The sequence below is a fragment of the Ovis aries genome, chromosome 1 (genome assembly GCF_016772045.2).
Source record: "Ovis aries strain OAR_USU_Benz2616 breed Rambouillet chromosome 1, ARS-UI_Ramb_v3.0, whole genome shotgun sequence".
NCBI lineage: Eukaryota > Metazoa > Chordata > Mammalia > Artiodactyla > Bovidae > Ovis > Ovis aries.
Genome location: NC_056054.1, coordinates 3,636,043 through 3,706,110, shown reverse-complemented (window position 1 = coordinate 3,706,110; position 70,068 = coordinate 3,636,043). Strand labels below are relative to the sequence as shown.

The window sequence follows — 70,068 nt, the reverse complement described above, 5'->3', positions numbered from 1 at the left end:
TTTCATAGCTGCAGTCACCATCTGCAGTGATTTGGAGCCCAAAAGAATAAAGTCTGACACTATTTCCACTGTTTCCCCATCTCTGCCATGAAGTGATGGGACCAGAAGCCATGATCTTCGTTTTCTGAATGTTGAGCTGTAAGCCAATTTTTTCACTCTCCTCTTTCACTTTCATCAAGAGGCTTTTCAGTTCCTCTTCACTTTCTGCCATAAGGGTGGTGTCATCTGCATATCTGAGGTTCTTGATATTTCTCCCTGCAATCTTGATTCCAGCTTGTGTTTCTTCCAGTCCAGCGTTTCTCATGATGTACTCTGCATAGAAGTTAAATAAGCAGGGTGACAATATACAGCCTTGACATACTCCTTTTCCTATTTGGAACCAGTCTGTTGTTCCATGTCCAGTTCTAACTGTTGCTTCAGTCCAGTTCAGTTCAGTTAAGTCGCTCAGTCGTGTCCGACTCTTTGCGACCCCATGAATCGCAGCACGCCAGGCCTCCCTGTCCATAACCAACTCCTGGAGTTCACTCAGACTCATGTCCATCGAGTCAGTGATTCCTGTTGCTTCCTGACCTGCATATAGGTTTCTCAAGAGGCAGGTCAGGTGGTCTGTATTCCCATCTCTTTCAGAATTTTCCACAGTTTATTGTGGTCCACACAGTCAAAGGCTTTGGCATAGTCAATAAAGCAGAAATCAATGATTTTCTGGAACTCTCTTACTTTTCCATGATCCAGTGGATGTTGGCAATTTGATCTCTGGTTCCTCTGCCTTTTCTAAAACCAGCTTGAACATCAGGAAGTTCACGGTTCACGTATTGCTGAAGCCTGGCTTGGAGAATTTTGAGCATTACTTTACTAGCATGTGAGATGAGTGCAGTTGTGCGGTAGTTTGAGCATTCTTTGGCATTGCCTTTCTTTGGGATTGGAATGAAAACTGACCTTTTCCAGTCCTGTGGCCACTGCTGAGTTTTCCAAATTTCCTGGCATATTGAGTGCAGCACTTTCACAGCATCGTCTTTCAGGATTTGAAAAAGCTCGACTGGAATTCCATTGCTTCCACTAGCTTTGTTCGTAGTGACGCCTTCTAAGGCCCACTTGACTTCACATTCCAGGATGTCTGGCTCTAGGTGAGTGATCACACCATCGTGATTATCTGGGTCGTGAAGATCTTTTTTGTGCGTATTCTTTTCTCCTTTGCTTTTTGCCTCTCTTCTTTTCACAGCTATTTGTAAGGCCTCCCCAGACAGCGATTTTGCTTTTTTGCATTTCTTTCCATGGGGATGGTCTTGATCCCTGTCTCTGGTACAATGTCACTAACCTCCGTCCATAGTTCATCAGGCACTCTATCTTTCAGATCTAGTCCCTTAAATCTATTTCTCACTTCCACTGTATATTCATAAGGGATTTGATTTAGGTCATACCTGAATGGTCTAGTGGTTTTCCCTACTTTCTTCAATTTAAGTCTGAATTTGCCAATAAGGAGCTCATGATCTGAGCCACAGTCAGCTCCTGGTCTGGTTTTTGCTGACTGTATAGAGCTTCTCCATTTTTGGCTGCAAAGAATACAATAAATCTCATTTCGGTGCTGACCATCTGGTGATGTCCATGTGTAGAGTCTTCTCTTGTGTTGTTGGAAGAGGGTGTTTGCTATGACCAGTGCGTTCTCTTGGCAAAACTCTATTAGCCTTTGCCCTGCTTTATTCCATATTCCAAGGCCAAATTTGCCTGTTACTCCAGGTGTTTCTTGACTTCCTCCTTTTGCATTCCAGTCCCCATCATGAAAAGGACATCTCTTTTAGGTGTTGGTTCTAAAAGGTCTTGGAGGTCTTCATAGAACCATTCAACTTCAGCTTCTTCAGCGTTACTGGTTGGGGTATAGACTTGGATTACTGTGATATTGAATGGTTTGCCTTGGAAACGAACAGAGATCATTCTGTCATTTTTGAGATTGCATCCAAGTACTGCATTTTGGACTCTTTTGTTGACCATGATGGCTACTCCATTTCTTCTGAGGGATTCCTGCCTGCAGTAGTAGATATAATGGTCATCTGAGTTAAATTTACCCATTCCAGTCCATTTTAGTTCACTGATTCCTAGAATGTCGACATTCACTCTTGCCATCTCCTGTTTGATGACTTCCAATTTGCCTTGATTCATGAACCTGACATTCCAGGTTCCTATGCAATATTGCTCTTTACAGCATCGGACCTTGCTTCTATCACCAGTCACATCCACAGCTGGGTATTGTTTTTGCTTTGGCTCCATCCCTTCATTCTTTCTGGAGTTATTTCTCCACTGATCTCCAGTAGCATATTGGGCACCTACTGACCTGGGGAGTTCCTCTTTCAGTATCTTATCATTTTGCCTTTTCATGCTGTTCATGGGGCTCTCAAGGCAAGAACCCCTAGCACACACCAATCCCAGGGACTGCTAATGTCTCAAGGCAGGGCACCATATAACGGGTTTAGCATCAGATATTGGGCAACAGAAGCAGCTAGATCAGCCGTGGTGAGAGGGACACTGTACAGCTGGACCCCTGTAGAGACTAAGGTGGCCAAGCGCAGAGGCTGCCCTCCTCAGGAAGGGGCTCCCAATGTGTCTGTCCGTTTAGCGTCACTTCTGCTGGAGACAGCCTCCGCTGGGCACTGACTTGAGATACAAGAGTCACCCATGGTGCTCACTGCTGAGATTCACACGCATGCCCCTCTGTCTCCAGGCTTCCCATCTTATTTCCTCCAGTTCCCTGATCAATCAGAGAAGCTGGCATTAATGCCTAAACCTGGGGCGGAATTCTCCCATCCTCTAGCCCCACTCAAACCTGCCAGCCTTCCAAAAAATTTGCTGAATGGATTGTAGTGGTATTCCGAAGTGAGGCGTGTGTCCCCTCCAATATCCGGAGTTTCATCCAGCAGGTGGCCCTGTCTCTGTGGTAAGGACTCCAAAGTGAATAAGTTTCCTTTACCTTAGAGGGTACCTTCCAGCCTACTCTGGATCATTAGACCCCTAAAACTTCACCGAAGTTGCATCCCCCTGAATCTTTCTAAGATCTGCTTCCAGCTTCTGGAGCCTGTAAGTCTTACCTGGACAACCAGAGGGATTGCCGCTTGCAGTACGCTGGGTCTAACTAGGAAAGGTTCATCCGTGTGCTGAACAAGCATGGCCAGGGTTCCTGAGGATGATGCTGTGACAGGCATCAGAGACTTAACACAATCTTACATAACAGATCCTATCTCGTGTTCTTACTTCCCTAAGCCCTCTGAGCTCTTACTTAATGCTCTAGCAAGACAATCGCTGTGCCCGCATCTTGTTTACATCGTGCTCAAGACTTGCAGAGCCCTTCCTACCAAAACTTGGGGAGACTGGGGTGGGTTAGTGGGTTTAAAAAAAAAGACACAAAGCAGTGTGTTAAAATAATTTCTAAGTGTCCTTTCCAGGAAGTCCAGTCCTGGCATGTGGGAGCATTCTTGCAAACTAATAAACTCAAGGTTTATTCAGTATCTTCAAGGCTCACGCCCACACATTTCACTCTGTCATTGGGTAATACCTACTGGCCAGGATCTGTCACTGTGTTGGTGAGGAGTTTATTTGTTCCCAGGGCAGGAACTTTATTTTCCTACTTAAGCTCTGCTGAGACCTGGCCCCAGTTAGTAATCTAGAGGAAATAAGGCGAGATAAGGACACATCTTGAGGACAAGTGTCCCCTTGTAAGACACCCACCCCCAGTAAAGTCTTCCCATCTCTGGGTACCAGCATCTAAAAGGGTTACCTCTCCATGCTCAGAGCATTCTGGGAAACCTAGGTGCTCAAGTTTAAACTCATCCACCCAGATGTCCCCATCCTAGGCCACAAGACACCAGCACCTTCCTGTCAAGGTCCTGATGTTAGCACAGAAAGCACACTCAGGGCGTTACCTCTGCAGCCCTGGCACATATCTGCCAGATGTCAGTACAAGATGCCTGGTTAAATTTGAATTTCACATAAACAGCAAATAACATTTTAGTACCAGTGTGTATGCTCCATGAAACACTTAGAGCAAGCTGACGCAAAAGAAATTGTTCCTTGGTTATCTAAAATTCAAATTTAGCTGGGCATCCTGTGTTTTATTTGGAATCCATATAGTGGCAACTCCACGGTTAAATTCTGCCTGATTATCAGCACAGTCTGCCCGTAGGTGGCAGGAAACATGGGTTTCTGCAAACACTGCCCTGAGCAACATTCCAGCTTTCATGTCGAGCCCTGAGGACAGAGACCCAAGCCTGTTGCTCTGTTTCACAAGGATGTTGGGTTTTTATTACAGTTTTTAAATTACTTCGAACCTGAATATTCTAATCACGTGTCTCCAGAAACCCGAAATAACACTTATAAAGCTAATTTCAAAACCAGTGACCTAGCTTGGCCCCTAAAGTAGGTAGAATTTGAGCCAGTTTGGAAGGTGAAGGAGAAAAAAAAGAAAGGCATGAAAGCCCAGTTTGACATCAAGTTTCCACCCTGAATGGAAGACGTAGCTTATACTCCAGGAAACAAGCAAGCCCGTGAGGCTTCATGGGGTCAGGAAGCTGGGAACTATAAGCGGGTGTGGGGTTCAGGGAGGATTTGGGGAACTGGACAGTTATCACGAGGGTGGCAGAGAGCAGGGGGCTGCGGGAGAGGGCGGGGAAGCTCCTTGGGCTGGGTGGGGTGGGGGCGCATTTCTTAGCTGGCAGCGGGCTTTGGCCACGGGGTGAGGCACTGCTGGAAGGCACTCCTGTTCTGGGTCGTGTTCCAGCTGGCACTAACCCCCAAGCCCTGTCCTGGCACCAGACAGAGAGGGTGAGGGTGGCGGCGGCTCCAGTGAGAGGTCTTGTGACCAACTTCCCTGCAGGGAAGGTCATTAGCAACACTGCAAATATTCTGGAACATTCGTCCGAGTTGAACGTGAAGTGCCGCTCATACACTGTTGAAGCTGAAATCAGGTCGTTCTGGGACTCACGGGCCTGAGTGCCGGGTTCACGGGAAGGAACTGACAGGTCACACCGTGATGTGGGGACCTGGGCCTGGGGGTGAAGAGGGCAGGATGCCCTTGGGGGCTCACCTGGCCGCTGCCCTCCGTGGACCCTGGCAGGTAACCACCAGAGGGGCTCCGGGTTTACGTTTCCAGGTCTGCTCATCACAGCTTCTCTGCTCCTGGCTCTGGGGCACTAACTGAGCAGGTCACCTCCTCTGTAGGGAAAGTCTGCCCCCTGGCCAGGCGGAAGTCTAGGCTTTGAGATACTCAGACCTCGGCTTGAATCTGATCTCCTGTCTCTAACTGCATGAACTTGAACTAGCGTCTTAGCTTCCTTACCTGCACAATCCAACTAAGTCAGGCACCTGTGTAATACAATACAGAGCGTAAAGGTCAGGAACCCAACGCAATGGAAATTATCTAAGTCAGGCACCCAGACGGTGCTCACTGGGCACGCAGTAGGTCTTCAGGCCAGGTCCCTTCATGCTCCTCCCCTTCATAAGCACGACTGCGATTTCCAGAAGGGAGGTCTTCTGCGAACAGAGCATAAAACTTAATTGCCTCAGTTCCTCTCCTTCAGTTTGAACCTTTTCCGCTCAGTTTCTGAATCCTTCATGGTGAAAGCTCCTAGTTCAGCTATTTTAGGGAAAGGCAAGGGCCCACCAGCCTCACATGACCTGACGCTTCCAAAACCCCAAAAACCTGCATGGTCTGATGGCTTTAGAGTCAAGGGTTTCATTCCTCAGGAGATTTCCGCTTCTTCTTGGCTGGCTTGGCTGGCTAATTAGAGCTCCTTCTCAGCACTTATCAAAATCAATCCCTCACGTGTTCAGATGAGGGAGAAGCAATCTGCCAAAACAAGCACTTGTACATGGGGTAGAAACAGACAAATGAATCCCCTGCAGGTTTGAGTGGACAGGGGCTGTTCGCGCCCTCCAACACATCCTTCCAGGGAGAAAATGCAAGGAGGATCTCAGACCAAGACAGGGGAGGGGCTGGGCTGAGCTGGGGGGTTGGGCTATGGGGGGTGAGAGAAAGGGGAATGACAGCCCCAGGAGGTCTCCCTCTTCCATCCCTGCCACCCGCCTTCCCACCGTCCCTCTTCCCAACTGACCCTTCTCCCTGGAAAGATCCTGTGAGTTCAGTCCACCAGGGCAGTGGGAGCAGGGCTCTGTTTGGAAAATGCTCATCAGTCAAAGTGAAAATCAAGAGCATCCTCAAAATACGCAAGTATGATTATCAAGCAGCATTTATTCAACAAGCAGTTCTCAAAGGCCAGCCACGTGCCTAGCACCATGTACTGCAGCAAGAATATCCCACAGTCCTGGATTCCCAAAGCTGTGTGACCTTGGGTGTATGCCATACCCTCTCTGATCACCAGTTTTCTCATCTGTAAGAGACAGGATTGAACCACGCAGACTTCTGAAAAGGAAGGTAGCCCCATGTACGGCCTCAGTTACAGAAAGTGAACATCCCAGACCTGGAGCTCCCAGAGCTTAGAGCAGGGGAGCAAAGATGTTACCAGACCATCTCACAAATGTGGTGGGTAAACCAGGAGACTGACTCTGCAAGAACGGGTTGGGGGAAAAATGGCGAGTCTCATAGTGGGGAGAGTTGGACAGTCTGGAAATGCTTTTCTGAGGGAAGGACAGCTGAGCTGAGACCCTAATGGAGTGGGGCTTACACGAGCAAGCAAGTGGGGCAGGGACACCATTTCAAAAAGAACTGGAGCCCAGAGCTAGAGGGAAGGAGGGCGGGGGCTGGGAGAGCAGCCAGGCGCTTTCCTGGGGTGGTTCTGACCCAAGACACACAGCTCAGGGGTCACTGTGTGCACTGCACCGAGTGGAGGGCAGTCACGGGGCCCTGTGCACTGAAGAGCTGGCGGGAAGCAAGTCAGGCGACACCTCCTCCAGGCCCAAGGGTTCCCCGCCCAGGAGAACAAGCACAAGGCCAGGGGAATGCTTTCCAAAGCAGGACTCGCCTCAGTTTTTCAGATTTATAAAAGAAAGAAAATTATTCAGTATCTGATGTAAATGCATTTTCTTCTGTAAAAATTTTTATTGGTGTATAGTTGATTTACAAGGTCGCATTAGTCTCCAGTGTACAGCGAGTGAATGAGTCAAACATGTGCACGTATCCCCTCTTTTTTAGATTCTTTTCCCATATAGGTCATTACAGAGTATTGAGCAGAGTTCCCCTCGCTGCAGAGAAGGCCCTTATTAGTCGCCTACATTGTATATAGTATTGTGTACCTGTCGATCCCAGCCTCCCAATTTATCCCTCCCCATTCCCTGCTTTCTCCCCTGGTAACCATAAGTTTGTTTTCTACATCTGGGACTCTATTTCTGTTTTGCAAATAAGTTCATTTGCACCATTTAAAGCTGAACACCGAATAACTGAATGCTTTCGAACTGTGGTGTTGGAAAGACTCCTGAGAGTCCCTTGGACAGCAAGGAGATTAAACCAGTCCATCCTAAAGGAAATCAGTCCTGAATATTCATTGGAAGGACTGATGCTGAAGCTGAAGCTCCAATACTTTCGCCAACTGATGAGAAGAACTGATTCATTGGAAAAGACCCTGATGCCGGGAAAGATTGAAGGCAGGAGGAGAAGGGGACAACAGAGGATGAGATGGTTGGATGGCATCACAGACTCGACGGACATGAGTTTGAGCAAGCTCCAGGAGTTGGTGAAGGACAGGGAAGCCTGCCATGCTGCAGTCCACAGGGCCACAGAGTTGGACATGACTGAGCAACTAAACTGTACCATTTAAATGTTTTTTCTTTTAAATTATAGTTTACAGAGTGGCTTCCCTAGTGGCTCAGATGGTAAAGCATCTGCCTGCTCTACGGGAGACCCGAGTTCTACCCCTGGGTTGGGAAGATCCCCTGGAAAAGGAAACGGCAACCCACTCGAGTACTCTTGCCTGGAAAATCCCAAGGACGGAGGAGCCTGGTAGGCTACGGTCCATGGGGTCACAGAGTCGGACACGACTATGCAACCTCACTGATCGTGTTCAGAACACGACTGGGATTGGTGGTGATACTCTACATGTGTTCAACTTTCTGGGTGTTCATCTCAAAAATCCAGAAGTTCCTGGAGGCCCAGAGGCAAACCAGCCCAGCAGATTCAGACAGGGGAGAAGGCAGAGTGGACTGAACCGCTGCCTGCTGGTGCAGTTGAAGAGGACCCAGGGAAGGTGGTGGACAGGGGACCACAGGCCTTTCAGCATGAACCCTGCACCTGCCTTCTCGGGGGGAGCTGGCACTTCCAGACACTGTAGGATGCACTCCAGCAGGCCAGGGTCCTCCTCTCCCCGGAGTCCCCTCTTCACCACCAGAGATAAGGAGAGTCCTAGCCCAGCCCTCAAAGGGACTTGCCCGCCCAGCTTCCCCCGGAGATGGGGATATTAAAGGGCCTTCCCCTGGGACCCCCCTTCCATGTTGATCTTCCTGATGGCATGGACGAGACAGCCACCCCGCTTTGCTTGTCCTGTCCACTTCAAATCTCAGAGAAGCCAGCGTCTCCAGCCACTTTGAGACAAGGAGGTGGGGAGGGGCCCTCTGCTGCCCTCTGGTGTCCACCCAGCAGGCCGCCTTCTTGAGGGTCTGCAACGGCTTTACGCAAGCCTCCGTCGTGGAGGCAAGCCTTCCTTTCTCCCCGTGTAACCTTGGGTGTGCCACGCCTGTCCGAGCATCAGCTTTCTCTAAGAGGCAGGACTGGACCACAGAGTCTACAAAAAGAGAGCCAGCTTCAAGCAAGTGAGCAAGGAAGGGCAGATACAGGGCAGAGGCAGAAAGTCAGGGTGCCAGAGAGCACCACCAGGGCCCACGTGGGCTCAGAAGTAGAGGAGGGCACCAGGGCCCCAAAGATAAGGGCAGAGCAAGAGTGCTAGGAGGAGGAGAAACCCCGAGACCCTAGCAGGTGGCCACCAGGCTCATCTCCTGGCTCCCCTGTCCTCTGTCCCCTCCTTTCCCCCCAAAGAGCTACATTAAGAAATCAAGACATTCGGAACCGGATCCTTCAAAATAAAGGATATTGTTGAGACAAATGACAAAACTGGAAAGAGTTCTCACAATTACACACAGCAACACATAGTTTACTGAGTTGGATGGGCGGACTGAAATTGTATTGATTGTCCTTATTTGTACAACACGCACTGAAGCATCAGGTCAGCAACTTACGCACTGGAGGGAGGAGTTCTTTGTATAATACTTGTACATTTTTGTGATTTTGAGATTGTTTCAACAACTTAAACTTTTTAAATTCTAGTCTAGAATTTTCTCTTAAAAATTGCATACGTCCTTTGACTCAGCAATTCAATTTTAGGACTTTGTTGGATAGATATAATTGTTTTCATTTGTGTGTAGAATGATACATATGTATGTATAATTATACTTATATCACTTTTATACATCACATATAATTATATTTATATATCACTTATATATCACAAGATTCTTCTTAATTCGGAATGGCTAGCTGTCAATTTAAAAGATTTAATAGATACTCATAACAAATAGATCATCTGTGTTCCTGTTGATGGATTTAGGACACTGGGGTGATTCACTGTCTCAAGCTAACTCAGTCGAAAGCAAGAACTCCTAAGAAGATAATACTTCCTCAGATCTCAGTGATGCTTTGTTGCGAGTGCGCTAAGTGCGGTTATCATCTTGATTTTACACACTTTCATCAGCATTTTTGGAGAAGGAAATGGCAACTCACTCCATTATTCTTGCCTGGAGAATCCCACGGACAAAGGAGCCTGGTATATTACAGTCCATGGGGTCGCAAAGAGTAGGACATGACTGAGCGACTAACACACACATATATCACCTTAAACATGTATATGCCAATAATATTAAGTGTTATCTGTAATATATTTATGGAAGAAATAATTTAAATAGCAAAAAAAACAAAGTTAACAGTCCATCAGTAGGACAGTAGTGAAATAATGACCTTAAACTCACGGCAGTGGCTGTTCTGCGACCATTAAAAAGAATGAATCGGGTCTACACTAATTGTTGTTCATCGCTAAGTCGTGTCCGACTCTTTGCAACCCCATGGACTGCGGCACGCCAGCCTTCCCTGTCCTTCACTATCTCCCCTCCTGGAGTTTGTTCAAATTCATGTCTGTGGAATTGGTGATGCCATCCAAGCATCTCATCCTCTATTGCCCTCTTCTCCTCCTGCCCTCAATCTCGCCCAGCATCAGGGTCTTTTCCAAATAGCAGTTAATATTCACCAAGCATTCACCCCGTGGCAGGTCTAATCTGAGGTCTTTGTGTATATTGATTCAGAACAATCCTGCTCTGTAGATCCTATAGCTATTCCCCACCGTGTAAAAGGGAGAATTGAGCTGGGGGAGGCCAAGCAGCAGCCCAGCGATGAGGTACTCAGCTGGGGTCCAACTCCTGCAGCTGGTTCCAGAGTCCACATGCTTAACCACACACAATAATTGGGAAGAGTGCACAGACACCACTGCTAACGATTCCTCTGGGGAAATGGGCTTGGGAGGGGGAATGAGGTTGAGCTTGACTTGTCATTTTATACTGTTTATATTCTTTATCATATATCTTTATCATATATCACCACATGTCAGCTTTGCACATTTTAAAAAACCCACTAATTTAAATAAATAAGCACAAAAGCATCAAAAAAAAAACATTTAAAGTCTATGGAAAACAATATGGAAGTTACTTTAAAAAGTAAAAATAGAGCTACCACATTATCCAGCAACCTGACCATTGGGCATATATCTGGAAAAGATGAAAATTCTAATTCAATAAGATACATGCGCCCCAGTGTTCATAGTAGCAGAGTTCACAATAGCAAAGACTTGGAATCAACGTAAGTGTCCATCAACAGATGAATGGATAAAGAACAAGCAGTATTCAAAAGGTCTGCAAGCAATGGATGCTGGAGAGGGTGCAGGGAAAAGGGAACCCTCTTACACTGTTGGTGGGAATGCAAACTAGTACAGCCACTGTGGAGAACTGTGTGGAGATTCCTTAAAAAACTGGAAATAGAACTGCCTTATGACCCAGCAATCCCACTGCTGGGCATACACACCGAGGAAACCAGAACTGAAAGTGACATGTGTACCCCAATGTTCATCGCAGCACTGTTTATAATAGCCAGGACATGGAAGCAACCTAGATGTCCATCAGCAGATGAATGGGTAAGAAAGCTGTGGTACATATACACAATGGAGTATTACTCAGCTATTAAAAATAATGCATTTGAATCAGTTCTGGTGAGGTGAATGAAGCTGGAGCCTATTATACAGAGTGAAGTAACTCAGAAAGAAAAATACCAATATAGTATATTAATGCATATACATGGAATTCAGAAAAATGATAATGATAATCCTATACGAGAGATAGCAAAAGAGACACAGATGTAAAGAACAGACTTCTGGATTCTGAGGGAGAGGGTGAGGGTGGGGTGATCTGAGAGAACAGAATTGAAACATGTATATTACCATATGTGAAGCAGATCGCCAGTCCGGGTTCGATGCATGAGACAGGGTGCTCAGGGCTGGTGCACTGGGACGACCCAGAGGGATGGGATGGGGAGGGAGGTGGGAGGGGGTTCAGGATGGGGAACACATGTATGCCCGTGGTTGATTCATGTCAATGTATGGTAAAAACCACTGCAATATTGTAAAGTACTAAAAGAAATACATTTACGAAAAAAAAAGAAGTGGTATTGTATGGAACGGAATATTACTCAGCCATAAAAAAGAATGAAATATTGCCACACACAGCAACATGAAAGGACCTAGAGACTATCATACCAAGTGAAGTACATCAGACAGAGAGAGACAAATATCATATGATGTCACGTACACGTGGGATCTAACAGGAGGATACAAATGAACTTACTTTTATAGGACAGAATCAGACTCACGGACATAGAGAACAAACTCAAGGTTCCCGAAGAGAAGAGGAGGAGAGGGACACAGTAGAAGTTTAGGGTTGATACATACACACTACTATATACAAACAATAAACAACAAGGACCTGCTGTATGGTATGTGGAACATATTCAAGATCTTGGAATAATCTATCATGCAAAGGGAATCTGAAAAGCAATATGTGTGTGTGTGTCAGTCACTTTGCTGTGAAACTAACACAATGTTGTGAACCAGCTATACTTCAATCTAAAAACAAATAATAGCCGAAAGATTTTAAAATAATTAACTTTTGCCTTAAGCAATTTACAGTTCTGATAGCAACTTTTAAGGGGTCTGTTCATTTTATCCGCAATTGTAAAGTTTATGGTAAAGGAAATGAAAAACGTAAGAATTGTTCATAGGGTTTCTGGAAACTCTGGGTTAAGTGTAAGTGGTCCTCACACAGTGGACGGTGTTTGGCCAGAGTTGCTACCACCCTGGGGGCCTGAAATACCCAAATGCACTTACAGTGCTTCGCACAGCAGACAACCAACACTCTAACCAGAGCAGAATTGTGTGGCTTTTGAAAACGCCTTATAAATTATCCAATGTGAGGTCACAACAATCCTGTAAGGTTTAATTTCCTCTTCTGCAAAATGGAGATATTAGTGTCCATTCACCTAATAACCCTGATCGTTTATGTATTTATTTAGTTCGTATTCCCATTTCACAGATATGGAAAAGTAGTTTCTGGGGGTAAGAATGTACTTCTTGTTTGATCTTCTTTCTGTAAGTGAGAGGGAGAAGGCAAGCACCGCTCTGATGCACCGTAGTCCGGAAGGAAGAGAGAAGGTGGTGACGCCCTTGATGTCCAGGGGATTTGGGAAGGACAAGCGGGCACGGTGGGCTGGAGCTGCTAGTGGTGCTTGGGGCCCTGTGGATTTGAGGTGCTCCAGTCCATTCTAAAGGAGATCAGCCCTGGGATTTCTTTGGAAGGAATGATGCTAAAGCTGAAACTCCAGTACTTTGGCCACCTCATGAGAAGAGTTGACTCACTGGAAAAGACTCTGATACTGGGAGGGATTGGGGGCAGGAGGAGAGGGGGACGACAGAGGATGAGATGGCTGGATGGCATCACGGACTCGATGGACGTGAGTCTGAGTGAACTCCGGGAGTTGGTGATGGACAGGGAGGCCTGGCGTGCTGCGATTCATGGGGTCACAAAGAGTCGGACACGACTGAGCGGCTGAACTGAACTGAGCTACCTGATGCGAAGAATCGACTCATTGGAAAAGACCCTGATGCTGGGAAAGATTGAAGGAAGGAGGAAAAGGGGCGACAGAAGATGAAACGGTTGGATGGCATCACCGACTCAATGGACATGAGTTTGAGCAAACTCCGGGAGTTGGTGATGGACAGGGAGGCCTGGCGTGCTGCAGTCCATGGGGTCGCAGATTCGGACACGACTGAGCGACTGAACTGAGCTCGTGGAGAGGGAAGCCGCGTCAGGCTAGGAGAAGGTTCCCCTGCGGCTGCCCTCCGCTCAACCCCCGAGGGCATCCTCCGGTCTCTTCCCACCCCGTCTGCGCGCGGATGCTGACTCCGCCGACTTTTCTTGACCGGCGAGATCTCGGGACCCTCCCCGCGGCGTCGATCCTGGCGCTGGGGCTTCTCGCTCCAAAGTCCCCCTTACCCGCCGGCGTTCCCACGCGTTAGTCGGCGGCTTTGGGGAAGGCGCCTTCCTGAGCCTCCGGGTCCCTTCTGTGAAGCCGGAGTGAATAGCGGAGTAAACTGCAGAGCTGGGATGGGAATTAAGTCAGAAAGCGTGCGGTCCGAGGGCGCGAAAGGCCCCCAGGTCCCTCCGCACCGAGGGCGGACCGCGGCGGCGCGTTACCGGCCGGACTCCCCAGGTGCGGGCCCGGCCCTGCCCTCCCCGCCGCCGCCGCCTTCCTCCGCCAGTCGGGCTGTGGGCGAGGAGCGATGGTCTCTGCCCGGCGCTGGCGCCTCCCGCGCGGGCGCCCGGGTGCCCGCCCCGCCCGCCGCCCGCACCCGGAGGTGCTCGCCGCTCCCGGAGCTGGGCGGGGCGGGCGCGGCCCTCGTGATCCCCGCGGGCGCCCGGACCTCGCCCTCCCGCCGCCCTGCGCCCTGCCCGGCCCGATCGGCCCTCCTGGCCTCAGAGCCCCGAGCCCCGACGCCCGGCCCGTCGCCTCGCTCTCGCTGGCAGGACTGGAGGGGGCAACCCCGGGGTCCCGGCGGCCAGGGCCGACACCCCTGGGAAAGGAGTCGGTGAGTGCAGGGAGAACCGGGGCGGTGGGCGGGCCCGCGGTGTGAACCGCCCCCAACAGCTCCCCAGGTCCCAGTCCCTCCAGACTGATGAGGAGGACGCGCCCAGCCCCCTCTCCATCCCACCCCCCAACCGAACCCCAAAGCCAGGCTTCGCCTGGAGAGCCTAACCGAAGGTCTGGGTCCTCGGGAGCCCATTTTGGGCAAATCGGTGGTTTCCATCAGAAGTCCTGTTGGCGATGGCCCTGCAGACGGGGCTGAGCCTGCCCCTCCGAGGAGACTAAGCTGGGCAGGTCACTCGGGCCGAGGCTGTTAGGGGAGCGACTCCTGCCAGAGAGAGAGCCCTGGGGCGTCCTGGCATGGGAGGAGGTGTCCTGGATTGGGGGCCCCTGAAAGCCCCACTTGTATTGGAATTTTGTTTGCTGACAGGCCCCCAGACCAGCCCACAGGGCCCGGGGGACGGGTCTGCAGGTGAAGGGAGTCAGGTAGTGGCCACTGGCCCCTGCCCGAGCCAGAAAGTGAGGAATGCTTCAACTGTGGCCCGCCAGGCTGCTCTGTCCACCGGGAGCCCCCCACAGGAATACTGGAGGGGGTTGCCGTGCCCTCCTCCAGGGGACCTTCCTGACCCACCAGGGATTTAACACTTGTCTCTGGGGTCTCCTCTTTACACGAGCACCACCTGGGAAGCCTGAGCCAGACCTGCTTACAAAGGCCCTCCGGTCTCCCAAGCTCAGACACCTGTGTCCTGCACACCTTAACCACGCGTTGAGAAGAACCCCACTCCATTTTCAGTTGGCCTGGGACCTTTACATTTTTATGTGTTTTGATTTTTTTCCTTCTTAGTTACATATTTCTTTCTGAAAGGCTGGAGTGATAAAGGGGGTGGCGAGGCCCCCACTGGCCCACTGGGTGCGAAGGCAGCAATGCCCATCGCCGTGAAGCCCAGGGAGACGGTCAGGCTTAAAGACCGTGGCGGTGGAGCAGTGACGTTGGCACCTGGGTTCAGCCACGCACGTCCATCTTTTACCATCTAGCCCTCTGCAGGCCACTCCACTAGGCCTCAGCAAGACCCAGCTTTCTCGGGCAAAAGCCCCGTACCTGGATCTCCAGGGCCTCATGCCTTAGAATCCAAGCACCAGTCATAGGTCCCTGCGCTCCCCCTACGTCCAAACTCTGGACGCAGTGGTAGGTGCCCTGCAGGAGTGACTGAGGACTGCTCCAGGCACACAGACTAGCAGGCACGGGGCCTTATTGATTAAGGCAGGCGTGACTGAAACGTTAAGGCCAGCTCAGGGGGAGGCTTGAGGGTTGGTGAAGAGGAGCCAGAGCCCCGTAGACTACTCGGAAGGGTGGCTTTGGTGCCCTCGGATGGCAGCATGGTGATGGCTCATGGGGGCCCCCGCCCCTGCCATCGGGTCAGCGTTCGGGAGCTGCCTGTCTCATTCTTTGCAGAAGCAATCTCTAGAGGATGAGGCCCCCTCCCCTGCACCCACCCTATGACCTCTCCCTCTAATTCTGACATCCTGGCATCACCCAAGGCTGGAGAGGGCTGGAGGAGTCATGGCACAGCTGCACACGCTGAGACCCGCAGAGGAAGGGGACTGGTCCCTAGTCGTGGGGGCCGGCTGGTGCCTGAACCGGGATTGGAACCCAGCCCCTGACCCTCAGGGCATCCTTGTCCCGCAGCATCACCTGGGGCTCCGTCCTTGCTCTGGAGTCTGTAGCCAAGGATTTCGTGCAAGTGTGGAAGGATGTCCGTGTAGAAGCAAGGTTTCCAGCAGCTCCCCAGGGAGCTGAGAGAGTGGAGAGATGGAGCAGGAGGGAGGCAACCGGCAGAGCCTGAGCTGCTGGGGTGATTTCAGAGCATCTACAGGGCTGAGGTGCCTCCAGGGTGGAAACATGCTCATGTTGCAGCTGAGGAAGCTTGAGGGGTTGGTTGCATGTCTGGGAAGCCAGCCCTGCCTGCAGAAGTAACCACACAGCCCCGCTCTGAGGACAGCATTTGGGAAGCAGCCACAAAGGGTTAATGCACGGCCCCCCTGCCCCCAGCTAGCACCTGGGCCTTCCCCCTGAATGTGCCTGTACCTTTATCGGTAAGGGTCACCCACCTGATTCTGAGTCAGAGCGCATTCCTGCCCTTGTTGGTAGGGCATTGAAGAGGAACTTGGGCTTGCTGAGAAGTTTATCATAGGCAGTGACGACTCATTCTTGCCTTTGTTCCCAGGCTCAGGGGGCCCCTCAGCCCAAGTTGTGTGTAGGAAGAACCCCCGCCCATATTTCCCCTTAATGGGGTCAAAATATGAACTCAAATCTTTAACAGACACAGATGAGCCACGGCTGAAATGCAGTGATCTGGGTTCAGGCTACCCACTTCGTAAAACCAGTTCCACTGTCTCTTTCCAACTTACTAACTTCCATGTAGCATTCTATTCTCTCCATTATAACTTATAAATGACTGGGGAGGGCTAACAGTCTCAAAGAGTAACAATGTGATTAAATCTGAGCCCTGGACCAGGCACAAATTGAAAGTATGTTGTTCAGGAAGCTCATGACTAGGCGTTATCTGCACTCAAGTGGAATCAGGGGCAGATGGAGCCTGGGGAGTCTGCCCTCCCCAGCACGCACACCCTGGGAGGTTCCCCCGGGCCAGGGCAGGTCAGAACCCTGCCCGCTCTGTGGGTCAGGAATGACCCATGTTAGTAGGGCATTTAGGCAGACCCAGGTCAGGCCCTGCTCCCATGTTCTCCCCTGACTGTGGTGGTTGGAGGGATACCTGGTGGAGACCAGGGTCTTGGTGAGCAAAGTGGGGAGTGGTGGGAGAGATGACCATGGCTGAAAGGCTGTCCCCTCCGTGAATCCAGGGTCCTTACGTGTGGCCGTACCTGACAGAGTATCTGGCAGGACCTTCTACCACATCCCAAGGCCCCCATCAACGTAGCAGCCTGACACAGGCCAGGAGGGTGCTAACAGCTCGTGTCCCAGTTGCCAGTGTCTTTCGGTTTATGCCCTTTGGTTGCTAAAATCGAGCATATTCTCCATTCTGTTCAAGGTTATTTTCTAAAGATAGTTTTTAAAAGCTTTAGCAACCTAAATGTCCATCAACAGAGAAATGGATAAAGAAAATGCGGTACATATATACAATGGAATATTCAGTTCAGTTCAGCCACTCAGTCATGTCCGACTCTTTGCGACCCCATGGACTGCATCATGCAAGGCCTCCCTGTCCATCACCAGCTCCCGGAGCTTGCTCTAATGCATGTCCATCTTTTCAGCAGTGCCATCCAACTATCTCATCCTCTGTCGTCCCCTTCTCCTCCCGCCTTCAATCTTTCCCAGCATCAGGGTCTTTTCCAGTGAGTCAGTTCTTCACGTCAGGTGGCCAGAGTATTGGAGTTTCGGCTTTAGCATCCGTCCTTCCAGTGAATATCCAGGGTTGATTTCCTTTAGGATGGACTGGTTGGAACTCCTTGCCGTCCAAGGGGCTCTCAAGAGTCTTCTCCAACACCGCAGTTCAAAAGCATCAGTTCTTCAGTGCTCAGCTTTCTTTATGGTCCAATTCTCACATCCATACCTGACTACTGGAAAAACCATAGCTTTGACTAGACAGACCTTTGTTGGTTAAGTAATGGAATATTACTCTGCCATTAAAACGGAAAGGCCATTTGCAGCAACATGGATGGACATGGACTGTCATACTGAGCGAAGCCTGTCAGAGAAGGAGAAATATGGTGTGACATTCCTTACATATGTAATCTAAAAAGAAATTATACAAATGAATTTACAACACAGAAGCAGATTCAAAGAGAACAAACTTACCATTGCCCTGGGAAAGAGGAGGAAGGGATGGATAGGGAGTTTGGGATGGGCATGTCCATGCTGCTATATTTTAGATGGATAACCAACAAGGACCTACTGTATAGCACAGGGAACTCTGCTCAGTGTTGTGTGGCAGCCTGGGTGGGAGGGGAGTTTGGGGGAGAAGGGATACATGTGTATGTATGGCTGAGTCTCGGCGGTTCACCTGAAACTATCTCACTGATGGTTAATTGGCTGCACCCTAATGAAAAATAAAAGTAAAAAAAAAAAAAACTAGCTAGAACCAACTGGGTCCAAGATGGAAAAAAAAAAAAGCTTTAAACTACCACCCCCACCTACCCACCATCACCACCACCAGCAGCAAAATAAACTAACAAAAATAATTAAAAGCTTTAAGAATGGGAAGGCTGATCACCGTAGTAAAGCCCCGTGTCGGGGACCACAGGCTGCTGACCCCTAGCTGCCCTGAGAACCTGCTTCCCTGGGAACATCACCTCCCAGCTGCATGGCATAGCGTCCGATGAACGGGGCAGGTCTGAAGTTTCCAGTCACTCTCCCACCACCGCCTGCTCACCCAGAAGTTGGGCCAGAGCTAAAAACAGGCACCGGAGTAACAGTTTTCAGATTATGTCTACCCTATGGAGTACCGACAGTCCACTCTTAAGTTAGCTACGTGGGATACTTGTTTTTCAAACTCTGTATTGCCTCATTCCTGGCTTCATTAAACAGAGCATCATGAACACACATCAGTTTCCCTGGTGGCTTAGACCATAAAGAATCTGCCTGCACTGTTTGAGACCTGGGTTTGATCCCTGGGTCGGGAAGATCCCCTGGAGAGGGGAATGACTACACATTCCAGTATTCTTGCCTGGAGAGTCCCATGGACAGAGGTAGGCTAGAGTCCATGGTGTGTGTGTGGGCGGGGGGGGTGGTCACAAGCTGTCGGACACGACTGGGAGACGAACACTTTCACTTAACAACTCAGGGTCACCCCTGGAACCTCCGAGTTGGTGCTGTCATGATGCCCTGGTTCCCTTGAAGCACTGTGCCCTGGCCATCTCTCTCTGTTCACGTCTCAGCAGCTTCTGCCCAGCCTCTCTCCAGGCAGTGGACAGCCAGCCTGGGTGTCTTCCCTACCCCATCCCTGGCAGGCACCCCCCTCTCCGGAGGTGACTCCCTGGTACAGTATCACCCGTCCCCAGACTGCGATCGACTTTGCTGTCTGAGCCAGGAAGCCAGGTGCCATCCTTGTTAGAAAGAAGCATCAAACAGAAGAGACAGGCTTGAGAGGGCGGGGAGTGCTTCCTCTGGGTGTGAAGTCTCCAGGCAGGGGTTTTGACCCCTAGTGGGCCATTCATCCATGGGTCATCAGCCACTGACCCACTCTAAGACAGGTAAGCTTGCATGGCAAGAAAAATATACTGGTTTCCTTTTGTTCTATTTTTCTCCCTCACATCTCTCAAGTTAAGTTTCTTGAAATGAAGCCTGAAATTGTAACTTTTCCTTTAGGAGAGGAGAGAGAATGCTGACTACTCAGCTGATAGTCACGGCTTTCATCTGCTCTGAAAATAGAATTTCAAATGAATGTTCTTCTTATGATAGAATTTTCTCAATGACAGTAAAAAGCAAAGATGAATAAACCCCAGGCATCCATCAAATGACTTTTTGTTCCATTTTTTAAAGACAAACAGAAACTATGTGCTCTGGGGAAGCATCAAGAGTCAGTTTGGGTTTAATGTTTTCACATCCAAAAATCTCAGTTCAAGTGTAAAGAAAATAGTTTGAATGATTCTGACCCATCAGTGCATCCTCTTAGTACAACATTCATAACGCAGTGCTTGAGTTTGGAAATATTGAGAGGGTCAGTGCAAAAAAAAAATTACAAATTATTTTTCACCTATTTTAAGGCATAGTTTGACAGCCACGGGATCTCTGTGGCCACTTTGATTTTAAGCGGTATCTGAGTGTTACTCAGAAAATGACGCTTCATAATTAGCGTCTTGTACAGCAGACTTGCTTTCTAGCACAGAACAAGTGTTGTTTGCATTTGCACAGAGATTACTTTCAGGAGGTCAGCGTCAGTGAATGGAGATGCTGCTCAGAATTCAGAAGCAGATTTGCGTCCTTGGTTGGTGTTTAGGGCTTCCCAGTGAAACCAGACAGACTGGGTCCCTTCTGTGATGTTCCTGAAAAGCGGGTTTTTGTCCTTCGTGAAGACTCGCTGAAGTCACACAAAGATTCTTGAGCTTTCGGTTCCCACCAGGATCCCGTCACCCAGACAGAATCTGCCCCCCAACCCCGTCCCGCCAGAACAGAGCTGGACTGAGTGCAGCAATCGTGGTCTCTGGCCAAGGGTCTGCGGTCCACCTGCTACAGACCGGGTGGGGGGCACCAAAATGTGTGCCTGAGTGCCAGGGGGGCGTCGCGGTCATCACGATATATGGAATGATGCTCCGCTAGCTGTTAGCAGGTGGGCGTGCTGGGGGAAGGGGAGGCAGGTGGAGGACCCCTCGAGGACCTTGTCAGAACGCAGATTCTGGATCAGGAGGGCCCGGGCCTGGGAGTCTGCATTTCTCACAGGCTCCGGGAGATGCTGCTGGTCCACGGAGCGCACCCTGAGTAGCGAGAAAGGTGGTAAAGTTCTGCTTCTCTTGGTTTGTGACAGCCAGGTTTTTCCTTCCTTTGTCTTCTTGATGTGAATTGAGATCTTGAGTGTCCAGAAAGGGCACAGTGTCATCTGAATTCCGACTCTGAGCTGTGGGGACTCTACACGTGGGTTCCTTATATTTTGACTGTGCATGTTTCCAGACGCAAATTTGCCTGTTTTCAAAAACGACCTAACCCAGGTCCAGCTCCTGGGAAATCGGTGTTTTCTGCATTGTCTCTTCCTCTGTGACTCGGCCGGCACCCTCACGGGCTTCCTGGGCTGACCCCTGGGCCCTGTGTTACTCCAGGTGTGACCTTGAGGAGCAGCAGAGATGGGGAAGACACTGGATCTTTCCAAGCTCACGGATGAAGAGGCCAAGCACGTCTGGGAGGTGGTTCAACGGGACTTCGACCTTCGAAGGAAAGAAGAGGAAAGACTAGAGTAAGTGTGTGTGGCGGGACCCTTGCTTCGTGGTCCCAGCATCCTCTGGAGGGGCTGGCCCCTTGGAGGTCTCTGGGCAGGCAGACGGCACTAACTCAGTGGAGGACGCTGGGTGAAAGTCACGTGCTTTCTGACCTCAGTTCCCCCTTAATTAAAACAAGGAGCTCCGACTTCCCTCCCGATGGTCAGGCGTTCCCTGAATAGTTTTATTTCAACTTGATCCAGCGCCAGGGTGACCTTCTCTGCTAATGCTGAGACCACAGCCTCGCATGAATAAAGGTGGTGAAGAGGGAAAGTCTTGGTGCTGACCTGCAACACCCGGGAGCCGGGATCAAGGGCCTTCAGGACAAAGGCAGGCTTTTGCCTCTTCCCAGCAGAGCTGGGGGCGCCCCATCCTCACTGCAGAGGCCCCAGCGCCCTCTTGCAGGCCGCTCCCGTGGGCTGAGCTAAAGCCCCCTTGGCGTTACATGTTCTTCTCTGCGTTGCTTCTTCCTCCGCTGAACCTCCAAGGCTTAGCCGTCTCCCGGGCTCCCTTGTTGCCTCGGGGTATTTTGTGGGTTGGCAGGCCTATTGCAGAGGAGACTTTAAGTGAAGACTCAAGGCAGGTGGGAAGTGGCCAAGGGAAAGGCCTGAAAGGCTCCTGCCAGGGTTGAGGGCAGAGAGGAGGTCAGAGCTGGGGTGAGGTGCAGGCAATCACGAGGCTGAGGGTCCAGCAGGACATGGACTGGCTGTTCTCTGTGTGGCTGCAGGCCTTTAGGCGAGGGAGTAACAAGACCCAGATTCTGCTCTGCAGCCGGCAGGCTACTGAGAAGCGGTCAGATGAGCTGTCAAGGGGGAGCCAGAAAGTTTGCTGAAGGGCTGGCTGTGGGGTCTTGATTTTAGGGGTGGTGTTGGGGTCTCGGATGACTCCAGAGTCAGGGCCTGAGTAACTGTGGGTTTGGAGGGGTCCTCACCTCACACGGGGAAGCTGAGGGCGGAGCAAGGGTGGAGGGAACCAGGACACAGATCTGTGGACACTGGGTGGCCTGTTAGACATGAGGTGGACGGGGCGGCCCCGCACACACCGGACGGGAGCCCAGTGAGACAGGACTGTGGGAGTGTCCACCTACAGAGGCCGTGGCTGCTGTAATCACGCCAAACTCCACAGCCTAAAGCAAGCACACAGCTCTCTGCTGGGCCTGGAGCTCGGAAGTCAAGGTGTTGACAAGCTGTCTAGTGAAACAAGTTCAGTGGAGCCCAGCACCCCCTGGTGATGGTGGGAAGGGGGCTGGGGCAGTACCAGGAGGCTTCTTGCTGCCTCTCTGTGCAGCCCCCCTCCCCTCTGCTCTGTCCTGGGCTGCAGGTCACCCCCAGGGTTTTCATTATGAAGCAGCTTTCACCCCACTGGTGTCTGGAGCCCTGACTCCCATCAGTTGCTGCCACCCCAGGACCAGGGCCCAGAGCCAGCCTTGGGCATCGTCCTGGTGCTGACTGGGGCAGGCGCCCACCTTGCCTCGTGTCTCCTGTCTTTGCCTCAACCTGGAGGCTGCGCCCGGGTTCAGAGCCAACACTCTTAGTGACAGAGCCTGCCTGGTCTTTCCTGTCTGGGGATCACAGCCCCTCCAAGCAGCCCAGCCGTTGTCACTCTTATTTTTAATGGCAGCTCAGACCCTCCCATTCCACACCTTTATAGAAGCACAGGTTGATCGGAGGGCGGGGGATCCCAGTTCTCCAGGGAGACCTTTGAGGGCGTCAGCCCCTCCCTCTGTCCAGACAGACCCCAGGTAGTTTTGCAGAAATTCCTGTTTCTTGCCTACAGGGAGCACCGCACCCTCCAGATCCCCAGCACCCTATTTTCCATATTTCTTGCAGTCATTTCAGGTTGCAAAAGGGAGACACACCCTGGTAGCCTCCAGTTACTGCTAGAAAGGAAGTCTCCAAAGGATCCCACTGGTGACACCCCCTCTCCTGGGGGGCCCGTGGATCAGGTCAGGTCCCTGGTCACTCATTTAAGGTCAGGGTGACATCCTTGTTCAGAAGTCCCCGAAGCCTTTTGCTCAGAATTTAGTGTCTTCTCGGCCAGACATGTGACAATTAGGGGTGCGCTTGTTAAATACAATAGCGCAGGACGTGGTCCCTGGGAGTGTCCGCGTGCGGAGAGGTGGTGGTTGGGAGAATCCACAGCAGAGCCAAGGCGAGGATGCTGGAGCCCCGGAAGTGCTCCTGTGTTCACTCCTCCTGTGCGCACCGGGCCGCTGGGGATGCGCGTGGCGCACCGGGCCGTTGGTGACGCGCTTGGAAGAGGTAAGCCGCGGGGCTGAGCGGAGGGCATTCGTGGAAACACCGATGTGCTTGTCTGTTGCTGGGTGTCATTGGTTATCCGTGCAGCAAGAAGTGAAGCCACATCTGCCTGTGACAGGCCTTTTCCCCAGTGTCCCCCTGACCCCCAGGAGCAAGACCCAGGCATGTGGTCATGCGGCTCCGTGAGACTAGAGCCCACGGGTTCACGTTCCACTCAGGTGGGGCTGAGACTCAGGAAGGGCACAGCTCAGAATACAGACTGTTTGGCGTTTGGACACTGACATTGGTTCTGTAGAGTGCATTGGCTAAAATACCAGCAGTCTGTTATGAAACTGAAGACATTTTAAAAATCATAAACCTCCTTCTTCCTGGCCTCATCTCAATGTTAATCTGCATTTAACCAGTTTCAATGTTAACCATCCATTTCCTGCAACCACAATATCCCAGTCTCTGTAGCACACTGGGGTTTCTGCATGATCCCTTGGGGTCCTCATGGGCTCTCCCAGTTCCTGGGTCTCTAGTCTCTGAATCACAACTGCCTGCATGCAGGCACTGGCCCTCAGCTGAGCACTGAGCGGGGGCCTGTAATAAACTGAGCGGCTCAGGGGTTGTTCAGGTGAGCAGGGTTTTTTAAATTGTTATTGAAATATAGTTGATTTACAAGGCTGTGTTAGTTTCAGATGCACAGCAATCAGATGAGTCTGTGATGTCTTCGACACACTCCAAAAGAGAGGCCAAGTGGATGGGCCAGCTCAAAACCTTACCAAGGTCATTGAGAGAACAAAGTCAATAGAGGAGAAAAAACTGTGAAGCCAAGACCCAAACATATTCATTACTTGGAAAGAACTTTCCCACCCTGAATACACATCAGATGGACACAATGTGTGCGCTCAAGGTCGGTTCACCAGCCGCAAGGTCGATTTACTGAGAGACGATTCACAAAATATACCAATTAGGAAACAATCAAACAAAAATGCGTTCCATTTCATATTTACAGAGTGAAAAGAAGTGTGTGTTAGCTGGGTTGCTGTTCGGTTTTTCTCCCCAGGTGGGAGCACCCCCTGTAAAGGATACTGGGGCAGGGCCTGGGTGAAGGGTCCAGCACCCTCTCCCACGTGGTGGAAGGGACCGGCACTTTGACTTCTGTCAAAGTGAGTGACCTGTGAGCTGGCCCAGGCCCTGACCCAATGCCCAATGCCCAGTGCCCGGTGGACCATCCCCACAACATGAAAGCCTCTCACCCCTCGGCCAGGCCTGACCTCCTGCCGTTTGTGGGGGACACTTGCGGCCCTGTGGGGAAGACAGATGCCAGCCAGTGTTGAAGGGCACCAGCTGGAGCATCTTGGTCTGTGTTCGCTGTGAGCCTCCTAACAAGATGTGCCACATAGAACCCATTTGTTCCAGGGGCCACCAGGTCTGCTGGTAGACCTCTCGGACAGCTCCCCTCCAAACTGACCAGGAGGATGTCCCTGGGAGGCTAGCTCCTGAGTGACAGAGGCCTGTGGAGCTTCCAAACAGCTTTCTTTGCGGACTATTTTGGGAATGTAAGGAGGAAGGGGGGCCGTATAGCCTCTGATTTAGCCCCAAGCAGATATAACGTCTCCCTGAAGTTGGCTTATGTGACCAGAGACTGGGGAGTGGGTATTTACTGTGCGGAGTGTGGTGTTATTCTCGGCTTCCCCTCAGAACACAGGGCTGCGCTCCAGAGGACCCCAAACCCCAAAACGCACAGAAACCGTTAGGCAGCTCATCAAGCCTTCACTCCCCGCCAAGACCCCAGGCCTTGGAATGAACTCGCCTGCTTCCTCACAGAAGCCTCGAGGCTGCCAGGCATCACCTCCCCCATCCCTGCACTTACCGTATTCACAGCCACCCTGTCTTCCCTCTCCGGGTCCTCGCCTCCGAGTACCTCGCCTCCGGGTCCTCTGGACCTTTCCTCTGCTCCCAGCTCCTGGAGCTGCCTCAGCTACCCCCTCTCTGCCCTCTGGCTCCTGCTTGGAATGTCAGAAGGGTCTAGCACCACATTGAAACAAACAAAGCAAAAGCAAGAAGAAACAAAAAACACAGAAAGCCTTTCCTTTGGCCCCAGCGCCCTGCTAAATGCTGGCACACCTTGCTCCCTTAACTTCAAATGATCCAAGCGCTTCACATCCTTCCAACTGCCTCCTGTTCCACTGGTCTGTCTTGGCAGCTACGCCTCGGGGCCCAGTCAAAGCCCCTTCTCAGACCCTAGTTTTCCCTGACCTTGAACTCTGCCCTCCTCACCGATCCCGTGTCTGTAACTGGCGTGTTCCTTTTCCCACACCTTCCTGGCTTTTCCCTGTGGTTACTTTGAAGGCCCCTCTTCCTCCTTCTGGTGCGTTAAAGGAGTAAGTTGCCTAAGACATGTCTTCTCAACGTCCATGAAAGCATCTGGGCCGCTTCAGATCTTTAATCTTTCACATACCCGAAGGACAGAGAATTCCTACACTGTTTAAACTGCTTCAGACCAGGAAAAAACATGTTCGTTAGGCTCACTCTGATACCCTATATTAACAAAGATAAAGGAGGGAAAATACAGCTCAGTTAAATCACCATTTTAATATGCCTAAGGCTGTAATGGAAGCCACTAGCCGCATGTGTCTGTTTAACTTAATTGAATACAACTTAAAAACCAGTTCTCCTGTCTCAATAGTCATATGTCAAGTTTTCAGCAGCCACACATAGGGATAGTGGCTGCCACAATGGACCAACAAATATGGAACATTTCTGTCATCACTGAAATTGTATTGGACATCACAGGCTAAGGAGACAGAACTTATGCTTATCTCAGCACTGTGGAAGAATGTTTGATAGCTCACTATTTTTGATGATTTTTTTAAGTAATAAAATTGAAATTAAAGGATACTTTTTTAACATGATGAAAAAATGCTTCAAACAATAGCCATCATGATATATTAATGTTAGAAACAAGAAAAGAATTTCTTTCATTGCCGCTTATCGTGACCAATTTAGCATGTTCTGTCAGTGCTGCTGCTGCTGCTGTTGCTGCTGAGTCCCTTAAGTCATGTCCGACTCTGTGCGACCCCATAGATGGCAGCCCACCAGGCTCCCCCGTCCCTGGGATTCTCCAGGCAAGAACACTGGAGCGGGGTGCCATTGCCTTCTCCATCTATTAGCCAGTGCAATTAGAGAAAGTAACAAAATAAGCAGTATACCAATGGACAAGGAAATCCAAAACTATTACCTGCAGAAGATAAAAACTAAGATAGTTACCTAAAAAAAAAAAATTTTTAAGGGAGAATTTAGTAGTCTAGCTATATAAGATACAAGAATATAAAAGAAAACTGCCAGGGTCTAGCCCCCGCAGGATCCAGGGGAACCTGAAGGAGAAACAGCGTTGGTGAATGAATGAATGAATGAGAGACGAATAGAGGAGAGAAAGGGGCTGATATTCCTTGGTTTACACAGAAAGCCAATAAAGCCCCAAGACAAGGAGCTTGCCCTGTTCACGGAGGCCACAGGTTCCCTCCCCGTCTCCTGAGGGAGTGAAGACACAGAACGTCTTCCTGTTCAGGTCTTAGAAACCTGGGCAGATAAGTGAACACAGGGAGCCGTTATGCTCTAAGGGATCAGCCTGAAAAAGAGAGTAAGAGAAAGAAAAAAAAAAAAAAAGACACAGGTGACCAAGCTTTTTTGAGCGAGGCCCCTTACTTTATTTTCAAAAGGGACTTTTATACCTCAACTTGTACATAGAGGGAAATGAAAGATGCAAGGTCATACAGAGTCAGCCCAAACATTCCAGCAGTTTTGCCCTTATAAAAACCAGGATTTTTTCTGCAAACCTTTCCCACAAATGATGTTGTGTACATTATCTTCTGGCCTTGAAGGCCTGTGAACATTTTATGACCCTCTTTTGATAAAGGCTGCTCAACTAGAAAACTTATTTTCCCTCAAAGTGTTTTTTCTTTATATTTCTAATCTATGTCAGCCTCAGAAAATGCTAAACAGAGTTACATTTCTCACAGAGCAAAGGTGCAGTGAGTTACAAGAAAGAACCAATTAGCTCAAAGGTCTGATGTGGTTAAATTCAAGGCTACACTTGTTTTTCTTACATTCCAACTATGTTAACTAATGCACTCCCAGGTGCTCAGTGGATAAGAGATATGGGAACTCAGCAACAAGCATTGGCCCAATAATGAAATCCTACACCAGCCCTACTCTAATAACTTTTAACTCTTTGAAAGGCTCTATATTTTAGGCTTCCCATGCCTCTCACAGTTGGGAGGCTGTGAACAATCACATGTGTAGCTGCAAGAGTCTGGATAAACCTGCCAAGTAAGCTAGAATGCTAACAGAGAGGGTTAGATTTGAAATATTCCTCTCATGTCCAGGAGACTTATTAGTTAGAGCCCTAAGTTGATTTTCTCCAGAGAAATGTGGTCGTGGATAGCCCCCGGTTAATGTCAGGAGAGTTGGTGAAAGGCACAAAATAGTAAGACAGACAGATTCTGGTTTGGGGGTAGATGCTCGAGCTGGTCTAGGGAGCCCCTCGAGTCCTGAAGCCTTGCTTAACAGTTCTCTTTCACATGACCTTGTCAGGGGTGGGATGGCCTGTGCTGGCTCCCAGCAGAAAATCAGTGTCCCCTTTGTAGACATCAGATGTAACCAATTAGAATGTACATAGAAAAATCCTATTTATAAAAAAAAAAAAAATATGAAGTACCTAAGGAGGAAGGGGAAGGTGAGGTGAATTGGGAGATTAGCTTTGACATAAACACACTCCCATGTATAAAATAGATAGCTAGTGAGATCCTGCTGAATAGCACAGGTAGCTGAATTCAGTGTTCTACGATAACCTAGATGGGGGAGTGGGTGGGACGTCTAAGAGGGAGGCGCTATCAGTATACATACGGCTGACTCACTTCATTGCACAGCAGAGACCAACAGAACACAAAGAAAAGTAAAGAAAGTATACTCCAATAAAAAAAGAAACATGTCATAGCCATATAAAGAGTAGTATAAAACATCACTAAACGACATGCCAAAACTGTAAATTGAAACAAATGGTATCCCATCCTCTGTATGGGAAGAATGCTGTAATGGTGTTGGCTCTTGAGAAATTAGTGTCAAATTCCTAAGGCATTTGGGGGAATATGAAAAAAAAACATTATAGAAAATGAAGACGTAAGACACAGCAATTTAAATAAGACTAATCAGCAGGGCCGCATTCCAGGAGATAACAAAAAGTATTTAATGCTGCATTAATTAGCATAACATGGGCCTTCCACGGATGTAAGTAGTCAGTGAACCAACATGAAGGTTCTAAAATGCGACCGAGTGTGTGTAACAGTTTCCAGTACAGTGGCAGCATTTCATATCAGTGAGAAAGGGAAGGATTAATTAAAGCTGAGTGTCGGGACAGCTGACCATGAGTGCAAGACTGGGGGAGGGAGTGTGACCTAAGTTCAATTTCTAATTGATATATTAAAAATGTAAAGCATGAAACTATGGAAGTTACTGGGAGAAAATATAGATAAACATGTACCTAATCTTGAGGCGGAAAAACCTACATGTGACAAGACGGGTAGAATCACAGCACAACATATCAATAAGTATTGACTAAATATGTACCTCTGAATTTAAAAAGACAATGTTTAATTTTTAAAAAATTAAAAGAAAGTTTTAACAGAAATGGCAATGAGTTATATCTTTGACCTATAAAGAAAGTCTTAAAATTGGAATGATCAAGAAGTTTCCAAATCAGAAAAACACAGAAACCCCCAGGTTTTAAAAGGAAAGGGGTAAATAAGAATGCATGGGTGACTCATCTCGCTGGGTGAGGACTCGAATTTTCCTTCATAGAACACTGTTTTCAAGGGCACGGCCCACAAGTCAAATATTAGGCTGTGAACCGTCCCCAGAAAGGCAAACAGGTGGTGATGTGTATTTGTAATCTTTTCAAACAAGCCCAAATGCCTGAGATTATCCATGAAAGATCTCCTGGTGTGAGGCATGGCTTGCAAACCATGACTTGCTTTAAAAATAAATAGATAACAAGGAATTTGAAGTCGCCCTTTGCTGGGCCACTTAGCACCACTGACAGACAACTCCAGGGCTGAAAACACAGAAGCTCAACCAGGAAGTCAGCTGCCAGAACAGCCTGGAGATTAACTTTGGTCTGAGATCACTTACGAGATTTCGGTGAAGCTCCCTCCCAGCGGTCTGTTGTTCACACATCACTAGATAGTTCCTCTTTATCCTTCTTTTTCATCGTTTGCTCACTCTGTTCGGAAGAGTTCAAAGAACTTTGCTGTTGTTCAGTCACTAAGTCGTGTCCGACTCTTTGCAACTTATGCACTGCAGCACTCCAGGCTCCTCTGTCCCTCACATGTCCTGGAGTTGCTCAAACTCAAGTCCGCCGAGTCGGTGATGCCATCCAACCATCTCATCGTCGGCTGCCCCTTCTCCTCCTGCCTTCAATCTTTCTCAGCATCAAGGTCCTCTCCAATGAGTCAACTCTTTGCACTGGGTGGCCAAAATGTTGGAGCTTCAGCTTCAGCATGAGTCCTTCAGTGGATATTCAGGGTAGGTTTCCTTTAGGATTAACTGGTTTAATCTCCTTGCTGTCCAAGGGCCCCTCAAGAGTCTTCTCCAGCACCCCAGTTTGAAAGCATCAACTCTTCCAGGCCCAATCTTCTCTATGGTCCAACTCTCACATGCATACATGACTGCTGGAAAAACCACTGAACTTCAGCAAGTTTCCATTTCCCTCATTATAATTCCTGACACTTATTCGTATAGTCAGGACCTTGGATCATGTACTTTCTTTTGATCCTTACTGCTTGAAGCTTGTCCTCTTTCAGCAATTCTCTCGGACACTTATGTTTCATTTGGTTGACATACTTTTAATACTATTGTCCCTCAGTTCTGTGTCCCATTGGTTCTTTCACACTCATTCTTAAGGGTCATACTAGAGATTCGATTTTCTCAGGAAGGACAGGGAGTAGGAAGTTCATACTTGAAATCTCTCGGTTGGGAGTAAGATCTCTGCTTACACACTTTCCCCTCTGAAACCTGGAAGAATAACAAACCCCAAAACGTGCCCATTTCCTAATCCCCCAATCTATGAGTATGTTGGGCTATGTGGCAAAGGGGAATAAAAATTGCAGGTGCAATAAAACCTGCTAGTCAGGGGCCTGGATGCGGGGGGCCAATCGGGTTAACCAGGTAGATCAGTGTGATCACAAGGAGCCTGATAAATAAAAGGAAGGGGGAGACAGGACAATGTATAAGTGTCATTTATTGTGAGAAGGACTCAACCTACCACTGCTGACTCTGAAGATGGAAGAAGAGCCGTGAGCCAGAGAATGCAGGTGCCTTCTAGAAGCTGGAAAAAACAAGGGACCAGACCTTCCCCCAGAGCCTCCAGGAAGGATCACACTGCTGCCAACACCTTGATTTTAGATGCCATCTAGAACTTTCATAGCTAGAGAGGAGAAGTCAATGCCTGGCTTCAAAGTGCCAAAGGTCAGGCTGCCCCTCTTTTAGGGGCTAATGCAGCTGATGACTTTAAGCTGAAGCCAGTGCTCATTTACCACTGTGAAAATCCCAAGGCCCCAAAGAGCTGCCAGATCCACTGCGTCTATGCTCTATAAACGGAGCAGCAGAGCCTGGAAGGACAGCGCATCTGTTTACAGTATGGTTCACTGGATATTTTAAGCTCACTGATGAGACCCACTGCTCAGAAAAAGATTCCTTTCAAAATATGACTACTCACTGACAATGGGAAACATCCCCCAAGAGCTCTTACGGAGATGAACAATGATATTAATAGAGTTTTCATACTTTATTACACACATCCACCCTGCAGCCCATGGTTCAAGGAGGAATGTTGCTTTCAAGTCTTATTCTTTAAGAAATCTCTTTCAGGAGGCTATAGCTGCTGTAGATAGTGATTCCTCGGATAGATCTGGGGAAAACAAATGGAAAACCTTTTGGAAGAGACTTGTCATTCTAGATGCTTTGAAGAACACCCGTGATTCATGGGAAGAGGTCAAAGTATCAACACTAGCAGGTGTGGAAGAAGTTGATTCCAGCCCTCACAGGTGGCTTTAAGGAGTTCAAGACTTCAATGCAGGAAATCACTGCAGATGTGATGGAAGTATCAAGAAAACTGGAATGAGAGGTGGAGCCTGAGATGTGAGGGAATTGATGCAATCTCATGGTCCAACTTAAACAGATGAGGAGTAGCTTCTTACAAATGAGCAAAGAAAGTGGTTTCTTGAGATAGGTCTATCCTGGTGAAGATGGTGTAAAGGTTGTTGAAATGATAAATTTTTTAAAAAGCATTTAGAATATTCATAAACTTGGTTGGCAAAGCAAAAACAGAATTTGAGAGAATTAACTCCAATTTTGAAAGAAGTTCTACTGTAGGTAAATTGCTGTCAAATAGCATTGCATGCTACAAAAAATCTGTCCATGAAAGGAAGAGTCAATCCACAGAGCAGACTTCATTGTCTTATTTTAAGAAGCTGCCACCCCAGCCTTCAGCAACTACTTCCCTGATCAGTCAGCAAACATCAACACAGAGCTGTCCCTCCACCATCAGACAGAACATGACTCAGAAGATGGTTAACAATTTATAACGCTTAAGTGTTCTGAAGTATGTGCATCATTTTTTCAGCCATAATGCTGTTGCATACCGACTAAACCTCAGTATAGTGTAGACGTAACTTTTATTTGCACTGGGAAACCAAGAAATTCCTGTGACTCACTTTATCCCAGTACTCGCTTTATTGTGGTGGTCTGGTCCAAACCCACAGTAACTCCAAGGTGTGCCTGAATTACCCGCCAGATGTTTGCCCTTCTCTGTCCTGGCCATCATCTTCTCTCCGCACTCCTGTCTCTTCAGCCGTTTCCTCTGCATTCAGGAGAGTAAACGTGTGGCTTCAAAATAAGTGGTTCTCAAGCATTTTGCCCTGATAGATTCTTAAATTTTTGAAAAGTCCAAAGAGGTTTTGCTTACCTGGGTTATATCTGTCTATACTTACCCGTCAAAAATTGAAACTGGACATTTAAAAAGTAGTTGTTCATTTATTTAAAAGAACAGTAGTCCCCTTATAACATAATAGAAATGTTATGAAAAATAAATTTTTCCAAAGCAAACACATAAATGAGGACAATGGCATTGTTCTGTGTTTTTTGAAAACCCCTTCCATGTCTGGCATGATTGGAGATGACTGAATTCTGTTATTTCCTCTGCACTCAGGGTGTTTTCATGTGTTGTTGAAGAAAATCGGACTTCATACAGATGTAGTAAGAAAAAGAAGGAGGAGCCTTTCCAGATGATTATGGGTGTTGTGTTCTGACAATACCTGAAAACCTTGTGACTGGTAGTTTCTTGAAGTTGTAATGTGGAATCTGAAACCATGTCAATGAACTTTCCCTTCCCGTTACATTAAAATCCGCTGGTCTATGTCACACGTGGAATGGTTCTTCTATCCACATGTGCTTTGGTGACACCTGTGCAGGCTTCCCCGATGTCAGTACATTTCATTATACATAACCAAAGCAATCGCAGTCATCATTATCACTGCTGCTCTCATCAGAAACCTCTCTGTGACAGAAAACTCTGAAGCTCAGGGCAGCAGAGACATAAAAATCTTCCAAAAGTCTTCTCTGAGCTTGAAAGCCTGGATTTTGTCACCAGCAACTAATACCATCACTTGACATACTCCTTAATTAATTAATTAGTTTATTTTGGGCTGTGCTGGGTCTTTGTTGCTGCCTGCAGGCTTTTTCCGGTTGCAGTGAGCAGCGGCTATTCTTCAGTGCCGTGTGAGGGCTTCTCATTGCGATGGCTTCTCTTGTTGTGGAACTCTAGGGCCAGTCCATCCTAAAGGAAGTCATCCCTGAATATTCACTTGAAGGACTGAGGTTGAAGCTGAAGCTCCAACAATACTTTGGCCACCTGATGCGAAGACCCAACTCATTGGAAAAGACTCTGATGTTGGGACACATGGAGGGCATGAGGAGAAGGGGGTGACAGAGGATGAGAAGGTTGGATGGCATCACCGACTCATTGGACATGAGTTTGAGCGAGCTCTGGAAAATGGTGAAGGACAGGGAAGCCTGACATGCTGCAGCCCGTGAGGTTGCAGAGTCAGACATGACTGAGCAACTGAACAACAGGGCAGGCAGGCTTCAGTAGCTGCAGCTCACAGCTCAGTAGTTGTCGCACGTGGGCTTAGTGGCCTGGTGGCATGTGGGATCTTCACGGACCCGGGAAGAACCCGTGTCCCCTGCAGTGGCAGGCGAGGCGGATTCTTAACCACTGGACCAGCAAGGAGGTCCCACTTGACATGCTTTCAGTCAGAGACACTTCATAAGCCATGCTTTCCTTTCCTTTCTGAGAGCAGAGGTACAGTCTGTTCCTCCGGCTGGTTCTGTTCTGAGAGCCCAGAGCTTTCACCCACCACTACTTTTGCACTGCCAGTGCAGGGGCCCAAGAGCAGAAAAGACAAACTTTAGTGTAATTATGAAAAGACTTTTGACACTGTGGCCCCTGTCAAGGGGTCTGGGGTACCCCTGGCGGCCCCTGGACCACACTTTGAGACCACTGTTCTGAATCACTGGGCTTGACGTTCTGCCCGTTCCCCTCCTCGTTGCCAACTTTGGTCCCTTTCCATCTTCACTTTAGCCCAGTCTTCTCCATCTCAGTGGATGTGGTCTGTGGTCTTTCCATCTCAGCCTGGCTTCTCCTTACCTCCTGCACAGCACACAGGTGGCTTCAAGCCTTCCTCTCTTTCTGGTGGTACATCTCATCCAGGCATCTGTGTTTCTGAAGGTGACCTTGACCTGAAGCTTCACATTGGGCTTTTGCCTACTGAAGCGCCTGTAGTGCAGGGACATCTGGTCAACCCCGTGTTTGCTGTCAGCAGGCTGTGGGTGTCTCTGGCCCCTCAGATTCTCCAGGTTGGTGGATATGCTCTGTGGCTCGCCAGCATCTGGTGCTGGACCAACATGGGGTCCCCATCTTCCCACCCTCCTGTTCTCCAGCTGTGAAGAAGAGAAGTTATGTTTTAAAGTGTCTAAAGCAGAGTGTCTTTATCTGTTCCCCCCAAATTCAACACCTGAAATACATCCACCTCCTCTGGACTCTGTGAGCTCTTATTTAAGAGGACCTCACGCCCTGTGCTTTTGCATCCTGAGATCCCCCTGCCTCCCCATATCCTCACCTCTTTTCCCAGGGGGTCTGACTCTACCTGGATAGAGAATGAGGATGCTTATGGAGAGAAGCTGGACAGGGCCCTGCCCAGCCACGGGGTGGCCTCTAGGTTCTCTGGCTGAGGTAGAGACCGTAAGAGTGGAGCTGAAGACTAGGCCCTTCCCCAGCCAGGTGCTCCGCGGGGCCAGGTGGGAAGCCTGAGGCAGACGCTTTCTTTGCCTTGTCAAGGCAGTTTTATCTAGACTGGCAGTGAATAATCATTTTAGGTTCCTGCTACCTCTAGACTGTGTTTCTTGGCCTGGGGGCCAAGAGTCTTATTTTGCGTCTGTCTTCATGCGTACTTCAGTGCACAGCGGGGAGAGGGAAGTCAGCGCAGCGCAGCCAAAGCCTAGCTTGATCAGGAGGTTCCCCAAGCTCGCTCCGTAGAATCACCGCCTTGTCTTAGACCCCCACCCTGCTCTGGGGCGTCCCCATCAGAAACCACAGTTTTTGCGGAGTTCTCTGGAGACAATGGCATCTAGTGTCTGGCTAATTTCTGTCGCTAAGAATGGATTAATTTGATCTCATCTAAAACTAAAAATATTACATTTGGCAGACATTCTCTGCAGCCAGAACAAGAGCAGTGTGTTCATTGTTGGGGACACATTTTCCAGTCAGTTTCACTTGGCAAGTTCACCGGGAAGCTGTGATTGAACACTTGCTGGTGTGAAGAACTGGTTTTCCCGGGACTCTTCAGTCTTATTCTGGAAAACCAACTTGGGGAGTCAGCTCAACCTGCTCCAGAAGGAAATACTGTCTGACTTTGCCCTTAGGACTCTCTGTGTAGCCTTTTTAGGGAGGTTATTTGGGCAACTCAGACAATAAAGAATCTGCCTACAATGCAGGAGACCTGGGTTCGATCTCTGGTTGGGAAGATCCCTGGAGAAGGGAATAGCAACCTACTCCAGTATCCTCACCCGGAGAATCCCAGGAACAGAGGAGCCTGGCAGGCTACAGTCCATGGGTCACAAAGAGTCAGACATGACCGAGGGACTGAGCACATCCAGGCAGCAGTGGGACCACTGTGATTCTGAACCCTTATGGCTCCCGTCACCTGGTCTGGGTTGAACTTCTCAACTCTCACAATCAGGTCCCGACCTGACCTCCACTTACCTAGTATTGTCCCCAGCTCAGCCCCATTCACTTAGGCCAGGGAGGCAGAGCAGGTGTGGCCGGCCGGGCCCTGGAGAAGGCAGCACCACCCCGACATCTGGATGAGGCTTCTCGCCCTGTCCTCTCTGACTCCTGCTGCTGTTCCGACCAGACCAGGGCCTCCTGGATTTTCTGTCTCTCTAACCTCCTCTTCTGTTTATTTATTTGGCTGTGCTGGGTCTTAGTTGCAGCACAACGGGTCTTTGTTTGCAGCACTCAGAATCTTTAGTTAGAGCATGTAAACTCTTAGTTGCAGCCTATGGGATCTAATTTTTCTTAAACAATAAAACTGGGCAACAGATTTACTCTAGATAACCGTGTGGCCTGACAAGGGTGCGCCCCTCCAGGATTCCCCCGGCCCCATCTCTGCTAGTTTCTTGGAGCCGCCAACCCCACCTGGTCTGAGGGAGCTTGGACCCTGGGTCCTAGTGGCCGTGGGTCCATGCTTGTCCAGCTGCACAGCGTGCCTGGGCAGAGCCTGCAGGCTGTGGGCTTTGCATCAGAAAATCTCTGGGCTCAGGGTCAGAGCTGGGGAATGAACCTGGGCTCCAGGACCTCTGTCCATCTTCCTCCCGTTATACTGAGTCACGTGAGATTGTGCAGGCCGTGGTGGGTGTCCCCCTCCCGTGAGGCCAAATCTGTATGGTTTGCCCCATTTGGCAATGAAAGAAAGTCATGGGCATACTGCCTGGGAAAACATAACCTCATAGAGAGTCACAGAAGTGCTGAAATGCAATTTCACATCTATGAACATAGCAGGTTTCGATTCCAGCCTACCTGGATGGCACGTGTTTGAACCCAGCCTGCTGGTCTTCCCTGGAGTGGGATGGGGTGGTGCTGTGGACATAAGGCCTGCCTATGGCACCATTACCTGACTTTGGGGTCGCTATTGTCTGAATCTCTGAATTTGATAGCTCTGTGTGTGTGTGTACACATTTAAAGCTTGTTGCAAAAACAAGGGGTCCAATATTTTCTTGTTTACAATAAAGGGGGTTGAAGGGCAAGATTAAGAAGGAAAACTCCAAGAGGGAGCTGCTTTCAGACACGGCCCACCTGAATACCACCCACTGCGCCCACTGCCTGCAGCCCTACCGGCTCCTTGAGACCCCCAAGAGGCAATGCCTGGAGTGCCACCTCTTCACTTGCAGAGGCTGCGGCCACCCCCACCCAGAGGAGCAAGGCTGGCTCTGTGAGCCCTGCCACCTGGCCAGGTGAGTGGGATCTCGAGGTCGGAGGGTCCTGCAGATGGGGGGCTTGGTCTGTCCCTTCCAGGGACTCGTGTGTGTGTGTGTGTGTGTGTGTGTGTGTGTGTGTGCCCACGTGCGTGCACCCCCCCAGGGCAAAGCATGAGCCTGAGCTCCGTGTCCCCGCCTGCAGGGTCGTGAAGATGGGCTCACTGGAGTGGTACTACGGGCACGTGAGAGCCCGCTTCAAGCGCTTCGGGAGTGCCCAGGTGGTCCGGTCCCTCTGTGGGCGGCTGCAGAGAGGAGGTAAGGAGTGGGCTTCCTCCCTAGGTGTCCGATTTGGCACCTAGACTCTGTCTTTTCAATAAACATTTCCCGTTGAGTCTGATGATAATCAAGACTTGAAGAGATGGATTATAACTCAATCAGTGGCCTTCATGTTTTGGATCCAAGTATTTATTCCATGAAGAACTTGAAATCCAGACTGTGCTCTTCCACTCAGCGTGTGTTCACCTGTGTGGTCCACCTTGAGGCCATTTGGGTAGACGAATATTTCAGGGAAGGCTCTGAGGTTGCCTGAACTTGGGCGTTCCTCCTGGACTTGAATGGGGAGAACTGAGCGGTGTTTTCTGGAAACACTAGCCTGTCAGCCTGTCCCCTGAGCCCCAGTGCTGCCGTTACACCTGGCCAGGCATCCAGGCTACGGGAGCTAGTAGGCCACTGTCTGGGGGCTCAGCATCTTGACTGTCTCTACCTGGGGGACCAAGGCCAGTGCCCTCGGGTCTGGAGCCTCTGCAGGTCCAGAGAAGGTGCCATGCTCCTGAGATTGAGGGTGTCCTCACTGTGCCCCAGCCTGGCCATCTGCCCTGGGCCTTCTGGGGAGGGGCCACCTTGTGTCTTATGCCCCTTCAAGCCCCAGGTTAATGAGAGGATGCAGAAGCTGGGCATGGCCACCCCCAGGGCATTTGACGCGACTGGGCCTAGCCCAGGTTTCAAAGGGGTCTCGGCACCTCTTGTGGGTTTTCGTTGTATTCGCTCAGATTCCTTTGGCTTCCCAGGGCCTTAGTTGTGGCACTTGGGGCCTTAGGTCTTTGCAGCACTCGGGATCTTCAATGGCACCATCTGAACCCTTAGTTGCAGCATGAGGGATCTAGTTCCCTGGCCAGGGGTCGAACCCAGGCCCCTGCATTGGGAACTTGGAGTCAGCCGACTGGACCGCCAGGGCAGTCCCTTAGGACGCTGTTGAATTTAGCACAGACCACCCAGAGGCACCCTCACCTGTAATGGCTCTTAGCACCTGGAGGAACAGACAGCCGTCGGGCTGAGGGACCTTCCCTGGGTGGGGGCTGTGGGGGCATGTGATAAGTCATCGAAACCAAGACATTTTTCAGGGTAAAGAGGTCCTCCTGAGAACCACGCTGAGACAGCCAGCGTCACTAGGGGTGCCCTGGGGACACGGGGAGGCACTGTCACCCTATTCTTGGAGGGGGTTCCCCACCTCCTCCCTAGGCTGCTTCTCCGTGACCCATATCTCTATCTCGGCCGGAGCTTATCAGTAAATCCCCGTGCTGGCTCGGCCAGCCAGCAGCCAGCCAGCCAAGGGGTCTTCCTGCAGCAGGAGTGTGGTCCGGCCCCCTGCGCAGGGCTCAGGCGTGGGAACCACAGGCAAGGTGGGAAAAGCCATCCTGCGGAGCATCTGAGAATCTCAAGTCCCGGCTCGCGGGGGGAAACCACAGCCACATCACAACCCTGAGGACCTGGGCCTTGCCCCGGTATGGGGGGTGCTTATTTCTAGAGACCCGAGTGGGCTCAGGAATCCGCCTTAGGTTAAAAAGCCAGGAGGATTCTGACGGCCCAGCCAGGGCCCGGAGCTGCGGGAGCCGGTACCACCCGCAACCTCTCGTTTCCGAACTGTCACCGCTGAGGGCCAGGAGGTGGCGCTGCGAGGCAACCAAAGACCCGGTTCCGGCCGCTGCCGATCGGGGGGCTGCGGGCCCAGGCGGGGTGATGAGGTCGGGGGAGCTGCCTTCTCCCTGCTGGCCCCTATCAGTGCAGCAGACAAGAAAGGGCGCGGGAAGCGAGCGCGAAATGAGGAAGTCGTGCCTTTAAAAAAAGTATTCAAACTTACAGAGAAGAAGGGACCAAAGTGAATGTTTTGAAACCCGGCCCAGGCAGGGTAGCAGGTCGGGGGGCCGCCGGGGTCTTCCCTGCGTGGGAGGCTTCAGAGGGTTGGGCGCGTTCCCCACGCCCCCCTCTACCGCCCCCGAAACAGGACGGGAAGGCAGTGGGGGTGGGGGGGCAGGAAAGGAAGCCCGGCTCGGGCAGGATAATGCCTGTCTGCTCAGCGCCTTTGCCTCCATCGTAGGTTTACCTGATGGAGTGCGGATCGCGCCCGACGTCCGCAGTAAGTCCGTCCTGCTCACAGAGGTGCCAGGGTGCCCTCGGCCCCTGAGCAGGGGGGATCATCCCCGAGGCTGCCAGACTGAGCCCCAGAATTCACGGCGTCATCCTGGTAGTGTCAAGAGAAGAACCCAGGCCAGGGCGAACAGGAGAAAAGAGGGGAAAATGAGGCTGCAGTGGGGGTAACGGGGGAGGAGGGGGCAGGCCTGGGGGGGTCAGAAGAAGAGAGGCGGGGAGGGGTGCTAGCGGCTGGGCCTCGCCCCCCAAGCCCGGGCCGCTGCTGAGGTGAATGGAGTGCAGGTGAAGAGGCTTATTGGGCTGAGCGTGACTGCTCCAGGGCTCCTTCGCCCACCACACCGCAGTGCCTTCAGATCCCTAGGAGGTGGTCAGTGAAGGCGACTGTTGGTGAAAGTGAGGCGGGGTGTTGGTTTCCTGCTGTGATTCAGACCAGCCCTAAGCGATGCTCTGATAGGGCTCTGGAGGCCAGCAAAGGGCCTGGTCAGGGAGCTTCACAGCAGGTGGAGGTGGGGGGATGGACGGATGGGTGGGTGGTTTGTCCCCGTCGCTCCCCCTGGTGGAGTCACGCAGGCATTCACTGCAGGTGGGCCCGAGCAGATGCCCGGAGACCCAAGTGGAGAGGAAGAGCAGGCTGAAGAGGATGGAGAAGGGGGCACGGCGGCCCAGCCCCAGCCCCTCGGCAGCCAAGTAGGTCTTTACCCGGCCCCGCCCACTTCCCCCTGAAGCTGGAGCTTCTGTTCTGATTTCCGGAGAAACCTCAGGCTCTGCGTGCCTCCACTAGCTAACCTGGGAGGAGCCCGGAGACCCGCCTGCCTCCGCCATGTCCCACTGTCTCTGAGATGGCTGGGTACCAAATCCAGGTGTCCTCTCAGCTCTCAGCATCGGTATCCCGGTGGGAACCCAGAGCACGCAGCGGAGGGCGGGGCTTGCCGGGACCTCCAGCTGGCCCATCCGGACAAGAGCCCTGATGCTCACGGGTCCTGAGGGCACCGGTGTCCCCGAGTCAGCCTTTGTGCCTTTGAGGAGAGCAGCCCCCTCCGCTCTCCTCTGTGAACTTTCTTGCTTTTGTTTATAGCCTACCATGAGTCTTGGTTTTATTGGTTTATGCCTGTTTTCACCTATCTTTTTAAGACTGTGTTCTTTATTTTATTTATTAGCTATTTTTGGCCCTGCCGGGGCTTTGTGGCTGCATGTTGGCTTTCTAGCTGCAGCGAGCGGTGCTTTCTCTCTAGCTGCAGGGCTTTCTCTCTAGTTGCAGCGAGCGGGGCTTCCTCTCTAGCTGCAGCGAGCGGGGCTTCCTCTCTAGCCGCAGCGATGGGGCTTCCTCTCTAGCTGCAGGGCTTCCTCTCTAGCTGCAGCGCTCATCTTTCTCGCTGGAAGGGCCTCTGCTGTTGCAAGGGCCTCCCTGGGGGCTCAGAGAGTAGAGCGTCTGTCTACAATGTGGCAGACCTGGGTTTGATCCCTGGGTTGGGAAGATCCCCTGGAGAAGGAAATGGCAACCCACTCCAGTCTTCTTGCCTGAAAAATCCCACAGACAGAGGAGCCTGGTGGGCTACGGTCCACGGAGGTGCAAAGAGTCGGACACGGCTGAGCGACTTCACTCACTGCTGTTGCAAAGCGCGTGCTCGGGGTACGTGGGCTTCAGGACCTTCAGCGCATGGGCTCAGTAGCTGTGGCTCCCGGCTCGAGCACGCAGGCTCAGTGATTCTGGTGCTTTGGCTTAGTTGCTCCTTGGCATGTGGGATCTTCCCACCAGGGATCAAACCCGTGTCTCCTGCGCTGACAGGTGGATTCTGCCACTGAGCCACCAGGGAAGCCCTGTTTTCCCTTAGTTTTTAACTTATTTTTGGTGATAAAGGCAGGAAAGAGAGCCTCTGGGGGTCTGGACGGGCGACAGAAGAGGATGGGGGAGGGGTGGGGCAGGGTGGGCGGTGCTGGATGGAGACCCTTGGAGAGTCAGGGGGTCTCTGAGAGCCACACTGGCAGTTCTGCCAGCTGCTCCCTGGGGAGCACATGCATCTTCTTACGAAAATAACACTGTACTTGTGCTGTTTATTTACTGGGCTCCCGAAACACTCTCTAGTGTCTGAAATATTCCCTGCAAATACATTCGAAGGGTAGAAACCATTATGAAGGAAGGATTTGGAACTCAGCTCTGCTCTAGAATCTAGAGGTGAAGGAGCTCTTGGGGGCCCCTTCCCTACCTCCTCCCCGTGCTGGGCGCCCCTCCTTCACCAAGGGGGGAGAGGCGGGAGGGCCCCCTTAGCCTGAGAAACCCCGCCTGCCCCCCGAGGCTGCAGCCCGGGCCTGTGACCTCAGCACCTCTGAGCAGCCAGGTGCCCGTCGGAGGCCCAGCGGGTATTTGCCCCTGCTCTTCTAAGAGGGGCTGGGGGTGCAGGTCCTGTGATGGGGGTGGGCTCTGGGCGGCCCTCAGAGCCTCCTCAGGGTCTGCTCGAGTTCGTGTCTAGCACAGAAGGCAGATGGGCCCGTGGAAGCACCCTCTCCCACAACCCCCTGCTGCCTGGGGTCGGGAAGGCTGCCCCCCCCCCCAATCAGGCTGACCCTCCCTCCCCTCTCCCTGGAATCTCTTCCTGCTCAGAAAAAGCGCCTCCTCCCCATCCACGGCTGGGACTTTGAGGCCGACTCCGACGACTCCGATCCGTCCTGTGGTCACCCGCCAAGCCTGTCCTCGGTCTCAGGGGCCACGGACGGCCTGCAGGTCAGTGGACTCTCTTTTCACCCCTGAGTTAACCTGGGGGACAGGTTTTTGGGCCCCAGGAAAGGACAGCATTCTGGGCGACAGTCTGATGGCCCTGTGGGCATAGCAGCAGAGGGGGGAGGCAACTGGAGTCGGGGTACAGAAGCCTCACACCCTCCTGTCCTGGAGAGCCTGGGTGTGCTGCTTTGAGAAGAGGGGTGCAGGGCCGATGAGTCGGGGGCCTGGGTTGTCTAATGAAGGCAGACTCCCCGTGACGCAGGAGCGCAGGGTAGAGGAGTCAGACGGTCCCCGAGTCCCACACCCCTGGTCTGATCCGCAGGGCTCCTGCACCTTATTGCCCAAGCTAGGACGGTCTTGTGGTGGAAGGGGCTGTTGGTAATCGCACCAGGACACAGGGCCCCCACAGGGCTGCCGGGGAGAGCCTGGCTGTGTGGTCCCTCAGCTCCTTGGCTCTGTGCCCTTGGTCTGGGCGACCTGTGTGAGGCTCCTCGCCTCCCACCTCACGTGGAAAAGGGGTGATCTCTGCCTCATGGGATCCCTTCCATGAGGGACTGGAGACAGGCTGGCGCACTCCAGCCCCAGAGTGACGGCGCCCCAGCTGGAGCCCTGACGTCTCAGCGCCCTGGCGCGGGTGGTGCCAGCCCAGGACAGGGTCCACCCGGGGCGATCTACAGACCCCTGGGTGCAGGGCCCAACAGGGCAGAGAGCTGGGAGCCGGCACCCATCAGGTCTTTGGTCCACGGTCCTGCTCTGGTGGCAAGTCCAGAGCCCTTTGAAATGAAAGGGAGTTGAATTGCTGGGGTGGAGGGGAGGGGTGACTTGTGTTTGGTCGGTCAAATGATGCCTAAAAACTCTCAGTCCTTGGACAGGAAAGACCCACATTCCAAGGAGCTGCCTGTTCCTAGTGAAACCTGCCAACCGTTCCCATGTGCTCAGGCCCTCACAGATGACCCCTGCGCAGAGGAGACCACCCCCCAGGAGGCTGGGATCCTGGACCAGGCTGATGCCAGGGCCCCCGGGTGCCACCCCCGTCCAGAAGAGCAGAGGGTCGGCCTCTCGCCTGCCGGACTAGACGAGCTCTCGGAGCTCTGCCTGCCGGGAGAGTCCTGCACTGCAGGCCCCGGGGTCGCCGCCACTCCCAGTAAGTGCGCTTGACCGTGGTCTTCCACACAGGCTCGGTGTAGAGGAGGGGTCTCTGGAACCTGGCCCCCCTCCCAATCCCGATCCGTGCCGGGACACTGGCCGATTGCCAGGAGCCCCTTCCTTCCTGGGATTGTCCAGCATGCGCGGTCCTGGCAGATGCCATTGTCACCGGAGCTCCCCGGGGTGGGATGCCTCCCCGTAACCCTCAGAGGTACCAGCTCAACCCCCTGGCTGGCCACACAGCTCACTGCCGCCTATGACAGGGGACGTCGAGTGGGAGTGGGATAGAGACACACAGGTGTCCCTGAAATGACTAGGGTCACCGGCCACCTGGACCAACCTTCCTGACCGAAAGACCAGGCAGTTCCAAACCTGGGACCGAAATAGGGTGCAGGTCCGTCTGGGCCACCTGCCTGCCAGCTGTGACTCGGGAGGTCTGCTAGTGCTGAGGCCCTGGGTTCGCTCAGTTTGATTTTGTTGTCAGTGGCTTTGAGATGAAATCTCGAATCGCTCTCTGTCTCTGTGCCCTGTGGGAGCGGGCACCAGGGTCCAGGGGGTCAGGTGTCCGAGTGATGTAGAAGCCGATGAGACCACAGACAGCACAGGCTGCCCGCCACAGTGTGCTCCCGCCTGACCTGACCGCAGTGGGGGCCAGCTCCCAGGGAAATGTAGTTAGACAGTGTCTGCCAGGAAATGGGTCTTCTTTCCATTTTCCCTTTTCATTGTATTATAGGGACTCTAATCTCATGATCCACACGCCCATTAAGATGCTGGAGGCATTTGGGGGGTGGGGAGGGGACTTTTATTGCCCCACAAACAATGGATAAGTGAATCTACATTGACTGAGTCTTTGGATGAAGACGTAGATCAGCACATTTCCTCCCGGGATCCCTCATCACCCCCAGCACGCGGATGGCGGGGGCAGCGGGAGGGGAGGGGAAGACAGACTCTGTGGAGCTGGGGCAGGTGCCTGGGGGAACCGGCAGCTCTGAGTACCAAGCCCAGCTCTGCTGGCCAACTCGCCACCCTATCTCATGGACTCTAAGACTGTCACCTCGCCTCTTAAATCGGGAGCATCTTACAGCAAGTATGGGAGACTGATCGGTAGTGCTGCCTCAATAAATGTATCAGACAAGTCACAGGGTCTGAGCTTTAAAGGAGTACAGTGTGTGCCTGATCAAGCCTCTTAACCACCAGGCCTCGGTGCCCTCATTGTAAACCAGGGCCAGTGCCTAACTCACCACAGTGTTGGGGACTTTAAATGGGATTGTTGTATCTGTTAGCTACTGCCGAGTAACAACTTATCACAAACGGACTGGCTTAAAGCTACATGCGTTGACAAGCCCACAGAGGCCAGGTGTCCGGCACGGCTTCCCCAGGTCCTCAGCACAGGTCTCCTGGGCTGCAACCACAGGGTCGGCAGGGCCAGAGCCTCATCCGAGCTCAGAGCCCCGCCCCCAGGCCGTGCAGGGTGTCGGCAGAGCCCCGCAGTGGGTCAGGCACAAGAGCAGCTTGTGGACGCTGACTCCCGGGACATGGGCTCCTGTGTGTCCTCCCACACAAGCTCACCCCTTCCCTGTCCCAGCATGGCTGTGTATGGTGTGCCCCAGGCCAACTTGGAGCTTGGAAGGTACTTTCTGGTGAGGACTTGGGGGATCTTCCACCACCAGAGCCCAGGAATAAGCCTCTGAAGCCACACCATCAGTGACCCGTCGGTCACCGATGACTAGTCGGTCATCAGTGACTAGTCTGGCAAGAGAGCCAGCCCTCAGAGACTAAGGTGGAAAGAGGCAAAGTCATGTCCACGGGTGGAAACTTGCCAGGACCCACGTCTGCCACACGAGGCAACACCTGGCTTCCAGCACTTGGGGCCCCCAGTGAGTACCGGCTGGGGCGGGGGCTTCTGTCCCCGAAGTTCCCCTTGGGGGAATAAGGACTCTGCTCCCTTCTTATCTCAGTTGAGGGATCTTCAGCCCTGTATCATCAGTGGAATAGAATCATATCTCCGTTATCTTTGATCTCTCATTTTTCTTCATTGGATAAAACGCCCACTGGCCTTCAGTTTTTCACTCCACATAACCCAACCCCATTCTTACTCCAAAGGGACAAACATCCTCAGGAATGAGCAGCTGCCCTCCCAGTATCTGGCCGACGTGGACACCTCGGACGAAGAAAGCATCTGGACTCAGAGAGTGGCCTCTCACCATCCCAGACAGAAAGGCTGGGCCGCCTCTGAGAGCCAGGTAAAGGGGGGTGGAAAGAACACATTCTGGTTGCTTCTTCGGGCCTGAAGTCTTTTTACCTTAACGTCAGTTCACCTCTGAGAGCTTAACGCTTTCACCACTTTTAAACTACAAGATGGGCAAGCCTACATAACAGAGATGCGGTATCTTCAAAATATACTTTTTATTGACATGAAATTCACATAGCACACAATTAACCATTTTAAAGTGAACAGTCCAGGGCTTCCCTGGTGGCTTGGTAGTGAGGAATCCGCCTGCCAGTGCAGGAGACACGGGTTCGGTCCCTGGTCTGGGAGGATTCCGCATGCTACGGAGCAACTAAGCCCGTGGGCTACAAATACTGAGCTGTGCTCTGCAGCCCGGGAACTGCACCTAGAGAAAGGCCCGCGCAGCAGTGAAGACCCAGAGCAGCCAAATAAATAGATAAAATTTAAAAATAAACGACGCATTTAGCAGGATACACATTTACAAAACATTTTAGCTAAACATTTAGCAAAATAAACAATCTCCATCTAGCAGATTCATGAGGTGGTGCAAACACCACCTCTGTCAGTTCCAAGCCGTCTTTGTCACCACAAAGGAAAGCTTGCATCCTCCCGCCTCACAAACACCGGGCTGCTTTCTGTCTCTGTGGATTTGCCTCTTCTGGACATTTCACATAAATGCGATCGTACAATGTGTGACCTTTAGCTCCTGGCTTCTTTCACTGAGAGCAGTGTTCTTGAGGGTGATGGCATTATAGCAGGTATCAGTACTTGATCCCCTATAATGAAAATATCTATTTTATACTCTATCAAGTCTTGTGTCTTTAGAGAATTCCTTGGATGTCCAGGGGTTAGGACTCTGACCTTCCACTGCAGGGGACTTGGGTTTGATCAGTGGTTGGGGATCTTAAGATATATATATATTTCACAAGGGGAAGAAGCAACCTGTTATTCCAAAGCCTTTCAGTTCAGTTCAGTCTCTCAGTCATGTCCAACTGTTTGAAACCCATGGACTACAGCACGCCAGGCTTCCCTTTCCATCAGTAGTTGGTCTGGAGCTTGCTCAAACTCATGTCCATCAAGTCAGTGGTGCCGTACAACCATCTCATCCTCTGTCATCCCCTTCTCCTCCTGCCTTCAATTTTGTCCAGCATCAGGGTCTTTCCAGTGAGTCAGCTCTTTGCATCAGGTGACCAAAGGATTGGAGTTTCAGCTTCAGCATCAGTCCTTCCAATGATTATTCAGGACTGATCTCCTTTAGGATGGACTGGTTGGATCTCCTTGCAGTCCAAGGGACTCTCAAGAGTCTTCTCCAACACCACAGTTCAGAAGCATCGGTTCTTCGGCTCTCAGCTTGCTTTATAGTCAAACTGTCACATCCATACACGACCACTGGAAAAACCATAGCCTTGACTAGAACCTTCGTCAGCAAAGTAATGTTTCTGCTTTTTAATATACTGTCTAGGTTGGTCATAGCTTTTCTTCCAAGGATCAACGTCTTTTAATTTCATGGCTGCAGTCACCATCTGCAGTGATTTTGGAACCCTAAAAAATAAAGTCTCTCACTATTTCCATTATTTCTCCATCTATTAGCCATGAAGTGATGGGTCCAGATGCCAGATCTTCATTTTCTGAATGTTGAGCTTTAAGCCAACTTTCTCACTCTCCCCTTTCACTTTCATCAAGAGGCTCTTTAGTTCTTCTTCACTTTCTGCCATGAGGGTGACGTCATCTGCATATCTGAGCTTATTGATATTTCTCCCAGCAGTCTTGATTCCAGCTTGTGCTTCATCCAGCCTGGCGTCACAGGCTACCAACTGCTCCCCAGGGCCTTGGGGATGAGAAGTAGGGCTGCCCAGCGGGTAGGGCCTTCGCTGAGCCCTCTGCCCCCATTGGTATCCACCCCCCGCCCCAGCACTAACAGCAGGAGATCTTCCCTTCCCCCGTAGGGAGGGTGGGGTGCCGGCCTGTCCTCCATCCAGGCTGGCCTGGAATGGGTGAGGGGCCTCTCCAGCCTCAGGCCCTCCATGACTGCGCTCTGGAAGGCGGCCTGTGGAGCTCCCGACTTGTAGGAGGAGCCTTTCTTTGCCTGGCTTTTTGGTGAATCACTGTCAGATTTGTGTTCAAACACCTGATTGGGCCAAAGCATCAGTGGGGCAGAAGCGTGGTGTGCTCCAGCTCTGCATGCCTCCCTATCCAGAGTCTGTGCCCTCAGCCCAGCTGGCCCTCGTTCCTGTAACACCGCCTGGAGGTGTCACCCAACCCGGGGCCGGGCATTTCTCCTGTTCTCACCTCCATCCCTGAGAGGTGTCGCTGACCCTTTGTCCTGAGCGCAGCAGGGCGTGAGAGGCCCTGAAAAGGCCTGCAAGGAAGAGCTGTCTCTCTCTGCCATGCGACCCAGGGGGGGAGGTCTCCCTTCCTTTAGGGAACAGCTGCAGAGATGCTGACACAAAGGAAGCGGGCTTTGATTCAGACCAGGGGTCAATGGCTTGGCCCCTGGGGGTGGGGGAGGATGGTGGTGGAGGGAAAGGCCACTCCAAGACAGAGATCTCCCCCGTACAGAGACCTCCCCAGGCAGAGACCTCTCCAGGCAGAGACCTCCCCAGGAAAGAGACCTCCCCAGGCAGAGACCTCCCCAGGACAGAGACCTCCCCAGGACAGAGACCTCCCCAGGACAGAGACCTCTCCAGGACAGAGACCTCCCCAGGACAGAGACCTCCCCAGGCAGAGACCTCCCCAGGACAGAGACCTCCCCAGGACAGAGACCTCCCCAGGAAAGAGACCTCCCCAGGCAGAGACCTCCCCAGGACAGAGACCTCTCCAGGAAAGAGACCTCCCCAGGACAGAGACCTCTCCAGGACAGAGACCTCCCCAGGACAGAGACCTCCCAGGCAGAGACCTCCCCGGGCAGAGACCTCCCCGAACAGAGACCTCCCCAGGCAGAGACCTCTCTGGGCAGAGACCTCCCCAGGACAGAGACCTCCCCAGACAGAGACCTCCCCAGGCAGAGACCTCCCCAGGACAGAGACCTCTCCAGGACAGAGACCTCCCCAGGCAGAGACCTCTCCAGGACAGAGACCTCCCCAGGCAGAGACCTCTCCAGGACAGAGACCTCCCCAGGCAGAGACTTCCCCAGAACAGAGACCTCCCCAGGCAGAGACCTCTCTGGGCAGGGACCTCCCTGGCTGCAGAACACAGCTGGCAGAGCAGTTCCCGGTTCCCAGGGACAATGGGATGAAGACTAGAATTAAATTGTCTATTTTCAGCAAGTTTTTAATTTAGCAACTTCAGTGACTTTCAGGAAAATACAGATCCCGGTATTAGCCCTACTGACACCAGTCCTCCTTCTTGCCTCCTTGAATCTCATGCCTGTGCCTTGTCTCTGGAATTCTCCATTTCTTTCTCTTGACTTTATTTACTCTGACTAACATTTTGCTTGCAGGGTGTCCTCCACATCTTTATGAACAGGGAGTTGGGCGGGATGAAGAGCAACCTCCCAAGGCAGCAGCACCCACAAGTGCCAGTGAAGACCCGGGTCAACCCTTACAGGGTCTTCGTGGAGGAGCTGCTGCAGGGCCCTGGAGGAAGGTCTCTGCCTCCACCCACCTCTCAGAGCAGCTCTTCTAAACCAGGTCTCATAGACATGCCCGTGGGAGGGCAAGCGTTCTCGAGAATAATCTTCTGTTGGGGTCCATCTGAATGGTCCTCCCATGACCTGTTGTCTGTCTCTGAGTCTGTACTGATGGTTGGGGCTTTCTGGGTGAGGGATACTCAGCAAGGACTTCGTATAGACAATCATTCATGCCGAGAGGAGGCTGAAGATGGTGCAGTGGCACCAAGGATGGATGCTGCAAGGCCCGGAGGTGGTGCGCCATGGCACGCACCCCACCCTGAGTGGTGGCGAGCGCTGGGGACCTGAAAGCTTGGGCTCCAGACACTGACTCAGTTTCCCCACAGAGGGCCTCGCCAGCAGCACGTGGCGGTAGTTTGTTTTGCTCCACGGCCACGTCTGGACTGTATTTGTAAGTTGTTTGTTTACATTTTGCTGCAAAGGAGCTGAAAACACTAGGAGTTTATTCCGAGTTGCCCCCCGTGTGTCCCGGGAGCATATGATTTACCTCAACACGGAGCTTACACGGGGCAGAGTGACTCCCACTTTTGCAGAAGAGAGGGCTAAGAGCTCATTGGGTTCCTGAGCGCCTGAGAGGCAGGTGTGCCCTGGGGGGCGGGGGGTGTCCACAAGGGGTCAGCAGCTCTTGGTCCCAGGTGGAACAGCAGGATGGTGCTCTGTGCGTCATGTCCGTGCCCTCCAGGAGGCAGATGGCCGAGTCCTCGCCCAGAGAGCAGCGTGGAGCCCGAAGCTCACCTCCCAGACTGAGGGCTGTGGCCTCCCCGTGGCTCCACGCTGCCCTGCCCCCAGCCCGTCCCTATCAGGACGAGAACTTCCTGATTCTCATCATGGGTGTGTTTCCTTCTGTTTCACTCTGGAGGTGACATTTCACTGTGCCTGTGTTGGGCTCTGGTTGGTTCAGCTCTTACTCTCTGGCCACATGTTCCATGCTGGCCATGCTCCCTGCACGAGGCTGTCCTCTGAGCACCCTTCCCTGCCCCGCCAGGCATTGATTGTTGCTTCTCAGATGACAGAGAGAGTGACCAGAGCTGGTTCCAGTTGCCAGCAGCCACTTGAGGTGACGGCGGGGCCCCTCCTGCCCGAAACCTTCATGCTTAAGTCTCTCAGCTCGTGTTCTTCTCTGGGCAGACTTGCCCGCTCAGGGGCCCCGCTGCTGTGAAGATCAAACTAATTACCTACGAAACAACGGGCAAGAGTCTTCCCAGCCTGCCGGTTCCATTTGCCTCTTAAGACAAGGCGGCCCACTGACAAGATAATGGCAGGAAAGATACATCTGCTGGGCTCAGAGGAAAATGGAAGAATTGATTTCCTGTGTCCTGGCCTGGGAGCTAATAGACTGTGACTCAAGATTCAAGAGCTGGTGACTCAGGGACGAGGAAGCCGTACGTTGAGTCACTTTAGGTCGTTACCTGGGCGCCTCCTGGCCCACGGTGACCCGGGGCGCTGGCTGTTTTGTTACATCAGCCTGGCACGATCAATTCCCACCTTCCTGTGTGGCTCATGATCGGCGGTGAAGGGCCCACTGCCCGTGGCAGTGACGCCGAACGTGTCGCCTCTCCTGCTTTAGTCATGTCCCCCGGGCCCCGCTGCCCCCTCCTGCTGCAGCTTGGTGCCCCAGAGCCCTGCGGTCAGAACACGGGCCGCCCCATTCCCTTCCCAGCCCACATCCCCAGCGGTGTGCTTAGCTCTCCTTCCACCGCCTGTGATCGGACACGCAGGGGTCAGCTGTGGATTTCCTGCTGATACAGTCATGCTTCTGGCAGCCAGGTGACCCCCAGGGGCCAGGCAGGGGCCAGGAAGGTCCTAGCCAAGTAAGGAGAGAGCTGCAGCCCCTTTGTTAAGGGAGGTTGAGGCACCCACCCAGGTCTCTCTTGAGATTTCCTGGGTTGTGAGCTCGTGGTGTGGTGCTCAGAGAGCCAGGGTTGAGGGGGGAGGTGGTGTCCCCTGCCCCATCCAGGCCCCCCACCATCAGCTGTACCTAGAGCCTGTGCCTCAGTGGGCCCAGCAGAAGGTGCAGGAAACTCGGAGGCATGCAGGGGTGCAGCCTTAGTTCAGTTCAGTCCCATCTGACTCTTTGTGACCCCCATGGACTGCAGCACGCCAGGCCTCTCTGTCCATCACCAACTCCCAGAGTTTACTCAAACTCATGTCCGTTGAGTCAGTGATGCCATCCAACCATCTCAACCACCTCTGTCGCCCCCTTCTCCTCCTATCTTCAATCTTTCCCAACATCAGAGTCTTTTCAAATGGGTCAGCTTTTCGCATCAGGTGGCCAAAGGATTGGAGTTTCAGCTTCAGCATCAGTCCTTCCAATGACTATTCAGGACTGATTTCCTTCAGGATAGACTGGTTGGATCTCCTTGCTATCCAAGAGATTCTCAAGAGTCTTCTCAAGAATTGAAAGCATCAACTCTTCAGGGCTCAGCCTTCTTAATGATCCAACTCTCACATCCGTACATGTTGGTTCCCTTCTATTCCAGCCCCTGTTTATGCTGCAATCGCAACTGCATTTATAACAGAGACTTTAACAATTTTGACCAAATAATCCCACCCTGAAAATTAGTTTTGAGAAGCATATACACAGATAAGAGCCTGGAGCAGAGATTGCCAGACACAAGCACTATTTTCCTCTGTGTTTCTCAGCAGCTGAGGCAGATAAGTGGACATTCTGGGTTGTATGAATCTCATCCAAGCCAGGTAACAAACTTCCCTGGCTCTAGATTCAAGAAGGGATATGTGGCGAAGGTGCCGCTCGTGTGTCATAGAAAACCTGCCTGCGATGTTCACATGAGTCACAGATACGCTGTGGACACGTCTCAGCTCCAGGCAGGCATCTGCGACTCTGACTCCCTTTGCAAAGCCGACAGGAGGCGTGGGCACAGAGCCTGGCGGGCAGAGGCACGCCATGGTCGGTGGACGTGAATGCGCTGTCCTATGCAAGTTCAGGACCCACCCCCCGAGCCCTACTTCAGTATAAACATGAAGCGGACAGAGGAAAACCCAGAGAACAGACATGTCGACTCGCTGGGCCTCAGCCGACCAGTTGCAAACAGTCCAGGCCGAGATCTTGGTTTGGCACCTTAGCAATGATGCTAAGCCCTAGGGAATGGCTTGGGGACCCAGTTTGGGGACAGAGAGATATTCAAAATGGTGCCTCTCCAATGGCCTGGATGCTGTTAGGATCTTCAGGACACCCCACCCTGCCTGGTTCTGGAGGCTGGGGTGGGAAGCACCTTGGCCATGCTCGTGTGGGGGGTGGATGAGACCACAGCTCCAGCCGAGTCCCAGGGGGACGGAGGACGGGGCGCCTCCTGGAGCCCTGCCTCTGAGCATGGTGATTCCAGATGACCCACTGAGTGAGACCCACCCGCTTGTCCATTTCAGCATCCAGGTGGCGACGAGCCCACAGATGCCGACGTGGAAGAGGCGGCCCTCAAGAGAAAGCTGGAGGAGTTGACCAGCCACATCAGTGACCAAGGGGTCTCATCTGCGGAGGAGGAAGAGGGCACGGATGCAGGGGCTGAGATGGGCAGAAACAAGACCGTCGAGGACCACCCTGGGGCCACCTGGGAGGTGAGGTCCCCCGAGCAGTCTCGGCAGGAGACGGGGAGGCAGGGCCAGGGATCAGCAGTTTGTGACTAAGGCACCAGCCCAGACACAACCGTTGGTGAGCCCTGAGGGCCCCAGGTGCCCAGCTACCCCTGGAGTGCAGAGAGAAGCATCGTCAGGACGGGATGTGTGTCAGTGAGAGCCCCGCAGCCTCTCTGCCTCGTGGTCACACTTGGGGCTTCCCTGTCCTAGGTGCGCACGGCAGCAGGCCAAACACCCAGCTGCGGGAAGGACCTGCTGAGTCCTGGGGACCCCGAGCAGCCCAGCAGGACCACGGAGACAGAGCTGGCGGAGCTGGAGGGCCAAGTGGCCGCCACAACTTGGGAGGTGCGGCGGACAGAGAGCCAGGTAGGCGGCTGGCCGCGCGATGCCCACCCGGCACGGGAGATGGAGCACTGTTGGCTTCACGAGAAATAATAAGTGAACCCAGAGTCCCCAGGCCGGCCTGCCGCCTAGAACGTGCGTGGCCTGGAGACACGCCCTTCTCCTCGGGGACGGAAGGGTGCCCCAGACAGATGGTGGGGGCCCTGAAGGCCGGGGAAGGGCCCTGAAGAGCTTGCATAGTGGAGCCCACACTCTCAGCTCCAGAGCAGGAATTTGGGTGTGTCTATTGGAACCACCCTCCATCCACCCCTAGCACCCCAGCCATGCCTATTCCCCTTCAGGTCGGCAAGAGACAGGCAGTGTGGAAGGAAGAGGCTGACCCTTCCCCTCCCTGTCCTGGGAGGGCTGTCCAGAAGGAGGCTTAGATTTTAGGACGGCCCCAGGGCTCAAATTCTGACCAAGAGTCACCCTATGTGCTTGGGTCCAGGGCTTGAGTTTGGGGGCTGGGGGGGGGGGGTGTGTGGTCAATGGTGTGCAAAGATCAAAGGATGGAGCAGGGGCCTCCAGAGACAACGAAGGAGCCTGGGCTCTACTCTGCCTGCCCCTGGGGACCCTGGAGAAGAGGGATTCAGCCCTCAGAGTGCGGAGAACCCAGCCCCCACTGCCCGTCCATTCCCGCTTCTGTTCTCTCCAGCACGTGCCCTTCCATCCCCAAGGAGAGGGGTGTGTTGCCAGGCTGGGCAGGCTATGGGGAGCAAGCCAGCCTGGGAACTCTGGGCTCACTTATTCCTTCTCGTGGGGCAGACAGTCAACCTCCCGAGTGTGGCCGGTGTCCTGTAGACACACAGATACAGCAATGAACACCTCAGACCAAGCCCCTGCCTTCGTGGAGCTCACATCCTTAGTGGGAGGAGGCAGACAGCAAGTCCACGACCAAGGAGCTCATCTCAGTTCACGAGGAGAGGAGAGCCCGAGGGAGCACTGGCTAAGACAGTGCAGGGGCTGGTTAGAAGTGGCGGCTCTAGTGCAGAAGGGAGGTACATGGGGCTTCCCTGGTGGTCCAGTGGCTAAGACTCTGCTCTCCCAGTGCAGGGGGCCTGGGTTCAATCCCTGGTCAGAGGACTAGGTCCCACATGGGCTTCCTGGTGGTCCAGTGGCTAAGACTCCGCTCTCCCAGTGCAGGGGGCCTGGGTTCGATCCCTGGTCAGAGGACTAGGTCCCACATGGGCTTCCTGGTGGTCCAGTGGCTAAGACTCTGCTCTCCCAGTGCAGGGGGCCTGGGTTCGATCCCTGGTCAGGGAACTAGGTCCCACATGCTGCAACTAAGGGTCCTGCGTGCCGCAACCAGGACCTGATGCAACCAAATAAATAAAGATTTAAAAAAGGAGGCAGCGTGTGCAAAGGCCCTGCAGCCGTGTGAACGAGGTATGTTCAGGGGTCAACAGTGAGACCGTGACACTAGAGAGTGAGGTGTGAGGCCAGGCCAATTCCAGAGAACCCTGGGGACCTCAGGAACGTTGGCGGGCCTTAGTCCATGGGGTCGCGAAGAGTCGGACACGACTGAGCGACTTCACTTTCGCTTTTCACTTTCATGCATTGGAGAAGGAAATGGCAACCCACTCCAGTGTTCTTGCCTGGAGAATCCTAGGGACGGGGGAGCCTGGTGGGCTGCCGTCTATGGGGTCGCAGAGAGTCAGACACGACTGAAGCGACTTAGCAGCAGCAGCAGCAGCAGCAGGAGGCATCTGAATGGAGCTGACGGGCCCTGGTTCCTGTTCCCGGAAGCTTCCTCCTCCCACTCTCCCCCCAGTCACTACCGTCTTCCTTCCAACCCTCAAGGATGAGCCTCCAGACAATGTCTGGGACCCCTCTCCTCACTCCTGGGGATGGGTGACTCTTCCGATGACTATGGACGATGGGTGAAAATGAGGTCCCCAGGAAGTGCCCCTGGTCGCGACACCCATCTTAGGGAGAGTATCACGTTAGCAAATTCGATGAAAGCGGAGCAGCTGCTCTTCCTGGTCCACAACATTGAGAAGGGCCTTCCAAGTGATGTCCATCTGTCATTCCACCAGGTTTCGAATATCAAGTCCAGGATTGCAGCCTTGCAGGCAGCGGGGCTCACGGTGCGGCCCTCGGGAAAGCCCCAGAGGAAGTCTAACCTCCCGGTGAGTGGAGGGACCTCGGGGCCCTGGGGGGTCGTGCCCGGAGCCCTGGGAGCGGCACAGGGTGGCCTGGGGCAGCGATAGCCCCCACCAGCCACCTCCCACTTCCCTCCCCTGATGTCAGTGACCTGGATGGGATTCTTTTTCATCTGTTACTGCCGATTCTAACATAAAAAGCACTTTACTGGGGGAAGGCGGGCCAGGGGGTGCCCCGGACGGGCTTAACAGAGCTCCACTTCACAGCAGGTGCGATCGAGGGGCAGGGTGGAGATCCACCCACAACAGAGACCTGGGAGTGTCATCCTCCTCACCGATTCAAGTCGGGAATCTCCCGACAGACCACACTGTGAGGGAATCTGGCAGAAGAATGACAGGTGCTCCCAGGCGAGCCCCAGGGGCAGCTGCCAGGACGCCCCGGTTGAACCTGAACTTCACATGTGCAACAAGTCATTCCTTGTATGAGTACCCGGGGGGCACGCTTTGGGGCGTGCATATAATACAGCGTTCACTTACAGCTGATCTGCAAACCAGAGCCAGCTGGGCATTCCGTATTTTAATCTGCTGAACCCAGAGCCCCAGTGGTGTGTTTGGAGGACTGACAGGCCATCCCAGCCTTTCAGGCCGAGTATTAGTACATCCGTTCTTAGTCCTGCTAACCTGCCCTGCGGCTGGAGGTCAGACAGGCTGTCATGACGCCCAGACGCCTTCTTTGTTCTCCAGATCTTTCTTCCCCGGCTTGTCAGGAAATCTGACCAGAGTCTGAAGGATCCACACGCAGACCCTTCGGATGAGGCCGAGGTATGTGTTCACTGCACCCAGGCCTGACGGGGTGGGAGAGGGTAAATGACTGGCCTGACTTTTCTAGCAGCAGGACAAGCCGGTGGGCGGTGGAGCTGAAATATTCAGACTTTAAGAAGCCTGGCCAGTCTCCCAGGCTGGCTTCCCCTAGAGGCACGGCTTAGGGTAGGGTGTCTATCGGTGGCGGTGGAGGTGGGGGGGTATAGCTGGGAAAACCCAGCAGGGGAATGGAAGGGTGGGACAGAGGGCAGGGCTGGGGTAGGGGCTGGGGAGGAGGCGGGCAGACCCCCAGGCAGGGCAACCGGCTCAGGGTAACACAGAGCCCCGGAGACACTGCAGGTCACAGGGGAGTCGTCCTGCGCCTGGACCACGTGCTGGATGTGTGCCCCCTGCATGCTCACCGGTCAAGGGGGACGCATATCCACTGGCACAGGGTCTGGGGACAGCCCTGCTCTGGGAGCTGCGCATCCAGCCCGTGGGAGGGAGCACGGGGCCTCCACGCAGGCAGCAGAGCACGGGGCCTCCACGCAGGCAGCAGCACACGGGTAGACGTTGTGGAGGGGGCGACACCCCTCAGCCTGCCCTTCAGGAAGACACGGGGTGGGGGGCAGCGCCAGTCCCAGGGCCCCACGGAGAGTGGCATCTGCCCCACGTCCTGCCAGCTCCCGGAGATCTCGAGTGACCATCTAGTCACTTCTGCTTCTCCTGACAGCGGCACTGGGTCGCTCTTCCCAGCAAACATGGTATTTTTTCCGTCCCTTCCATCTGAGGTTTACAACACTTGGTGAGCCAGGGCAGATGCCACCCCCGTTGCAGTGATGGGGAGACTGGGGGTCAGGCAGGAGACCACACAGACCACCAAGCTAGAGGGTCTCAGGCAGGACCCCTGGCCCCGACCCCAGCCTCTCCTCGGGGCCAGACCTCCCTGACGTGTCCCGGGATGCCCGGCCCTGGAGGTGTCCACGGCCAGGCCCCAGGTACAGCCCCAGAGCAGCTGGGCTGAATCCCAGGTGGCCGGGTCCTCAGGACTTCCCAGGAAGTCAGTCTGTTTGGCTCTCGCTTCCCCCTGAGGAGGCAAAACAGAGAAAGACTTGTCCCAGAGTGGAGACTTGAGTGACAGGAAAGGGCGAGGGAAGGGACAGTGTGAGTCAGCAACCGCGGGTGCTGGGCTTGTATCGTTGTGTGGTTCGGTCGCTCAGTCATGTCCGACTCTCTGTGACCCCATGGACTGCAGCACACCAGGCGTCTCTGTCCATCACCGTCTCCTGGAGTTTACCCAAACTCATGTCCATTGAGTAGGTGATGCCATCCAACCATCTTATCCTCCGTCGTCCCCTTCTCCTCCCGCCTTCAGTCTTTCCCAGCATCAGGGTCTTTTCCGGTCAGTTCTTCACATCAGGTGGCCAAAGTATTGGAGTTTCAGCTTCAGCATCAGTCCTTCCAATGAATATTCAGGACTGATTTCCTTTAGGATGGACTGGTTAGATCTCCTTGCACTCCAAGGAACTCTCAAGGGTCTTCTCCAACAGCACAGACTCTTGAGAGTCCCTTCCCCAAATGGGCAGTTCTCCAAAAGGCACACATCTCTTTCATATTCTGGTATTTGGTCATTTATTGATAACATGCATTCTAGTACTGTTTAAAGTTCTTCGTTTGTCAGAATTTGCTTGAATGGTGAGGAATTTGCATTTAGCTCCCGGTGCCCCTAACAATCACAGCAACATAGTGACACCCAGAGACGTGTCGTTCTTCTAGGTGGAGGCTGTGCCCTGTCTCGTGAGGAGGAAGCTCAGCAATTACCCCAAAAGCCAAGGTAAGTCACTTGCTCCCCTCATTCCCCAGGCCTAAGAGAGCATGAAAATGACCAATCAGGGCCCCAGGTTTGTAAGTAAGCCATGGGACCCAGCGTCTCATGCCCTGACCCACAGGACACCCCAGTGTCCCCTGGCCACCCGCAGGGACTGTTGCAGTGAGCTGATGCCTGGATCCCCGGAATTTGCTACTTTAAGCACATAAAGGTGAAGGTGGTGGTGTCTGTGTCTTATGATATGATTTGAACGTATACAGTAGGGCGCCAGTGGTAAAGAATCAGCCTGCCAGAGCAGGAGGCACAAGAGACACAAGTTCCATCCCTGGGTTGGGAAGATCCCCTGGAGAAGGAAATGGCAAGCCGCTCCAGTATTTCTTGCCTGGAAAGTCCCATGGACAGAAGAGCCTGGGGGGCTACAGTCCATGGGGTCTCAAAGAGTCAGACATCACTGAGCTCACACACGCATGCGCGGTGCACAGCTCTAGACCTCACACAGAGTGTGGGGCACGGTTTCTTGATGTCTTGGTGGTGAGAAGGGCAGCATCCATCCTGGATGGTGCATTCATTCTCATGCTCCTTTTAAAATTCCTTAGGAGGCAAAGACACTTGTTTGAGGTAAGCGTGTGATTAATAAACAAGCCCCCTTCTGTTTTCCCCAAAGACAAAGATGATGACTCCTTCAGTCGAAAGTCCATGTACCGCGGATCCCTGACCCAAAGAAACCCCAACGGCAGGAAGAGAGCCGCCAACCACAGCTTTGCAGTGAGTTTTCTCTGTTCTCTGGGGCGGCTTTAAAATTCTGTGACCTGTCAGGCTGACACTTGAAGTCTTCAAAGTAAAGAATTGGGATAAACTTACAAGAAAAGTAAGATCAATAAAAGATCTAAAGGAAAATGGAAAACATATCTAAAGGTACCCCAGTGTCAGGCTGACTGGGGGGGTCGCCTCGCCCTGGGCATCTGGGCTTGGGATCCGGGACAGCCCAGGAGACACCCACCCGGGACTCCCTGCCCAGCCCCGCGCGCCTTCCCTGCGCGGTAAAGGTCGTGCAGCTGAGCCACCTGTGCGGATGCTTGGGTCGGCGCTGTCCCCTGCTTCCCTGGGAAGGACCTCCATGCAGAAGGAGCCTGGGGTTCCTCCCCAAGCCCAGGGAGCATCAGGCTGGCCCGGGAGCGGCTGTGGCCTTGACGCCTGCAGGAGCACCTCTGGCAGGCCTTCTCCCACACCACGGTCCCTGGTGTTTCCAGCCGCACGAGATCCTGGGGGAAGCGCCGGGTTCTCTGACGCGGGTGCTGCCTGCCCGGGCCCCCCGCTGCGGTCCACACGCACACACACGGTGCTGTCACAGCGCAAGACAGCTGATCGAGGAACCAGACTCACGCCCACAGCCCAGGGATGGGCAGGAGGCCTCAGTGGCCACCATCAGGGTCCCAACACCCTGGATCCCCGCCGCTGTCCACACCCACACCACACCTGCCAGCTGCAACCACCCAGCAGCAATTCTGACTTCCTCCCGGTTACACAAGTCTGAGCCGATGCCTTGGCTGTCCGAGAAGATGAAGTGCCTGCCCTGTTATTTCCACGGACTCCATCTTTAAACAGATTTCAAAGGATTTCACAACACTCAGTGCTGACGCCTGGGGCTGGGAGACGGGCAGGCAGGTGGGGCCCACAGGTCCGACTCAGCCAGCCTCCCCACAGCCCAGACGAGGCCGCCTGGGCCGTGGCCAGAGCAGGGCCATTCACTGCAGGAGACTGATAACGAAATTGCTAACGGGGGCTTGAAAATCTAAGCGCTTCCAAATGAGAACACACCTTCCTGTGTTTCAGCGCTTCCGGTTGTTAAAATACTTTGCATCTTCGTAGCCCGTTTGATGAGGGCTGGTGTCATGGACCCAGATGCGCAGCTGAGGAGACTGAGGCAGAGAGGGGTTGAGTGAAAAACCGGCAGGGGGTTGACCTTCTGACGCAGGTCCACGGGTTTGTGTGTGCAGCTGTGTGCCCTCCTGCGTGTGTGTGTGTGTGTGTACATGCCCGTGTGTTTTCGTGTGCACACACTCGTACAGCTAAGTGCATCTTTCCTCGTGCACACACCTGTGAGTCTCCTTGTCCCCCTGGCCTCGCCTGTGAGTTTCCGGGCCTGTGTGCGCCTGTGTGTACAGCTGTGTGTCTCACACCCACTTGTGCATACGGTGTGTCCATGTGTGTTTGTGCTTCACAGAAACCCGTGATGACCCACCAGCCCTAAGAGGAGAGGTTCGCCTGAACGGGACCCCCACCCTCTTCCCCTCCACCTCGGTCACCGCGTCCCGCCTCCTGCCCCGCGCTTTCCACTGCACACAGCCCAGTGGAGGAAGAAGAGATGCTGAATCTGTGATGCCCAAGAGCCTTGCCCACTAAGACTTTCTTCCGACCTGACTGTCTCTGCACCATGAGCTCTGGTCCCACCCCCCCTGACCCCGCAGCGTCTCAGTCCCCACAGGGGCTGCGTTGCCCACAAGCTGGCCCATGGCCGCTCCAGGGGGACTTTCAGAATTGCCGTCCGCGTTGATCCAGATGGCTTGGGCTTTGGCAGTGTGCTGCGGTTTGTAGAAACAATGGGCTGATCCTCCTTCTCCGAATGAAAGCTGCTTCAAATAGGCAGCTCCTAAATTCAGTGCTGGAAATGATTAAAGATGCCTGTACGTGGAAGAGGATCGGTTCTTTGTGATGTGCAGGCCTCCTTATTCACAAAGTAAATGGGGGGTGGGGTATCAATGTGAGTTCCTAGCCTTCAGGGGAAGGCGGTCCTGGCTGGCCTGGAGCCCTGCCCTGGAGGTGAGGGTAACAGGCCCACTGCTCCATGGCCAACTTAAGTGCAGAGAGCTTCCAACCTGGAAACACACTGGTCCCTCTTTCCAAAGGCCCCTCGCAGGGGTCTCCGATTAGGTCCAGAGCTGTGCTCACTCGTTCACTCGTGCGCCTGGTGGTGCGCACAGCCCCGGGATCTGTGTTCATCCGTGGCCACGGCCGGGTCATCGGGGATGTGAGTTCTCCCGGTCCTGTGCTGGCTTCTCGGCCCCTCCTGCCTCCTCTCCTTCCCTGTTAGGACCATAGCTTTAGGTGCCCGTGGCTGGTCTGCTGCCCAGATGCCCCGAGGTCCCCTGCACAGACCAGCCACCCCTTCCCCCGGCATCTCAATGTCAGCCCATTCTGCTGACCTCGGAGCTCACCCCCCACACCCTGCTGTGCCCACTCAGGTCAGCTCCGTCCTCCCCGAGGCTCCAGGCAAGGCTCTGCCCTTTCTTCAACCTCAGGTTCTATCGGGAAAGCTGGCCTCTGCCTTCTGCACACGCCTCCACCCGCCCCCCCGGCCCCCCTCCCCCCGACTCCGTCCGCAGCTGTGTCGCTGACCCGGGATTTTTCTTTCCGGTTTATTTTTGCTGTGGACCCCTTTTAAAGTGTTTATTGGATTTGTTTCACTATTGCTTCTGTTTTATGTTTTGGGTTTTTTTGGCCGCAAGACATGTGGGATGTTAGTTCCCTGACCAGGGATCAAACCTGCTCCCCATGCATTGGAAAGTGAAGCCTTAACCCCTGGGCCTCCAGGGACATCCCTGGGATATATTTTTATGCCAAAGGCGTGCACTCTGCTGTCCCCAGGATGTCAGATCTGGGTCCACGAGCCTCCTAGCCTCTCCCTGCAGTTCCTTCCTGCGCTTATTTTATACCAGGTTGTGTTGCATGGATGCTGTGCTTTTGTTTCCAGGGCGACCTGTGGTCCACTGTGTGACTGTCCTCTCGAGAACATCCTTGTGTCTTGTGGACCCGGGTTTCCCGGGACCACTGGCTGCTGCCTGCCACACTTGGGGTGTCAGGAAGGTCACCAGAACCCCACTGCCGGCCCCCTGCTCCTTGCCTTTCCAGCCTCGGGGAGCCATGCAAGGAGGCAGCCCCCTGGCCTAGGCCCCACAGTCCTGTCGGTTTGGAGGGATGATGTCCAAGGCAGATCAGCCCTTCCCTTTTCTCCAGAGCCCCTCTGCTCCCGTTCCCTTCTGAGGCTGCCCACCCCAGCGGTCTGGGTCGGGTCAGCAGATCTGGCCACGTCCCTGTGTTTCCTTGTGTCTGTTGTTGCTTCTGTGCTACAAAATCAGAGCTGAATACGTATGGGAAATCTGTGCTGAACCCTGGTCTGGGCCCGTGTCATTGACCTGGGCAGCAGGGGCTGGCAAGCATCGTCCCCGGCAGCGCCAAGCAGGGAGGAAGGACCAGACCTTGCCCACCTCCTGGATCTTCACCCCAGCCTCCCCGCACCCCGGCTTCTGCCACCCCCACCCAAACCTTCCCTCCCAGGTGCCTGTCTGCCCCCTGAGGCTCTTCTCAAAGTCTGGCCTTGTTTGTTCTCTTGTTCTATAATTACTGCAAGTTTTGTTTGGTGAAGAAGCCAGAAGCGAGGAATAAGTGATGAGTTAGTCGCTCAGTCGTGTCTGACTCTTTGCGACCCCATGGACTGTGGCCCACCAGGCTCCTCTGTCCTTGGGATTCTCCAGGCAAGAATACTGGAGTGGGTTGTGCCATTTCCTTCTCCAGAGGACCCTCCCAACCCATTGGCAGGCAGATTCTTTACCATCTGAGCCACCAGGAAAGCCCAAAGGAGCCAGAATGAGGAGAGGAGGAAGGCCAGCATCTCCCATTCACTCACCAGCTCAGCAGAAAAACAAATATGTTGTATCTTGAAAAACACACCACACACAGCCTGACCTCCGTGGGCCCCCAGCTGCTCGAACAGATTGCTACAAACTGGGCAGCTTAGAATGATAGAAGCGTGTCCTCTGGCAGAGGCCAGAAGGCTAGAATCGAGGTGCATGCAGGGTCGCGCTCCCCGCAGAGGCTCCAGGAGAGGCTGTCCACAACCTCTGCCCGGCTCTGGCAACTCTCGCTGTCCTCGGCCAGCGGCCTCCTCCCTCCAGGCTGCGACTCCACCGCCACCCAGGCTCCTTCCCTGTGTCTCCTATCTGTCTGTCCCAAACATTCCTCTACCCGTCTCTCACAAGGACCCTCATCGCTAGATTTAGGGCCCATCTGCATTCTCCAGGACAGTCCCCTCACCTCAAGGTCTTTACCCCAATCACACAAGCAAAGACCGTGTTCTGAAAAAGGTCACGTGTGGACTTCCCTGGCAGCCTAGTGGTTAAGACTCCATGCTTCCAATACAGGGAGCACGGGTTCAACCTCAGGTTGGGGAACTAAGATCCCACGTGCCACATGAACACCCCCCCCCTCCAAAAAAAGAAAACCATCTTGCAGGCACTCCCTGGGGCTCAGGGGTCCTGGCAAGAGCAGCAGAGCATCTCACCTGCATTTGCCCCACCAGCTGCCTTGATATCTCCAGCTCCCCAAGGGCCCCTCAGGCACTCTGGGTCCTCTGATGACTGCCCCCAGAGACCACGGGGTGGGGGACATCATTCCGCTCTGTCAGCGGGCCGAGCTCTCGGCTCTGCGATGAGGAGGCAGGGCTGGAGCGGTGCCACCGCCCGCTGGTGGACCCCTGAGTAAAGCAAGCAACAGACAGCCTACAGCAGGAATGGGAAAGGGCTTTATCTGAGCCAAGCTGAGGGCTATGGCCAGAGGCATGGCCTCTCGGATCCCTCAGAATCCGCGCCAGAGAAGCAGGCTTTCAGCAGTTTCGTGTCTCACCCGAACAAAAAGACATCAAACAAGTCAGGGATACAGCCCTTCGAGGTTTCAAAAACACAACGCGCACAGGGAGTAAGCACGGCCTTGGCACCAGGGAGGGGAGTCTTAGCGTCAAAGGGGGACCAGCCTTGGGGTCCCAGGGCGGGAGGCATCTCATCTTTACGTTGAACATGGACATTCCTAGTTGGGCGGCTTCCCAGGCGACTCGGTGGTAAAGAACCCCCTCAGCCCCCAGCAATGCAGGAGGCACAGAGTCGCGGGTTCAGTCCCTGAGCCGGGACGATCCCCTGGAGGAGGGAATGGCAATCCGCCCCAGTGTTCTTGCCTGGGAAATCCCGTGCCCAGAGGAGCCTGCCGGGCTGCAGTCCACGGGGTCTCGAAGTCGGACACAGCTGAGCACGGGCAACAGTGGCATTCTTTCCTTGTGGTCAGTGAGCCTTTTCCTGTTTGAGTTTAAGCAGCTGCACAAAGCAAGTTTGACGGGCCACAAACAGGCTGTTCTAGTTGGTATCAAACTCAGGGTAACTCGCATGTAAGTGGGGCTTCCCTGACGGCTCACTTGGTAAAGAGCCCACCTGAAATGCAGGAGATCCCAGTTCTGGGTTCCATCCCTGGGTCAGGAAGATCTGGAGACAGGAACGGCTACCCACTCCAGTATTCTGGCCTGGAGAATTCCATGGACTGTATAGTTCACGGAGTCGGAAAGAGCTGGACACGACTGAGCGACTTTCCCTTTCCCCTATAAGCCAGCATGACTTCCCCAGGCCTCAGTATGTGGACATTTCTTTCATCAACACCAACCCTACACTGTGGCGAAGATGCTTGGCTGAAAGGGGAGGGTTCGCTACCCCACACACTCACGCACACATACGCACTCACACACACACACAAGCACATTCTCCCCCAACGGTCTGCCGAGGAAGCTGCCTCAGCCGCCCTGGTCTCATGGGGTCCGCTCGCCTGAGGGCCTGGTGCCGGGCAGCCCTGCAGGGAGAGGAGGAGAGGCCCCCCCTCTAGACGGGGGCTGGCCTCAGCAGTGCTTCCAGCAGCACCCCTCAGCAGAGCCACTCTGACCCTCGCTCACCCTGCACTGCCCCGGGATCCAGACGGAATCCATCCCAGGGGCCTCAGCTTGCAGCCGGGGTGTGGGCCGGGCCCCCCTCTGCCCCTCACGCTCCGTAGACAGCCCTCCTCACCTGTGCCCCTTCCCCCAACCTCCACTCCAGACCCCCAGGGAGCCCACCTGCCCCCCACAAAACCTTCGTCACCAGGCATGGGCAGCCATGGGAGGAAAGAGAAGCAGCGTGACCCTCTGAGGGCCGGGAGCTGCTCTGGAACTTTCCTCAAAGTCTGACGCAGGCTGGGGAAGGGCTGTGGGGCCACTGCACATATCTGGGGAGAGCAGCCGGGAGGGGTCCCCCCAGGATGGGCTCCTCGAGTTGATGCTCAGGGGGGTGTAAATGATCTTTGCTATGTCGCGGTTCAGGCACTCAGTCGTGTCTGACTCTTTGCGACCCCATGAATTGCAGCACACCAGGCCTCCCTGTCCATCACCAACTCCCGGAGCTCACTCAAACTCACATCCACCGAGTCAGTGATGCTATCCAGCCATCTCATCCTCGGTCGTCCCCTTCTCTCGCCTTCGATCTTTCCCAGCATCAGGGTCTTTTCCAGCGGGTCAGCTCTTCGCATCAGGAGGTCAAAGGACTGGAGCTTCAGCTTCAGCATCAGTCCTTCCAACGAATATTCAGGGTTGATTTCCTTTAGGATGGACTGGTTGGTCTCCTATCATTATTCAGAATATGAGGCCCAAGTGAAATGGAGAACAGTGTGTAGTTATTTTAAATGGCGTGAGTGTACAGATTTTTTTCACAACTTGAGGATAGGATGGTTGAATGGAAATAAGGAGATTCAAAAATGCATGAATCCGATGAACCTACCCAGAATAAGGTGCAAAGCCCATGAAAAGGAAGTACACCCACCACGTGGGATCAGTGATTGACTTCTCTGGTGCATGGGTGTTCTTTTATTCCTGTTTTTCTGTATGTGCTGAATTCTATCCAAGTGTATGTAAAGTGCTTTTATAATAAAAACAAGCCTCTTCATTATTTATTTCATAATAGAAATACAGGTATTTGTTTTATAATCATAGCTTCCCAGGTGGTGCTGGTGGTAAAGAACCCTCCTGCCAATGCAGGAGACATAGGAGACAGGGGTTCGATCCCTGGGTCAAGAAGATCCCCCAGAGAAGGGCACAGCAACCCTCCAGTATTCTTGCCTAGAGAATCTCATGGACAGAGAAGCCTGGCGGGCTACAGTCCATAGGATCGCAGAGAGTCAGACACGACTGAAGCAGCTTAGCATACGTTATTTATTTTATAATAGAAATGTACACGTTCGCTTTATGACCATAATATGTGTGTGTGTTCATTGCTCAGTCATGTCTGATTCTTTGCGACCCCATGGACTGTAACGCACCAGGCTCCTCTGTCCATGGGATTTTCCAGGCAAGAATACTAGAGTGGATTGCCCTTCCCTTCACCAGATAATCATAATAAATTTCTTTCAACTGTAATTATGACGACTCTGGAAAGGGCTGGAATAAACATAATTTTTCAGTGGTAGAGACAGGACAAAAGTGGTTTGTACGTGATAAATGCAGCTGTGAAAAGGCACCTGGGTGACAGACCAGCTGGGGAAGGGTTAGGAGGGTGTCGTTCAGCTGTGATGGCCCCTTTGGTTGACTCTGCCCGGGAAGCGGGACTTAAAGGAAGAGGGAGGTGGCTGGAGGGTCACCTCTGGGTCCGCCGTCTTGTGGCTCGGAGCACCCGGGCCAGCGGTGCCTGGCTCTGCACTCTACCCAAAGCGTGCAGAAGGGAAGCTAATGTGTTTTAAAGCCACTCAGCCCAAATGAAATTATATAACCCAGGAAAGGACACATCACATCAGTGATGAGAGTTAAAAAAAAAAAAAAATCAGAAGAAAAGAAAAAAGAAAACGACTCTTCCGATGTGGTCAGTGAGGGAGGCGGGCGGAGAGGGAGGGAGGGGTCCGGTCAGCTGCTTCCTCCCTGCGCATAAAAGGGGCGAGCGCACCCCTCCTGGGTCCCGCTCCCGTCCACAGCACTCGCCAGGCTGGGAACCTCGGTGAGTAGCTCGAAAGGTGCCGGAGAGGGTGGGGGTCCCTGACGCTCCAGCCTCCTCCCCTGCCACCCTTCCCTCCCCATCCGGGCAGGGCTCCATCCTGGCAGCCGGGACCAGCTCTGGTGGGGACCCCACCCCATTTGTGCGTCCAGGGGCCACCCCTGCCTGTCGGGGCCCCCTGTTCACTCGGCTGTTGCGGTGGAAAAGAAAGGTGGAGCCGTCCAGGCAACTCCGCTGGGAACACAGACCCGGAGTCTCACCATCCAGGACTCAGCAAGCCCCTGTCTCTCAGGAGGCTGGACCTTGAGGGTCAGGAGACAGGCTCCGCCAGCGCTCTCCTAAGACGCCCTCACCCAGCAGGGTCCCAGCCAGGGGACAGCGACTAGCCCAGCGGGTCTGGGGCCCCTCTTTATCCCTCTACTTTCATGACGGCACCTCCATTTCCTCTAAGTTGGAGTACCCCCCACCCCCCCGCCGCCAACAGGTCTCTAAAAGAGGAAGGGGTGGACGTTTTAAATCTCTCAGTTGGAGAGCATGTTCCCTGGGGCTAGGGCTTCCCTGGTGGCTCAGACGGTAAAGAATCTACCTGCAACGCGGGAGACACAGGTTCGATCCCTGGGTAGGGAAGATCCCCCAGAGGAGGAAATGGCTACCTACCCTAACCTAACCCTAAGAATACCCTCCAGTATTTTTGCCTGGAGAATCCCAGGGACAGAGGAGCCTGGCAGGATACAGTCCACGGCGTTGTAAAGAGTCGGACACGACTGAGGGACTAACGCTTTCACTTTCCGCTGGGCTCAGGGACAGGCTGGAAAGCCAAGGTCAGCAGAGGGGTCTCCCTGAAACAGACAAGCTCTCTGGCGTCTTCTGCTGGTTCCTTAAGTGCCAGGGGAGGGGGGAGCAGGGGAGGGAGCCAGCCCTAAGAGGTGCGCGCACCTGCGGAAGATGTTGCCAGGTTTGCCTGGGTGGACACTGTTTCCGGCTCAGCCCGGCAGGGTGAGAGGTGGATTTCTGGGTGCCTCTGTCGCCCACAGCTCTCCCCCACCTGTACAGGGCTGTCCTGCTGCGTGAGGGCAGGTCCCCACAGGCTGCTGGTTGATCTTGGAGACTCAGCGGCTTGGATCTGGGGGCACAGGGGCTGGTGAACACTCCTGGCAGGGATGGTGGATGACTCTTCTACAGTGCTTGGCTGTCAGCAGGCAGGGGGCAGGATGGACCTGGGCTGAGGGAGGGAAAGAGCCCTGCACCCGGGTCCCCTGCCCTGAGCACGGTCCAGGCTCAGCAGCCCCCCAGGCCCCCGCCCCCGGGTCATGCCTGAGGTTGGGCCACCCCCTCCACCCAGCAGCCACCAGGCTCCTCCTGGCAGGTCCCCACCAACCTGCTCGCCTCTACCATCCCCCCTGCCACCCCGCCGAGGCCAAGTGTACCCACCCACAGTGGAGCAGAGGCCTCCCACACGCCTGGCTCCCTGACACAGATGGACAGACAGACCGAGGCACGCCCGAGACAGCCCAGCTCTGCACCCACAGCTCATATTCCCCCTGGGTTCCTTCTGATGACAGACGGTCCTTGTAAACACGGCTGAGCCCAGGAGAGGCCAATACACACATGGTCACCTCATCGAACGCTCACTGTACAGAGCAGAGACTGGGGTCCCCGGGGGAGCGAGGGATGTGCGAAGAGCCAGGTGCCCCCGCCGTTCCGGGCTCACTGCCACCCCAGCAGAGTAGAGAAGTCCACACTAGAGCTTGACTGGGTGTGCACACGCGTGTAACCCCATGCACACCTGCCACACACCTGTGCACACCCGTGTCCGTGTACAGGCGTGTGTGCACACACTCACGCACACCCACTCTGACACACACAGAGTGGGTAAGGCATTATCCGAGGCACCCGCTTTGCACACACGCGCCCTCACGTGCACTCACCTTTGCCCCCAGGCTGCACCCTCCCGAGCGGGGCCTCTGCGAGGAGCCAGTGGGATGAAGGTGGTGGGGGCCTGGCTCCTCTGCCTGCTGCTGCTGGGCCTGGCCCTGCAGGGGGCTGCCAGCAGAGCCCACCAGCACTCCATGGAGATCCGCAGTGAGTGTCCCAACCCGCCCCCACCCCCAGCGGTCACAGCGGGGGGACCTGGCCACTTCCTGGGCTGGGGCATCCTTGCTAAGCATCCCGGAGCTGGGGTTTGGCCTCCTATTCCCCAGACCCTTCCCCTAGACGGCCCCGACAGCTGCTCCCAAGGGTCCCAACCCAGCACATGGGGGAGGGTCACTGCTCACCAGATGGGTGGCCTGGGGCTGAGTGCACGTGGCCCATGAGAACGGGGCTGTGGGGACAGGAAAGGAAGGGGAGTGTGTCCTGGTGTGAGTCTGAAATCCTATTTCCCGAAGCGGCCCCAGCACCAGAAATGGCGGACGGGTGAGCCTCCTGTGCGGGTGGGAGGCCCCGGCATGGCCCGGGGGACAGGCAGCGGTGAGCTGAGCACACCCCCGGCCCGGCCACCAGGGCCGCACTCACCGGGGCACAGGCCTCCACGCGCTCTTCTCGCTCTTTCCAGCCCCCGACATCAATCCTGCCTGGTACGCGGGCCGCGGGATCCGGCCTGTGGGCCGCTTCGGCCGGCGGAGAGCTGCCCCAGGGGACGGACCCAGGCCTGGCCCCCGGCGCGAGCTGGCCTGCATCCCCCTGGAAGGCGGCGCTGAGCCCTCCCGAGCCCTCCTGGGGCGGCTGACAGCCCAGCTGGTCCAGGAGTAACGGCAGGATCCTGCCCCCCATCCCTCCTCCTCCACAAGCGACCTTCCCTCCAGTCCTAATAAAAGCAGCTGGCTTGTTCACACGTGTCTGCATGGCGACAGAGCGCACGGGACGTTAGCCTGGAAGGACCCTCAGAGCCCAGCAGCCCAGAGGCGCCGGGACTCGCCCAAGGGCACCCAGAACTGAGCAGGGGGCTGGGGCGGCCTTGGCCACCTGCAGCCCGTGCTGCCCCCCAAGCCACCCTGACCAGTTGCTCCGGCTGTGCACTGCATGAGGCCGCTGTGCAGGGTCCCCAGGGAGGGCATCACGGCCCCTCGGCCTCACCTGCCCCGCCCTCTGCTGCAGTTCTTTTTGCCTCCCTGTTGGTACTTATGGAAGAGAAAGAAGCAGGGGGTGCTTGTTTCCAGGACTCTTGGGTTTGAGTATTTCAACCCCACCTTGTGTCTCTTTAGAATCACACAGGGATATCCTTGTGTCCCGTTTCAGGCGGAGCTCGCTTTGGTGTCAGGGGCACACAGCCACTGATAGGACAACTGAGCTCCAACCCTACCTTCTGGGAGCCCTGGTTCTTGCATGAACCTGGGCCTGGGAACACCCACCTCAGTCCTGAGCTTGGGTGGCACAGCCCCTGTATACCTGCCAACAGGTGTGGATGCTCTGTGAGCATAAACCCCCTTCCCCAAGGTGTGCCTACCCCTCCAGTGCTGGGGCCAGGAGCAGGCAG

The 70,068-nt window shown here is 53.5% G+C and overlaps 2 protein-coding genes across 5 annotated transcripts; both read left to right on the top strand.

The window, feature by feature from the left end:
• Positions 1 to 13,749: 13,749 nt before the first annotated feature.
• MLPH (melanophilin) lies at positions 13,750 to 60,470 on the top strand. 4 transcript variants are annotated; one of them, XM_060398009.1, is made up of 17 exons: positions 13,750 to 14,165; positions 18,708 to 18,868; positions 20,933 to 21,066; positions 36,736 to 36,957; positions 37,124 to 37,236; positions 39,296 to 39,334; positions 39,932 to 40,035; positions 41,948 to 42,067; positions 43,004 to 43,208; positions 45,314 to 45,453; positions 52,453 to 52,641; positions 52,870 to 53,025; positions 55,077 to 55,169; positions 55,887 to 55,964; positions 57,720 to 57,777; positions 58,436 to 58,536; positions 59,996 to 60,470. In XM_060398009.1, exons 3-17 carry the CDS (start codon positions 20,957 to 20,959, stop codon positions 60,020 to 60,022), a joined length of 1,755 nt encoding a protein of 584 aa, XP_060253992.1. In that variant the 5' UTR covers positions 13,750 to 14,165; positions 18,708 to 18,868; positions 20,933 to 20,956; the 3' UTR covers positions 60,023 to 60,470.
• Positions 60,471 to 66,556: 6,086 nt separating this feature from the next.
• On the top strand, positions 66,557 to 69,424 carry PRLH (prolactin releasing hormone). The gene is given in 3 exon segments (NM_001009434.2): positions 66,557 to 66,596; positions 68,534 to 68,675; positions 69,148 to 69,424. Coding segments are annotated over 2 exon segments (297 nt in total). The 5' UTR covers positions 66,557 to 66,596; positions 68,534 to 68,575; the 3' UTR covers positions 69,345 to 69,424.
• Positions 69,425 to 70,068: the final 644 nt, after the last annotated feature.

Bases quoted from the DNA above. Each gene is read 5' to 3' on its own strand.
- MLPH (XM_027958636.3), top strand. From the start codon at position 20,957: ATGGGGAAGACACTGGATCTTTCCAAGCTCACGGATGAAGAGGCCAAG. The intron at 39,335-39,931 runs GTAAGTCCGTCC...CATTCACTGCAG, and splicing joins GATCGCGCCCGACGTCCGCA to GTGGGCCCGAGCAGATGCCC. The intron at 57,778-58,435 runs GTAAGTCACTTG...TTTTCCCCAAAG, and splicing joins CAATTACCCCAAAAGCCAAG to ACAAAGATGATGACTCCTTC.